The sequence below is a fragment of the Balearica regulorum genome, chromosome 4 (genome assembly GCF_011004875.1).
Source record: "Balearica regulorum gibbericeps isolate bBalReg1 chromosome 4, bBalReg1.pri, whole genome shotgun sequence".
In the NCBI taxonomy this organism is placed as follows: domain Eukaryota; kingdom Metazoa; phylum Chordata; class Aves; order Gruiformes; family Gruidae; genus Balearica; species Balearica regulorum.
In genome coordinates, this window is record NC_046187.1 from 66,381,687 (window position 1) to 66,453,775 (window position 72,089).

Genomic DNA, 72,089 nt, shown 5'->3' on the forward strand with positions numbered 1-72,089 from the left:
TTACCGGTAGGGCTGATAAATCTTATTGCCTGAAAAAATATAAGAAAGGAACTATCACAAATATGCTAAATTATTCATTCGAGTAATAGGTTTAATTTTATTTAATCAACTTTCCTCTCGGATAGCTTATTTCTAAGATTATTTTTTTTTGCATAATTGAATAAGTCCAAAGAAAAGAATGATGAATCGCACAGTTGCTTTTATTTTGTTAGGCCATTTCTTATTTCTTTTCCAACTACTCAGATTGTCTCCTTGTTTATTTATTTTTCTATTTTATTTTTTATATTTATGCCTTAGGGTTCAGCTATTACATTTACTCTGCGACTGCACAGCACCTAACACATCAAGGTACTGACCTAGTGAGTATGTCTTGTAATTTAAATGCATTAGTGCAGCACTTGTAGTTATTGTTTTCATTAAGGAACAAATGTTCTTTGGCAATTATATTCATTTGATAGATTTTTTTTTTTTTTATCATTGTATAATGTATTCATGAGTAATGATTTTCATTACCCTGGTCACCACTCCACTGAGACATCAACAGACATTTTTCCTTTAAGAGTATAGTTTGGTAAGCAATCAACTGTTAAAACATGAACTAGAGGAAATGTAGCCGAGAGAACAGAAGCTCCTGTATGGCTGGCAGCTATAGATATACCTTTGAAAGTGAATTTGCAGTTGGACTAGATAATCCATGCGGTTTGCTGTAGCCCCAGGCCCAGTGTTTCATCTAAATCATGGTGCTTACTCAGCATTTGCAACAGAGCACATGTGCATGTGGGGTTTCAGCAGAAATGTGCCAAGGACCTCACTGAACCAGGAGGTATCAAGCTGGATTCGGGCTAAAGCAAATGAAAGTTTGTCGTTTTAACCTTTAATACAGCAGGGGAGTAAAAAACATGTCAGGACATGTGGCATGTAAATATTTGTTAGAGGCTGGCTACTTACAGGTGACTGAGCATGGGAGTGGGATGCTAACTTGAACTAGGCTTAGTTAAAAGCAAAGTTGGCAAAAGGCAGCCAATGCTTTTATCCTTACTCACCATTACTATGACCATTTAGTCACAATTACCAGCCATAGGGAGAAACGACCTTGTGAGTGAGGAGCTGCTCTGGGATGGAGTCTGGGTGCAGTTCCCAGTTCTGCCGCAGGGGCTGCATGTTACAGGATTAGATGGTAATATCCTGGCTCACAATGGCAGGTGATTTCTCTGAAAGAAACAGGAAATAAACAGGTACTGAATAGCAATTCAGTGTAGCAGGGCTGATTGTGTGCAAAATGAGGTGCTGAAATAGTTATTCAGTACATGCAAAACCAGGCTTGGCCCCAGATGAACCTGCATGAATGAAAAGCATTAACCATGGAATTAAAAACAAGCCCTTCAGCTCTCTACATACTTCAGGTCTTCGTTTGCAAAATAAGACAAATATACTGCTTCGAATAATACTTATGTCTTCTGTCTTGTCAACTTGGCCACTTTGGATAGAGTGTCTTTTCTAGTTGTATAAGCAACACTGATAGGCCCGAAGTCCTGATTTCAGCTGGGAAATCTCAGAACTACTACCATACAGATAGCATAGCATAGCATAGCACAGAACTGCTTCAGCTGGAAGGGACCTACAATTATGATCTAGCCCAACTGCCTGGCCACTTCAGGGCAGAGCAAAAGTTAAAGCATGTTGTTAAGGGCATTGTCTGAGTGCCTCTTATAACGCTGACAGGCTTGGGGCATCGACCACCTCTCTAGGAAGCCTGGTCCAGTGTTTGAGCACCCTCTCGGTAAAGAAGTGCTTCCTAAAGTCCAGTCTGCACCTGCCCTGGCGCAGCTTTGAACCATTCCCACACGCCCTGTCACTGGATCCCAGGGAGAAGAGGTCAGAACCTCCCTCCCCACTTCCCTCCTCAGGAAGCTGCAGAGAGCCATGAGGTCGCCCCTCAGCCTCCTTTTCTCCAAAGCAGACAAGCCCGGAGGCCTCAGCCGCGCCTCATAGGACATTCCTTCTAGCCCTTTCACCAGCTTTGTTGCCCTGCTCTGGACGCGTCCAAGTACCTGAATATCCTTCTGAAACTGCAGGGTCCAGAACTGCACGCGGTACTCTAAGGTGAGGCCGCACCAATGCTGACAATCCCCTCTGCTGACCAGCTGTTTACACTGTGTTTGATGCACCCCAGGACAGGGGTTGCCCTCTCAGCTGCCAGGGCACACTGCTGACTCCTATTGAGCCTGCTCTCGCCCAGCACCCCTAGATCCTTTTCTGCAGGGCTGCTCTCTAGACACTCCTCTCCGAGCTTATATTTGTGCCTGGCATTACTCTGTCCTAGGTGCAGAATCTGGCATCTGGACTTGGTAAATTTCATCCCATTAATCGTTGCCCAATGCTCCAATCTATCTAGATCCCTCTGCAAGGCGTCTTGTCCCTCAAGAGGGTCAACAGCACCTCCCAGCTTGGTATCGTCAGCAAAGTTGCTAATGGTGCATTCAACTCCTGCATCCAGATCACTGACAGATGTATTGACCAGAACTGGCCCTAGAATCGAACCCTGAGGAACACCGCTGGTGATGGTTTGCAAGCCAGATGTAACCCCAGTCACTAAAACCCTTTGAGCTCTGCCCTTCAGCCAGTTCTTCACCCAGCGCACTGTGAACCTGCTCATCCCACGATCTTCTGCCCCACTTGCCTGACTTCCAACGCAATGGGATTGCCTGCTCCTGTGCTTCTGAAAGGTGGCTCTTAAAAACTGACCAGCACCCGTGGACTCCTAAGCCCTCAAAAGCAGAGTCCCAAGGGTACTGTGCTAAATAGCTCCCTGAACAGCTTAAAGCTTGCTCTCCTGAAGTGCAGGGTAGCAATTCTGCTGTCCTTTTTTCTCATTACACTGAAAATTTGAAACAACCATTTTGTGATTATTGTGGCCAACACAGCCACCTACCATCGCATCTCCCATGAATCCTCCTCTGTTCACGAATAGCAAGTCTAGCAGGGCATCTTTCCTAGCTGGCTCGCTGAGAATTGTGACGAGAAGTGATCTCCTACGAACTTCAAGAGTTTCCAACACCCGCTCGTCCCAGCAGCGTGGTATTCCCAGTGGATGACTGGGAAGGCGAAATCTCCCATAAGGACAAGGGCTACTGATCCAGAAATTTCTCCTAATTGCCTATGGAGTAACTCATCAGTGCTTACATTCTGGGCAGTTGGTAGCAGACACCCACTACAACATCTCCTTTGTTTTCCAGCCCCCTAATCCTCACCCACAGGCTCTCAACCACATCATCACTAATTGTAAGAGCTGTACAATCAAAGCTCTCCCTTGCATGTAGCACAAAACCTCCACCTTGCCTGGCATGCCTATCCCTCCTGAACAGCCGGTAGCAGTCCATCCCAGCACTGTGATCGTGGGGCACATGCCACCAAGTCTGAGCACCCTCCTCAGAGTCCGGACGTGCTTTCTTCTGTTCAGATGGAATTTCATGGGTTTTTTCCTCGGTGCCCACTGGTTCTTGTCCTGTCAGTGGTCACCAGTGAGAAAGGTCTGGCTCCCTTGCCCTCGTTCCCCCCCATCCGGCATACGTGCACCGAGGCGTCTTCCCCTTGAAATGGAAGCAGAGCAGAAAAGTGGAAAAGAAAGGGAAAGGGGGTCAGGGGAAGCATTCTCTTTTGGTACTACTTACTTACCTCAAAATGCCGCCCCGCTGCTTCTGCATCTGAGCAGGTACCAACCTGCTCCCTGCCCGCATTCCCCAACAAAGTGTTGCACAGCCGCTCAGAGACAGAGGGTTGGTTAAAAGAAGCTACTTTATTATCTTTGATTTGGATGAAGGTCCCAGAGGGGATCAGCTCTTTCCAGCAGGGTGGGTGGTCCCACCCTGCTACAGGTGGCAACAGGAGCCTCAGTTGCAATGGCATCTGCAGCTGGACCGGCGGAGGTCCACTCATGCTGAGCTCCAACTGAGCGGTGTCACCTCCGTGCCTACTTTGCTCCGATCTGCGGCAGCGACCCCCCCAGGCAGTCTCTGGGACGAGCAGATGGTCTGTCCCAGTGTCCAAAATTGTCACCTGGGCCCCACCAGTGTGAGAGGGAAGTAGGTCCTCAGGGTCCCAGGCGTGGGTGTGGCCACGAGGTATGGGTGCCAAGCTGCAGACCTCTGAGGTGGCAATTGTCCTGCTGGGTGCGCGTCGCCCTGCGTCTGCAGAGCGGCGTCTTGAAAAGGGCGCAGCTCTCCGGCCATGCTGCGCTGCTGGTAAAGCTGGCCTCTGCCTACTCAAGGCTCAGGTAGGCGCCTGAGCTGCCTTGCTGCACCGCAAAAATCATCTCAGCGCAGATGTTCATCCTGGAGGTGGTTCTCAGCTGGAACTTGCAGGACTGGGAGGAAGGCAGCACCATCAGCTGGCAGTGGTGCGACTGAGGCAAAAGCAGCCAGGCTGATCTCACCAGCAGTTGGACCCAGCAGGCGATTTTCTCCACGTCCAAGTAGGAGCACGTGCAGAGGGTGCGTAGGAGGCACGAGCTCTGATCCCTCGGCAGCTGGTCGTCGGGGTGGTGCAGAAAGCACAAAATATCCCCCAGCAGCCGCTCCCTCGAGCACATGCACTCCAGCAGCACGTGGACGCTGGAGTGCCTTGCTGGCAGCTGCCCCGTGGTGTCCAGCTCCAGGTGGAAAGAGTGCCCGGGGGGTGGCCGCAGGAACACGAGCAGGCGGTAGGCGATGCTGTTTCCGTGGACGCTCCAGGTTTCATAGGGGCTGTCCATCCCGATGGCCGGGTGCATCTCCGGCATGAAGGTCGTCTTGGAGAGCACGCGGCAGACACCAAGGAGGTCACCCACCAGCTCCTTCAGCGCCTCATACGTGTCGGGCAGGCCCTGCATCGGCAACGGGGTGGACGCAGCCAAAGGCTTGAGGCCATGGCGGTCTCCCTCATCCTTGTCGTCGTCCGCCTCCTCCTCGCTGCTGGAGCTGTCTTGCTGACTGCAGCTGCCAGAGGCAAGCTTCATTTCCTTGGCCAGCCAGCAGACCTCAGCGAGCAGGACCAGGGCTCCTGCAACGGTCCACAACGGCCACCACTGCAACACGGAAAGGAGCGTGGCTCCCTCGGCGCTTCTGCTCTCCTCGACCTCCTGCAGCAGCCGAGTCATCTGCTGCTGGAGAAACTCCTCCCGCTGCTGCATCCGCTCGGTCACGGCCACATCTGTCTGGTGGTCGTGCTTCAGCCCATGCTGGACGGCCAGCAGAGCCAGAAGGAGGGCGATTGCCGTAGCCATGGCCTGGAGGGGGTGGGAGAAAAGGGGGCTGAGCAGGGCTGGGTAGGAGACGGGGTGAGGGAGCAAGGGCAGGGTTTGTGAGCACTGCACAGGTGGGAGCCAGGGGCTGTCCCAGGAAAGCGTTTGGGCACTGCCGTCGACAGGCTCGACAGGCCACGGGCCCTGGCTGGAGACAGCATGGGGCCCGTCCTGCCCAAGCCACCCTGGGCTCTACCCCGTGAAAGGGCAAGCGACACCGGAGCAGAATCTGCCGAGGCCGCCCCTTCCCTGCCCCACAACAGCGTCCCGTGGAGCCCCGGGCCACCAGCACATCCCCAAAGCCTCTCTGGGCCCCTGGCACCACTGGGAGCCCCGAGTACCTCTTCCCCCAGCCCCGAGGGCGGTACCGTGCCCTGCCCTGAGGGGCTCGGCTCTCGCTCTGGGTTAGAAACCCCCCGGCCACCCTCCCCGTCCCCCATCCAGCCCAGCCTTCCCCCCGCATGCTGCACTCACGGTCGCCCGAGCCAAACAGCAGCGGGGCTGCCTGGTGATGTCCCTTGGGACAGTTCCCATTGTGACCTGTCCTCTATGCCGTCACAGTCACCAGAGCAGCATCACCCAGCCGGCAAGCCCCGCCCTTCGTCCCCACCGCCCGGCTCAGCGCGTCCTGGGCATCACAGCAAGGACAAACATGCCCAGCACGAGCCAGCTCCCGGGGGGTCTCTTGACAAGGCGGGCAGACACCCCCCAAAACCGTCATGGACATGACAACGGGGACTGTAGCTGGATGTCCCTGACTGAAGTAGAGAGGGACAGAGCTTTCTGGGCCAGGTGGTCTGACTCTGCCTTGCCTTGAAAAGAAGAGCTACGAGCCCTTGGCCAGAGACAAAACTCCTCCTCCCTCATCTCTTCTTGGATGCCTTCTGCCGGGGCAGGACTTAGCCCTGCAAAGCCTGACGATCAAGCCAAATGCAAATCGTGTCCCTGGTGCAAGTGGAAAAGATCCTGTGGCTCCTGTCTCTGGCTACCAACTTGCCCTCTGCAAGGGCAAGCCGGGAGGCTGGAGAGGCCACGCCAGGTCCAACGTCTCTCCACTCCCCCGAGGTTTCCCCGGTTCAGGAGAGCCCCCTGTACACCGCGCTGGAGTGCTCCGCTGTGGATCATGCTTCCCATCTGGTTGCCCACAGCACCATTTTTCTTTTAATTCCCCAGTATGGAACCAGGACTCATCATATCACCTACTAACATTGTAGTGTAATATACACTTCTTTCTTCTCATCTCTCAGTCTTCTCAATCTCTCTGCACCTTCCTGAGCTGGTGGAATACAGCAAAACTTTTCATAAAAGTCATAAACTGGAGGGTATGGGATATTGACTTATTTGCGCTGGCCAACTGGGACCACAAGAACTGTGAAAATAAAATTGTCAGTGATACAGCTGCAATCCAGAGTGAAAGTGTCTGAAATCTCAGGAGAAAAATCTATCCTCCAGAATTTTCAACCTGTCTTGCTACAACTGGGAGCTTCAGATGGTTCAGTTAATATTGCAGGAAACAGCAGCTTTGGGGTATAACTGTTCTGTTCCCCCATCCCCCAGTCCTTGATCACAAAGTGTGAACATGTCCCAGATTCATTCAGAGATTCCCAGAACATTCACAGATTTTCTTCTGTCCACAGAAAAGTCTGTCTTTTAAGACCTGTATTTAACTTGAATCTGACTTTAGGCATTTTTGTTTTATTTACAGACAGCAACAGTCTCTCCTTTTCTCACAGGCTATATTCTAGAGGCTTCAGGGTATTATTTATGATCATTCCTATAATTTTATCTGAAACTCATCAGAATTGTTAGCAAACTTACAGAACTCTTGACTTCTCACCTAATGATAAATAAATGCTTTTTGTCTGTAGACTAATGAAACTTGCTCTCTACACTTTATCCATTAAAATTTAAACAAACACCCTTTGGCATGTTGCAAGCACTTTTACCTGCAGAATAATAACATTTCCTTTGAATAAAGATTGGCTGTCTTACAGACCACTGATTAATAGGAAAAAAGTGTGACAAGACTTTTCAAGGAGTGATTGAATATTGAATGATCTCAGGTTTTGCAAAGGACTCAAATTTTTCTTTCTTTATAAGGAATAGTTTCCTGGTAAAAGATGGAAATTAAATCAATCAATTTTTTTAAAGAAATGTTCTTTCATTCACTCTGATGTATTTATATAAATACAAGTTTGTTTAATTCTCACTAATTCTTCTGCTTATCCAATATCCTTGCAAGCTGGCCACAAGGTTTTTGTATTAATCAGTCATTTCATATCTCCGGAGACATTCCCCTTTTCACCTGATCACCCTTTTTCCTACTAAATCTCCATGTACATTTGGGATTGGCAGTCTTAGTAATGCTTCGTGGTCTTCTGAGACACAGCCTTTGTTTGCCCAGAAGTCTTACTCTGACTCACAGGTGAGCACGCCCTAGGCTACATGTATTATACTGACCTACTGGCAGCAACAGAAGGTGTTAATTTTTCATCTTTTTTAATAGTTGGCCTTTATTCAACTGCTGAAAGAGAGGCTGGTGTTTCTTGAGAGTTCAGGGCACATTTCTTGGTGAATTGTGTACAGCCCTCTTATACTCTTTTGCAACTGACTAACATACACATATTTCAGTACTACATGCACAGGAATTCTCTAAAAATCATTTAAAGGACCATTAGATTTTCTAGTCTAGGCGAATTATACATCACTTTTACATGGAGCCTAAAGACTTGTTTCTGACAAAAGCATGGTTTCTATAAAGCTGTCAAATCTTGATGAACATACTAAGCAATGGAAAAAAATCTAACTCTCCTGCAAATAATCTGCTGTAATGGAAATCACTACTAAAAATCTGTGCCGTATTATTTTTCAGATTTTTTTAATTCCCCTGCTTTCTGCTTCCATGCATTGACTCCAGAGGAGCCCTTTAGAAAAACCAGATTTTTTCTTCATTAAGATATTTATACACTGGCACCAAGTCTTGTGTCTGATAAACAGACTGAGCTTGGTGAGTTTTTCTCTGTGAAGCATTCCCTCCAGGTCTCTCATAATTTTTGTTTCTATCATTGTCTCCAATTTCTCAACAACTTTTTGAAATGAAGGTGCCATAATGAGAGGTGTTATTCTATCATTAATGTTATTCTAGCACCTGGAAGTTAAATAATTTCTTCATTTCTCATGAGTGATCTCCACTGTATATATCCCCAGGTGGCACTTGGCATATTGTGAAAGCGGTTTTGGAATCAGGACTTTCTAACCCTTAAACCCATAAAAGAATCCCATGCAGTGATGTTTCCCTCTGTGCATTTATTCCCTGAGATCTATCATTTAGCTAGTGCTTAATCCCATTTCACTTTTCCAATACTGATATTTTAAGAAGTATTTTTTTATATAAGGATCAAACACAGTACTAAGTGAAATGTCTTAAAGAAGTCTATCCAACTATCTTGATAAACCAAATTTAAATTAAAAAATTAAAAATACACCAGGTTTGCTTCACAAGACCTCTTTACCATAAAATCATATTGTTTCATATTTACATATTTAATCCTTTATCTTTTATTTCTTTTCAAATTTAATCTTTCATTAGATTTTCTGCTGTTCCCCCTTGTACTGGTGGCAGGTTAGCCATTCACTATGTAACCTAGGCTATCCCTCTTGCTCTTTTAGTATTATCGTAAATTTAGTATTCTTCCAGTCACCTGCCTTTTCCCTGGGTTTCCATGACACATTCCTAGCCACCTCTTTTGGACATCTTGGAAAAGTTCTGCTATTTAGACTTTAATAGACACTACCATCTTCCTTAGTCACTAATGGACTGGACAGTAATTCCTAGCACTAATGCAATGAAATATCTCTTGCTCCACCTTTCCAAATTCTTCAGAGCCTATTTGCCTTTAGTGGTCAGAAAAAGTGTCAAATACTTTATAGGCCACCTGCACATTTTGTCAAAGTGCTCTTCATATGGTTCTTTTTGTTGCTCATGTTATTGGACAAATACACAGAGTTTGGTGGTTCAGTGTGCTGCCAGTATGGGATATAAGGGTCTTATGTTCCTGTTTATTAGCTAGGTTTATTAACCAAAAATATTTTTTAATCAAACATTAACTGTCTGGATTTCGAAAAGAAGAATCACACACCATATGACCCAAACTATAAACTGAGACTTCTGTTTCCCACATCCCTCTGAGATTTTTGTCTCTCAGTAAGATGTCTTTGGACTCACCCAAGGGTTCAATGTTATTGGGAGAGTATACACAAGTGTATGCACTGCAGGTGCAACACTGTCAGAGTTACTACAGGTGGAACCATCCAGAGTGCTGTTGGGCAGGGAGCTGGATGAGCCATACGAGAAGAGACATGAGATTTTGGCTTGTTTTGCATCGCCAAAAAAGAGTCTGAAATGAAATTTAATAATATTCCATTTAATAAATACATCTTGGGAGATGGGCCAGTATGTCTAAAGGAGAAAAGCTAGTTAGAGTAGCAATGTTGACACCAGAATAAATGGATATATACTGGCCAGAAATAGATGTAGGCTGAAGTGCCTGATGTGACGTGGCACATTGCTGTATCCTGGCCCTGGCCCTTGTCCTTAGCAGCTCCTCTCAGTGCTGTGTCCTGTGTTTTCATGGTTCTACATAAAAAACACCCTTTTTTGAGAGTTACACCAGTCTACATGAGTCTCTGTTGTCCTTGAAGAAATAGCCTCAGTCTCAAAGCAAGGACCACTTTTTGTAGCTTTATTTATCAAATGATATAAAAAGTGTTTGGGCAGAGGATAATTTCTGAGCAAAAAAATCAAAAAAGAGGACACAATAACCTGAGTGCTTATGCAATGCAAATAAGGATTTCTTTGGGAAGGGAATCGGTATTGCTTTTCATATTATTTAATTTTGTTTGCTTGTTTGTTTTTTCTTGTTAAACCAAAAATATTTTTCTTCTCATTTGAATAATCATGATTACTGCAGTACCACCTGTGACAGCTGTAACCATTATTTAATAACAAAATAGACAGAAGGTGGAAATAATGTGAAACTGCTGTTGCAAGTATAAAGAAAAAGAAAAGAGAGTTCCTTTACACTAGATGAATGAAATGAGCAAATGAGTATTTTTTGTCAGATATGTAATACTCCTCATGCATATTAGAAGTGACCTTTCTTCTTCCAAAGTTGTACCTTTTCTCATGGTGCCCATCAAATGTCTTATACTGGACCAATTAAAGTGTGGGGACATCCAGAAGGCAATATCAAAAAAGAATAGCTAAAGTAAAATAAAATGGGTTTACAAGTAAACAGGAGAAAGCACTCAGGTTGGAAATACATTTGTCTCTTACTAAACTAAGGAGGGTTAAAAAACCTACATATCAAAAGGAAGAGAACATGTCACTGCTCCCCATGAGCTATAAAACAAAATTAGATTATCACAAAGCTGTTAATCACTAGAATGGGAAGGGAAAGGAAAGAAGAAACTTTGAGAAAATTTTGCAAGCAGATTTTAATTTTTTGTAAAATACATGCCATTCTTAATCATGCATTGACTAGTTTTCTTCTGTAGCTTTTGGTCCGTACCTCACTTGGAAGCTGTTAGCTGCAAGTACTAGAGATGTGAGGACTTTTGATGAGAAACAAACCCCGTGTTCTGAATAAGAGGAGCAGAGTCCTTAGAATTAGTACCACTCTTAAAAATACCACTCTGATATGAACGCTTACAACTTGGAAGGTTATAATTTTATACTATTTGTTCTCCGCATGTATTTTCTCAGGTATCTGCAACAGATGAAATTTATCCTGCTGCAGTGATCAAAATGGCCCTGTACTTAGCAGCAGCATACACGACGAGTGCCCCAGCACTTTCTACAGACAAAAAACAGGACAGCAGCATATTGGGACTTTTTTTGTCCATGCAGGTAATTGCAGATATACGTACTGGTACACCTGAAGTCGTGTTTTGTCCACTGTCTGTGTGCAAAAGTCAGTATGAGGTCTTCACCTCACTAGCCCCCTGTTTGATGACTGCAGAAAAGCAAAGGCTTTGTAGTATCCTTTGTATGGCTGAACTGGAGCTCAGCAAGGAAATATAGCATCACTTTTTATCTCTAAATAATTGCACAACAAGCTACAAGATGTTGAGGTTGTGTCACAGCTCTGAGTAAATCTGAGATGGTTTTGGTGGCTTTTTTCTTCTGCCCATAACAAGACCCTGGCTGTTACTGCTACTTCTCATAAATCACCATAATTCCAAGTTGTGGAAATCCCCATATGTCAAATATTTTAGTAGTTATACCTCCCAAATGCAGCCATCTCATCATGGCTTTTTAATTTAATGACAAGGTCTTTAATTAGATCAGATCATCAGCTAGAAAATTAAGCTATCACAAAATAAACATTTTAACACAGTGGGAAGAATCCTGCTTGCAGAGTGCATCCAGCACTGCTTTATTCTTGGATTCCATCTCCAGCCTGGCTTCACATGCCCCTGCTTCCACTTGACAAGGCTGTGGATCACTACATAAGCAAGTTGAATATTCACTAACCATCCCAGGCACCAAAGATCTTAGGGCTCTATAGATGATGATCTGTCAGGGGAACATATAAATGAAGGCTAAAAAACCCACCAACCTATACTGCAGCTCCATAGCAGAGTGCTTACAAATTTGCCATACATACTGACATTTATTTTGGCCATCAAGACTTCTTCACCCAGTTAAGTCATTCTGCTATTTGTAGATTTTAAGACCAGAAGGTATTTCCCTGTTCACTGAGTTGATGTCTACAATGTTGATGAGGTCAGGGGGTCTCATGCAGCAACGTCTGTATAAAGGCTGTAACTTCCAGGTGACTTCTAGCTATAACACATGATTTAGAAGGACATCTAGCTCTCTCGAAAGACTTCAAATGGGGGGAGTCCATCTACTATAGACTAGACAAAGGTGTTCAAATATGTAAATAAAATACTATACTGTATACACTATTTCTTCCCTGCAGAGAGGCCGAGAAAAAGAATGAACCATAGGTAATGTGTATCATTTGCCTGGCTTAATATGAAGGCAAGTCTGCTGGGCACTAATCAGTCTTCTGCTTGCTGCTTAGACGCAGCAAGCTCCAACAGAAAAACTGAGAAATGAAATACATTAGTGCTCACATAACAGCAGACTTTTTGGGTTAAGCTTTCTGCTGCCTGTGTACATCTGCCCGATATACCTTGGGTACCTATGTACGGTGAGGCCCTGTGGTGTGTAGAGGTACTCTCTGAAGAGCATGAGATCAAACAGCAATATGGAGTTAAAGCATACCATCTTTGTCCAAGGATTCTATCTTCCTTATAACTTCTGGCTTGTCCTATACCCACAATTTTTGTTTCTTTCTTCTGCTGAGACAATGTATACTGACGTGGAGTGCTCAATCATTCCTCTCTCAATAGGCAGGATAATTACCAGTCTTTTCCTCCCCAATGTACAGGGTTATCTTCATGTATTTGAAAGTTGTTCCCCTGTTCAAACATAAATGGGTGCAATATTGAACACTGTAGCACCAGACACGAAAGTTGCTAATATATTTTCCATTTTCACCCATTCCCCTCTGCCTTCCTAAATCTTACATTCAGCAACTTGCAGGTAGCAGAATTTAATTACTGAAACACATCAATCACTGGTTTTAGGTCCATTGTGAAAAGCAAATTAGATTTCCTTGTGTATTACAAAGGCCTTTCCTTTGTTTTGCAATAGAAATGACATAGCACAGGCATGAAAAGTGCAGATAGATAGAAAAAAGACAAAAGAGCAGAATTGGCCTGTGAACATAAAGGGCGTATTTATACTGACAGACACAAGAACACCTCTGGAATCAGAACTTTATTGGCCTGATGCATAAAGGCATATTAGTTAGTATATAGATCAGTAGGAGTTAAATGCAGTCTAGCAACCGCATTAATGTTAAAAAAATAATAAATAAATAAATAGAAAGGCCAAGAATCATAGAATCATAGAATCATTTAGGTTGGAAAATACCTTTAAGATCATCGAGTCCAACTGTTAACCTGGCACTGTCAACTCCCCCAGACTTGAAGAATCCTCCCTTCGCTAGGGCATTGCTACTCAATGAACATAAGAATAGCAACAGTGCTGAGAACCGAGGTTGACAGGAGACAGGGTCTGAGGTTACAGCTCCCTTAAGGGGGTAAAGTAGGGAGGACTAAAGAAAAGGCAAGAATAGACTCTACGCCTCCATGATACTTTCCCAGCTACCACCTATTTTCAGCTCAGGGACTTCTTGGGTTAAGTCTGGCTTCTGTGTAGTTGGTATTCCCCAATGTATTTCTCTTCCATTAACCTGTCCACTCTCTCCTTGGTCGCCCCTAAACCTTTAGTATTCACTGCATCCTTTGGCAGGCAGTATCACTGACATATTACCTGCTGCATGAGGAATAACCTACTTCTGTTTGTTTTGAAGCTTGTTCCTACTATCTTACTTTGATGATCCCTAGTACATATAGTGGAAGAGACAGTGAACCATCAACCCCCATCCATCCTTTCCACCTCACTCCTGATTTTATAGCCCTCTAGCATGTGCCCTGTAATTTGTCTCTTTTCCAGAATGAAGAATCTTAGCTTACTTAGTTATTCCTTGCACAGCACACGTCCCATATATTGATAGCCCTTGACAATCAAGGACAATTGAACCTTTTTCCAGTTCTACTATATTCTTTCTGAGATGAAAAGAACAGAACAATACAAAGACACAGACACGCCATGCATTTATATAAAGGCATAATGATGAACTCTGTTTTGTTCTCTATTGCTTTACCAATAGTTCCTAGCATTTGCAATTTTGCTGTTGTTGTTGTTCAGTGCTGAGCACTGGGCTGTCATTTTCATGGAATTATCGATTGTATCCCCAAAGTCTCTCTCCAAACTGGTAAAGGTCAGGTCAGAACCCCTCATTTTACAAATGAAATTAGGGTGATGTCTTTCCTACATGCATCACTTTACTTTGACATGCATTTAATTTTACCATCTATCCAGGCTGAGCAAAGGCACATTTTCATTCAGGTCTGACTTTCCAGTTATGTCCATTCTTAGCAACATTTCAGTAGCTGCTAGGAGCACAACACACCAAAGCCTGCACACAGAAACTGGTATCTCCATTGCTCCATTCAGCAGGACACCTCAATTTGGGGGTATCCTATGAAATGTCAGTGTGAGCAAAGATGAGACATGGAGTCCCAGGAAAAAAGAAATTTGGACAGGGAGATACAAGAATGAAGCTGAAAGAGCCATTAATAACTGATCTCTTTTTGGAAATCTAAACTGTAACTTGTTCAGTCATTTTATAAAGGAGAATGTGAAATTCAGCATCTGTGTGTGCACATGGAAGTCTCATCTGAGGTCTGGAAATCAAAAAGGGAAAAAAAACTTCTAAAGGCTTAGGGTCCTTATATTGACATTTCCTCTGGGCATATCTAGCCCATGCCACTGCTTTCCTTGTAAAACTTGATAGTGTTTTTTATTGAGATTAGAGGAAGTGTTTATTACACCATTATAAATTGGAATTTTTTGCAGCCATAACCAAAGGCCAGATGATTATTAGAGAAAATCTACGGGTAAGACACAGAATAGAGATCTTGAACTTGTTTATTCTGAGCTTAGTGAAGAGACATTATCATGTACCGTTCTATGTTTGTGTGAACTCATGGCACTTTGCTGATTACAGTAATGCAGACCTATCCTATGACCTAAATTCTGTTTGAAAGCATAATCTGGTTTCTAGTCCTAATTTTAGGTGTTGTCTGCAAGGATATTGCCACTTATATATTTTCATTCTTTGCTCATATCCATTAAATGTCTCACCCAAAAGACCTGGGAAGGGTATATTGGAGGTTTATTTTCCACTGTCGTGGAATACTCATTTTGTGTGTATGCTTATTTTGTGTATACTTATTTTCCCTACATTTTGGCTCCAGATAAAGTACTTCCACTATAAAATTCCACCAGACAGCTTTGTGACAGAGTTTAAATCTTGACAGCTCATGCAAAGAGAATTACTTTGCAACAACTGTTGCAAAACAATTTTTTTTTACCCAGTATAGCTGTCATAGCCAAATTCCACTGTTTTTTTCTAAACGCCTTCCTCCCTCTGTCCTGTCCCCCACATGCTTCAGAGGGTCACTTAACATTTCATTTGTCCTGAGTTATTGTAGTGCCACTGCCTGCTGTTATAATTACTGCATTTCATCTTTCTCTGCAGCTTTGCTGAACTCTCTTTTATGTTAACACAAGTAGCAACATTTGCAAAGCGCTTAGGGATCTATCTGCTTAGGACGGTATGCATGTAGGATCATTACCACCACGAACAGTTAATAACCTTCTGCATCCTCCCAGAAATACCTGTATTTATTTTGTCTAGAGCCCATCATCAGGAAATAAGATGGCACAATTCATCATGGTCCAAGCATGCAATTATGTTCTCAGGTCAGAAAAACAAAAAAAAAAAAAAAAGTGATGCAGTCTGGGAAGTCAGCCCAAGAGCTTCTTAAATACAAATGGTGTCAGAACTCCAGGGGGGGTGGCAGGGCAGGGTCTTGCCAGCTGGAGCCTGTCCCATTGCCTCAGCAGGGACCAGGGCAGCTGGAGAGTAGCCGAAGGCACCCCCAGCCCAGGGCACCAGGCAGTTCCCCGGGGACAGGGTTGAGGCCGGGATGTCAGCCTGCTCGTGGGGGGCAGCTGGGCTGAAATGGGGTCCTGGGAGACAGGCAGGGCTGGGGACACCCCAGGAGAGGCTGGCAGGGACAGTCCATCCCATTAGTGCCCTCAGGCCATGGCAGCGTGCCCTTGGGTGAACTCCAGCTAAATTCATCCTTCACTCCCTCCATCCTCCATCCCCCTCCAGCTCTTTTAAAACTCTTGGAAACCGGTACCAACAGGTTGTAGCATATTAATATACCTCCTGGGGTGTTGGCAGGCCAAGCTTTAACTGGTGCATGACTGAGTGTTTCAGTCCTGGGTGCATGTTCTGATATTAACTGTGTTTGTCATGCTACGTAAGGGCCGTGATCAGCAGCTGGCCTCAGGCAAAGGGAAAGTAATCAGTCTTTTGGAGAACTTTTCCAGTGGCGGCCAAGAATTTTCTGCATGAGGAAGCCTATTAACAAGGATCATGTGAGAGAGTGTTTACAGAAAGCCAGAAAATGCTGACCCAGGATAAGGAAAATGTCCCCTCTACGTAGTTTCACAGCTGAATAACTCTCTGATATTTCATTGAAGGGATTTATAGATAAGAGTTACAAAATAACTGTACAAAAGGGCTTTTAAAACATGTTTACACCAACAACAGCCCAGTCCTGTATGGTAATTTTTGAGCAGGGATTACATTTCAAGGGACAAAGGAATGTTCCTGGGGTATAATATCTGTGCAAAGTAAGATCTCAAAGGTCAGATGGAGCATCTGACCCCACAAGCTCCTTCCTTGCTGCCTCACCTTGTGACTGTGCTGGCGTAATAATGGGCCTGCAAAAGCCTTGTGCACAAGTTAACTTGATGTGTTCCTAAAGGAAACTCAATAAAACTTCAAGTTCCTGTAATGAAAATAAACTACACAATTACCAATAGCAGATATTCTATTATTTATAACCCATAAGGAAAAGGGCAGCTTAAAATTCCTTTCCAGGAACTGTGCCAGAGGACCAAATACTCACATAAACTATGTCTTTTAATTCTGTTACAATTCTGCGTCTTTTAGGCTATAAAAGTCTGTTCAGAGCTGAAATGTGGAATTTAAGCATTTAGGCTTTTTCTGAGACCAAATATTCATTATTTATATCAATTCAACTATTTTCTCGTGCTTGCCTCTAAACTTTCCAATGACTGAAGCGTAGCAAGTTCTCAGGCACTTACCAGTTGCCTGCCCTAAGCTTGTCACCAGGGATTTACAAAACCCTTGGTGGAGCAGTGCCGATGATCTGTCATATCATGCTGATGCACTTCTGTCACCTGTGTGATCGTCCTCTTGTCACTGAGCTAGAGCAGGGAGGGGCACGGGCTTTGTGCCCCATCTGCTGCTATTTGTGCACAACTGCTGAGACTTTTTTTATTAGCCTCATTTAAACCTGAAATGAAAAAAAAAGAGGAACCGAACCAGTTGTGACAGAAGAGATTAGTCCAACTTGTTGCCACATGACATGCCTGAAGTTAATACTCAGCATCGCTGCTTTGAAATAGTGACATTTCCATTAAAAAAGCTAGTAATCGAATCACCCTGAACTAAACCGTCTGCCTTTGTAACTGAGATTCTATCTACAATGGCATTTAACATGAACTGTAAACACAGAAAGTGAATTTTCCTTTTACGTATTACCTTGTGCTCTTAGCAGATAAATTTCAAAAGGTTGTATGTTTTATCTCTCTTTCAAACTTCTCCACCTTGTGTCTGTCTGTGCCTATGGAGACTGACGCACATATCCTTAGGTACGTGCTCTATGTACGCATACGGTGGTGATATTGTAAACAAAGTTTCAGAGCAATTTAATACACATCCTTTACCACTGCAGGTGAGCTCTGCCAACTAACGGTGTCTGCAAAATCTCCTAACATACCCAGTTTTCATTCCAGCAACAGTCAGAAATAAAAAACACCTGATAAATGTTCCTGCTTTTTTCAAAAATGCCAAATCTGAACTTTCCTCCAAAAACTATACTGGCCTGAATTTTGAGGGATCTTGCTTGGTTTTCCTTCTTTCATTTAGGTAAAAAAAAGATACTAAAATTAATTATTTATGGTGAGGGGAATAAAATAAATAATAAAACTTCACAGAATTGTGTTTTCATGACCCTTCTTACACATCTCCTGGTGGAAAACAGCAAAAATTGCCTCTACTCCTCACTGGCCATGCAGACACTGAGCAGTGTTTCAGTGGGCATCATCAGCCACATGCTGACCCAGCTCCTCCCAGCGCTGACAGAGCCGATGGCTGGTGTGGGCACGTGCCTTTAGTGGAAGATGCATCCTCCACCATCTCCTGAAGAAAGGTGTTCACTGGGCATCAGGCTGTGTCCCCGGCTCTGCTGGGGGCTGCACGCCCCGGGGCTGCTCCACTTAGACAGTCAGAGGTGAAGCAGAGCTCAGAGTTATGGTGCTGGTCATGAATTGAGCAGGTGAAGGACTGTAGCCCAGTAGGTAGCGTGAATTCCCTCGTTTGTGGGTTTGCAAGGGTAGTAGGCTGTCCCTCGCCCTGCTAAATGTTAATGATTAACATTGCTGATGAAAGTGAGGAGGCCAAAGGAGCGTTTCTAAATAACCTGGAGAGGTCAGAAATATTGGCAGGAAGTATCAGTCCCTGGTACAATTTGGAAAATAATAAAGATGAACAGACATGTTTCAAAACAAGCCTGGATGCCGAGCTTTGAAGAAAACTTAGAGAACAGCTTCAGAAATGCGACTGCAAACAGCAAACTAAAAACTGTGAAATGGCAGCAACAAATGCAAAAAAAAAATTTAGGATATCACAATTATATGGCGATGCCTTTTGCCCACTGACTTCTAGAGATTTTCATGTACACAACCAAGGTGCAGAAATTTTGAAGTCTGCCTGAATATGCAACATATATATGAAGCAATTGGAGCTTAATGGTAAAAAACTAAAGTTTTTGTGGGAAAATTTGAAACATAGTCAGTTAAAATTCTTGTGAGGATTAATTCTTCTTACAATAATAATTTTAAATTATTATTTAAATAATATAAAAAAATTACTTTCTTTTCTAAAAGAAATGGAATTATAATTCCCACATCTCTACTGTTAAAAATATTCACTTCATGACAAAAGCTTTACTTCTGTGAAAACAAAATAGTCTTTTCCAGGAAACATAGTTCAATCAAAATTAAAAAGTTGTTGAAAACACATCTGGTTCCTACAAAATATTTTAACAGCAACCTCTTGACAGCTATAGATAAACATTGCCTTCAGAATCCTACACCACGTATTACAGAGCTAGCTCATTTTTTTGTCCAAGAAACACCTGAACAGAGCATCAGACATTTATATCTATGTTATCATCATCTGGACATGAGCACAAAAGGTTTAAGTTAAAAAAACCCTCAATACTGGCATGAATGCCTATCTAAGAGTTACATAGAGAACTGGATGTTCCTAAGAGTTGTAAGTTCTCCATCTGAGCCTGTAGACTCTTCAAAACAAGTTCCACATACACATTTGGATCTGTGAACAAGCCTTGGTGAAAGATAACCATCATGACTGGCTCCACTTGGAATCAGAGTAACACGAACCCTTGCTGCCATCACCAAGATCTATCAGCTTGGTAGTAGCACTGAAATGTGTTTGCCTAGAAGCCTTCTCGGGGAATACGCTGGCTGTGCCAAGCATAATCTGGTGTTTGCAGGCTCTGCATGGCATTACACTGACAGAAGCTCTTGGCAGAGATGTGCTGGAATCTGGGATGTGCCACCTAATTCCATCACCTGCTTTTTACCTCCTGGAGGACATGATTTTCCATCTAAAAATGCCAGCAAAAGCAATCTGCAGTGCTGGACTGGCTGATACAGGCAGCTCTTCTGGGGTGCAGCATGGTTGAGGCCTCAGCACAGAACTCTTCACCTCCTTTGCGCCTTATTACATTTCTCATTCTGTACCAAAGTACTTTTGTTCCTACTTCCTAGCGACTTCCCACATATTTCTGTGGTACCCTCATCGCAACAGGTACAGCTTCATAGGATCACAGGACAACTCAGGCTGGAAGGGACCTCAGGAGGACTAAAGTCCAACCTCCTACTCCAAGCAGGATAAGCTGGGAGGTCAGACCAAGTTGCTCAGGACTTGACCCATCTGGATCTCAGAAATCTTCAGTGGAGACTGCACAGTTGTGCAGCAGCTTTTGGGGATCTGTGGCCAACAGAAGAGCTGTTGCAGCGCTTCTTCTACTTGACACCTAAACGTGTCCGTGCCTTCTGTTGCTATCGCTATTTCTCTTTGTTGCTACAGTGATGACAAATGAGGACAGGGACAATCATAACATCCTAAAAAATCTCTGGGGTTTTGGTGCTGAAGTAGTTAAATGCGCAACGCCAAGATCCTTCTCAACTGAAGAAGCACAGCAAGCACAAACAGAGGTGGTATTTAAGGACAGCAACTATGAGAATGATAGAAATTTCCAGGCTACAAGGCTCAGTGCAGTAGGTATATTTTCTCTGCCTTGGAACAGCAGCTTATCACTGTAAGAAGAGAGGCTTCCCAAAACTGTTTGTCTCAGGCTTGGCAAGATACAATTGAAGGAGATGCACAAGAATCTGACTGACCTTTTGCAACTAAGACCACACAAGCACATGCAATGCAATTACCTTGTGTTATTGTGATGAAAGAAAATTTCATTTCAACTCTGGACCCAGACGACAAGCGTTCCAATAGCTTATTTTTTTCCAGGAATGATGTCTGAGGGAAACTCTGAGTCACCAGAGAGGGAAGAGATTAATAATATCCACCTTGAACTTTAGACATAGATGAGAGCTTTCCAACCTGACGTTGGGAAGAAAAAGACTGTTTGCTTCCTATAAAAGGAGGGTGGTATGTTGTGAGAAAAAGCAGAACGGGGGATATAGAAGCCATCCCCAACCTATCTAACTTCTCAGTTATTGCACAGTTATATCTTCCAGCATCTTCCAGAGCAACTGGTTTCAGCCAGTGTCACAATATTGGACTAGTAAATCCTCAGCTTGATTCAGTGTAGCATTTCTCTTGCATTATAGACATGCTGCAGGGCAGGCAAATTCATATGAATGTTGGTAATGGTTAGCAACACTTTGCTCTTTATGTACTCTGCCACAGGGGCTTGAAAGAGAAACACAAAGCAGAACACTGACTGACTTGTTTGCAAATATGGGAGCAATTCTACAGGCGACCTTGCTGTATACCCTCTCCTACAGATTAAGAGCACTGTTATCAGGCACACATTGTGCAGCATGTATGGGTTTGAGCTGAGAGCTTGCATAAGTTTTTTTGTTATTTAGCTTCCTTCTGATTCTTAGAAGCAAGAAAAGTCTCCTCAGAAAAGGTGAATTGCTTTAGTTGCTTGGGCACAGAGTGAACCAGGTTGGCTCAAGGTCAGTTCCCGCAGTCTATCTGGCTTACTAGTGAATGCCTGACAGTTGCCAGTGAAACATATGAATTTGTTGTATTTTTGAAGACAGGATTTTCAGCACAGAGAGATCAATTTGCCTGTGGGAAGGAGCTTTGCAGCATCCTAGATCAATTGGAGCTGTTGCATGTGTGCAAAAGATGTGAAAATGTGCAGCAAGCATTTTCTGAAGGACTTGGATTTCTAAACCCAGAAGTAGCAAGTCTGAGGAAAACACAGGTCCAACAAACTATCGGCCTAAAAGTCTGAGCTATTTGTGCTATTGAAAGATAAGAAAAATAAACTTTCCCAAATAAAATTTCTAGACTACTTCTGTAAGTCATGCCCAGTTAAATGCAAAAACAGAAATGCCAGGTGGTCTTATTTTGTTCTTTCCATTTTAGGATCATAAAATCAAACGTGGCCTGTGCAGGGGACTCTAGGGAGCTTCGCAGGGTAGAAGGGATGCCCAGCCCTGGGGCTGAATCTGAACTTTGTGGCTGTGGTACTCCCTTCTGCGTCATCATGTCCAAAACAAGAGGAAGGGTTTGAGCAAAAAGAGAGGTAACCAGAAAACCTGCAACTTAGAAGCTCTTGCTCTCTTCCTAAGCCTATTTCCTGCAAGATCCTGGAGAACAGTCTTCAACACATACTCAAGGCCTGGTCTGAGGCTGTCCCAACAACTCCTCCCCATTAGCACTTACAAACCCTACCAAAATATGATCTATCTCATTTGGGTAAGTGCCTAGTGGCTGCCCCTTAGTCACATCATCTGTTATTCCAATAAGCTCTGCAATCTCAAGCTTTACTTAAGATATTTACGGGTTGTCGTGGTTTAGACCCAGTTGGCAGCTAAGTACCATGCAACCGCTCACTCATTCCTCCCCACCTGGTGGGATGGGGAGGAGAATTGAAAGAAAAAGCTAAAAGTCATGGGTCAGTATAAGGACAGATAAGGAAGAGGAAAATAACAATACTAATAAAACAATATACAAAGCGGGTGATACACAATGCAATTTGCTCACTGCCGACCAAATGCCCAGCCTGTCCCCGAGCAGTGACCACTCTTCTTACCCAGCCAGACCCCCTTATATACTGAGCATGATGTCATACGGCATGGAATACCCCTTTGGCTAGTTTGGGTCACCTGTCCTGGCTGTGTCCCCTCCCAGCTTCTTGTGAAAATTAACTCTATGCCAGCCAAAAAAGAGGAGAGGGGTGGATGCATTTCTTACATGACACACTGATTATATGAAAGCATCAGTCTACCCTGGATGGAACCACTCCAAATTAAATTTAAACAGATTCAAATGCACAGCTTTTGGCTCCAGTACAAATGAATCAAACTGAAATAATACCTACCATAAAGGCAACTGTTCTTGCCAGCTTCTTTAACAAGGCCCTGGCTGATGCTGATTTCACCTCAAATGTCACACCAAGATGCATCTATAGGGAATTTAATGAAGAAAATGCTCTGAGTTTTGAATGGGTTGAAGTACAGGAGACTTACACCACTAGAGCCCAGGAACCAGCAATGGCCTGAACTTTCTAAACACTGCACCGTCTTGAAGAATTTGTAGTCTTGGTTAAGTCAGCAAGACAGGTGGGGAGCCTTTTAGACTAGCCAGCTAGACTGACACTGAGAGGGACAGTGCCTAAGCTTGCGTGGGATGGCAGTAAGCTGGGGAAGCAGCATGGGGAGGTGATGGCAGAGCAGAGAGGAAAAATGACCCCCCTGGATGCCCTCCTGCCTGTTCTTGGCTGGTAGGCACCAAGTCGTGATATTTCTAATACTAATAGTTGTTACTCCACCTATGGACAGACAAACTAGTCCCAGTGAAAAATTGATGATAACTCTGTTTGTTTGTCTTTGTGAAGCCCTTTATCCTTTTTCTTACCCTGAAAGACAATTAAATAGGATTTACCCCTTGGCAGACATGGAGCGAAGCCGTTTCCAAATCATGGGAAGGTTACAAAATTGTGCTACAGGCTTTGAAGAGTGAGGGTAGAAAACCAAGAGGTGGGAAAATCTTTACACACTGGTGAACGCAGGGCAGAATTAAAGTGAATGAAGAAAATTCCTGGAAGAGTCAATGCACTTTCCCTGAACCGTCAGATATTTTGGTTCACTTAAGCTGTGTTTATGTTACTATTATTTCATAAGTTCACCTTGGTAAAAACTAACCGACTCTGTCTTGATACAATGAGAAACAATTGAGCAGGATAAAGGGAAAGAGAATGAACAATGACCTTTCCTTCTGCAGAGCCCATTGCTGAGAGAGGCAGGAAGAGATCTATCTGGTAATGTTTATCTGACTAAGGCAATTTACTGGATGATAGCTTTCCCCAGAAGATCTAAGGACAAAAATGGCATAATATCAACTCACAAGGGACCCACTAATATGAGCCCTAAAATGAAGCCCTCTGTGCTGAACCAACTGTATATTTCACATGTAAGCCATGCCATCGAGATGTTTAATGTTCCTCTGGAGAGCAATAGACCAGTGACAAGAAAAATAAACAAGAGCTAAAGATGAAGATGTCCTTGAACTGTAAGTGCTTCACTTTAGGAAACCCAATAAAGTGAGCAAGAAACTGTGAAGCATGATTGCATTAAAATAGGCAATATTTTTTGTGTCTTCAGTGGGATGACTTGGGTATTTTATACCATAGGTCTCCATGCAATTATGAGTGGTTACAGCTCACTGTGTACTACTGAAATCTCCTGATGGCAAAAATTAATTTCAGTGAGTGGAGGTTTAACCTGTGGCCTCCTGTATCTACCCAGGTATCCTCACCACCGGGCTGCAGTGCACCTCTCTCCCTTACTCCAAATTTCAGCATGATGGCAATAAAAGTGCTGCTGAATCTGACTTTTTCCTTTAGAACATTTGCTTTTTAACCAACAATTACTTCATCGTAAAAATCCCTGCGAGCACCACATGAAATGTGCTAACAATCAGGTTAATCTAATAAATACTTTTATTCTCATGCAGTTCATGCCCACAATATCCCAAGATAAACAATCCAAAAATACACTCAAAGGTTTGTTGACCTTGATTTCAAATCCCTGCCTAAATGCAGCAAGCCACTAGATCTGGAGTAAATATAATTCAGTGAGCAGAGGTGCAAGGGTATGGCTGGTTTCATAAGGTATGTGCACAAATAAACACGTATAATGGTAAATAACCTTTTATCAGGGTGAAATGGGAAGCACAAAATGTCCCAATGCACAAAATGATACAGTTTATATAATACCAAGATTTTACATGCAACTGGTTCCTTTAAGGTTGCTTTCAGAGAGAAAATGCAGTTTCTAAAAATTAAAAATTGTCCAGGAAGTTTTCTATCAGTATTTCAGCATTTCTGATCCCAAATTGTTAGAGATTCCCATTCTGTGCAGTAAAATATATTTCCATTTGTCCTCTTACTTAAAAGTTAAACAGAAGTCAAAGTGTCAGAGTAGCTTGAGTGCTAAAAAACTCAAATTTTTTTCTGTTCTAATTTTAAACTTGGAACTTGTGGCCGTTCTTAAAATTAAGGTATTGATCATTATTTCCAATCAGTCATGCTATAGTCCTTATTTTCATGCCAAGATCTTTTTTTAAGCGTGTCGAAAAGTAATCTGCACTATTACTTTCAATTACAGTTTAATAATTTATGAAATTACTTAGTATCATACCTGCAATATGTCAGTCAGGCTTCATTACATTGCAATGAGATCTGATTTAACACAGTCATTATTGCTGCTGTTAAGGGTTTGTGGGGGAAAGATTCCTGCAACTGTATTAATTTTAGCCATTTTAGACTAAAATAAGCAGCTCCAGATAAACGACAGTATACAGTGGGGTACTTAAGCATACCTAAGACTATGATGTCTCCTAATTGCAAATACGTGCCTCTTGGAATAGCTCCGTGTTTTGCACTCAGTTAGGGAAACATTCTCCTAATTTCTTACAGCACATTGTTTTACAAGCAAGGATGAGCTATGAAAACTCAGGAGGAAGACAAAGACTTGCGTAGCATTCCTTGGCAGCAAGCATGCAGACAGTTTAACTAGCACAAAGACTCCTTGGAAGTGTTGATAATGACATCATCTTCATACAAAGCAAACTCAGGTCCATCCTTGGCCTTAGGCTGGCCCCCATGTTGTGGTTACACTGACAGTGGGTTTGAGTTTATACCCGTGATGTGTGAAGCCATTGGTGGTACAAGGCGAAACAGTGTGCGAAATAATAAGGAAAAACTTTATTCAGTTCCAAGAAACTTTGAATAAGACAGTATTTGGGAAGGAAGTGCATGAGGCTTTTTCCCTGGCATTGGTTCTCAAATTTGCCTTTAGGTGGCCAGAACTAAGGATCCGCCAACTTTGAAATCGTGGGTTATTCCAGACTTTGAAATTAACTCAATAAAACGCAGATATCTGGCATGTCCTGTTTTGTGTTGAAGCATGAAATCCTGCAAACATGTAATTCATCCTAAGCATCATGTAATGTTTAGAAAGTTGCATTTATTTTTCACTGCTGATATGAAAAGCTACTTTCTCAGGTCTCAGTCTTTCCACAAAAGGCAGTCTAATTTTCTGGATCATGTGTATAACGCCAGGCCAGGGCAAAGACCACATTCTTGCCTGCATGTATCCTAGGTAGAGATAAACTAGGGAAAACAAAGCAAAACAAAAATGCTCTTCATTTACCTGGGATTTCAACAGGAACAGAATTAAACCAAAGTTTAACCCTCCCAAACAATTGAAAAGAGCCTTTACTCCAAGGTTAATATTTCTGACTGCAAGCCCCGGAGGCAATACTGTCTGCAGTTTGTATTTGATATAGCTCCAAGCGCAGCACATTGAAGAAATAATCAGTGTAATTCTTTGCTGTTGCTTTCAGCTCATTAGGAGGGTTTTTTTTTCTGATTTGAGCACTGGTGGCTGAAGATGATTTGAGGCATCAATCGGAGGGGCCACTCGGGTGCTGTGCTGTTCAGGAGCCACGGCAGCCTGGCGAGATGGGAAAGGTTAACTGAGGCTTCTGCTGCGGAGGGAGATGGCAGGCTTGCGTGTGGAATTAGAGTAGGAGCAAATATAAGGGGAAAAATGAATCACAGTATTGATGTCTGGAAAGAACAATATTATGACTATATGGATTTAATGACTGCTGATATCTAGTTCAGTGACAGGTAGTCTCATCCACAGGGACAAAAGTACACAGTGTGCTTCGAGGAGACCTGGAGGCAATCCTTCAACTCAAATCCCATGATAGGATAATATGCTATGGCTCCTTTTATGCTGGAGGTGGCATCCTTTCTAGATCCCTTCTGAGTATGTCAGTTGATGATAACAGCATAATTTGCCTTAGAAATTTTAATTCCACACACACACCCTTTTCCTTACAGAGAAGAAAAGCGTGAACATTTCCTTTGAGCTGTCCTGAATAAATACTTTAAGAATATTAAAAACGAGAAGTGGATTAAAGCTTTCTGACTGAATTCCAAACCATGCAGGGTGCTTTGTTAATTTTAAAAGGAGGGATGTTATAACCTTCAGTGCTCACACTGCGTGACAGACAGGCATCGTCGGTGTTAAAAACAGGCGGAGGATATCTGTGGCTACAGCCAGATGTATAATCTCTCCTGGAACAACATCTGTCTGTCTTTCCCCTTTCACGTAGGAAATTTAGTGAGGAGCAGGTAAAGCAGTTCTGTGACATCACGGTTGTTCTACAGGAACTCCTGGATGTCATTAGCTGTTGCACTTTGTTTCCCTGTATTTTATATTCAGCATGCATTAGCGGTTGCTTGTTTTGAAGTTCTCCAGGGTATTCTACAACGAAGTTGCCTGGTAGCAGAACAATCTGTGTTCCTCAGATATGCAAGTGACTAATTTTCCATCAATCAGAGATGAGACTTAAATAAATAAAGGTACTTCATGGGGCTGCTGTGCCTAATGATAAGCAATTATATAAAGTCAAATTAAGGCAGTTCTTTGTGAAGGTCCTGTGAAATTGGTTAAGCAAAAAGAATAACTGCACCATTTCAGTGATTCATCCTATTGCTCATTTCAGTGGGAGCATTATCTCAGTTAACTGATGCAATTAATATGAAAATGAGGAAATCATTGTTTAAGGAGATGAGGAGAGAGAGGGGGTCTTAATGTGGCAGCAGTGAAGAAAAAGAGTCACAGAGATGGAAATTTGCATAGGTCAATGGTAATGTAATGCATTTAGCACATATTCAAAGCTTAACTTGCATAGTAATACAGATCCATTAAATTCTCATTATGATGACCTGTGTCCAACACAATTCAATTTTTCTGAATCTTAATGATAAAAAGTTAATTATGGTAAGGTGAAAACCTTTTGTACTTGGTCTTAAAATAAAGCATTGAAAGGGCATTGAGACTATCTTTTAGATATGGCAGGTAGTTTCACTTCTGCTTAATTCAATATTTTATTAAGCATGACAAGATCTGAAGTTTGGCTTCTGTGTGCACTGCAGATTTTTAATGTAGTCAGTGGCAATAAATAAGCCTTTGTCTGTACAACTACAGTTTAGCACTAGTCATTTTCCACTTAGGCTTCAGTTACAGATCGCATTCCCAGTTTATCCTGGTTTTCTTATTTTTAGTAACCAGAAATCCTATCCAAATTTGGGAAAGAGAGGGGAAAAGACATCTTTTCCCTTTCAGCACTGTATATATAGCCTAGCTTTCGTTTCCCAGACATGTCTTTGAGCCAATGACTCTTAACATGCTACAGTGCAAGGTCTCCAGCAGCTGTTTCTTGTCATTACCTGATTTTGCTTCTCACCACAGCTACAGGTGGAAGATAAGTGTCTGAGCACTGCTCAGCCTCACACCATTTCCTTCCACTTATCCCACATTTGCAGATAATGGTCATTCTTTGACTTACTCATCCGAGAAAGGGAACAAATGTGCCAGTTTCCTAGTGCTCTGAATCATGCTTTGGATTAAGCAGAAGTTGCGGAAATACGCTATAATCAGGTTCAACAAGGCAGGCTGCCATGTGAAACAGGTTGTTGTTCTTAGAAGATGAGCATGCCAGAGTGGCACCTTCCTTACTCCTTTACATTAAAGCCACCATACACCACTCAGGCTGTGTCAGGCTGCTTTAAATAGTGATTAATTTGCATTTAATAGATTTGTAAGGCACCTTTATTAACATCTGTTTAATGTAAGTCAGGCTTAGTGCAAATGAAAGCCAAGTCCTGCACATATTATTCTCCTTGTCAGGTTCTTTTATCCTGAAATCTGCATTATACTCACTACAGTACATGACTGGTGCTTGTGGAGGTGATCCAAGTAATGACTTTAGCCACCCAACGCAGAGCCAGACCTCGGGATTCATTTGACAAAATGCAGACATCTGCAGAGCAGATGCCTGTACCTGAGCTAGTCACGCAGGGCTCTGCGCAGGCAGCAACGATACCCAGCCTCAACACATCACAGAGCAGACGGCCACACGTGGTCCTGAGCAACAGCCTGGCCCCAAAGATGCAAAGCTACATGAAAAAATATATGACACTAATTCTCTAAAGCCAAGCCTGAGATCCCATCCTTGCCTCACTTTTAAGGCTACAATTCACGGGAGTTTAAATTGCCACAGTCCCCTGAACACTCCTAAGTTCTGCTTTTTACCTCCTCTAGTGCTTGTCTGAGTCCCTGAAGAGCTATTTGACCTCCCAGGGAGCCAGTTCAGCTCTCTCAGCCAGCGTAAAACTAATCCAGCTCCTGCCCATGCATGCACACATGGAGAAAAAGAGATATTTTCCCCCACCAGAGCTGGTGCAAGGCAGGGCACAGGCTCATCTCTCCCAAGCACTGCCCCGTGCTCCTCGTCCGATCTCTCATTTCCCGTGATTCAGCTTCTGAGCACCACACAGGAATATTCCAATACTATTACATGCAGGTAAGCCTTAACATCTAAAAGTAAGCAAGAGTTAGGTGGCTAAATATTTTCTTGGGCCAGAATCCTATCAGACAATAACTGATCTCAGTAAGAGTTAAATGTCCAATGTGGTCCAGTCTTAGGCATCTAAATGCCTTCCCAGATTTAAGCATATGTGCTTCAAAGGCCTACATCTTTATGCACATTTTTCAAACCATGGTTTTATGTTTTAGAAAACATAGAAAATAGATGTGGCATGTAAGCTGCAAGGTGATACAGTAATTCTTCTGACTGCTCCGGCTGTTTTCATGAATCTCCTTTCTGCCAACTTGCTGGCAGTTGCTCGTTGACCCCCATGAGGTGGCTCCATGTGTCAGTGAACAAAATCTGGTTGAAAAGTAACTCAGAAAAAAAAAAAAAAGTCCCTCATGAATACCTTGCTTTTAATCTTTCCTGGCTGGTCAAGAAAAGTAAGAAGCGCTGGATGAAACCATGTGGTCATTCTTGGAGTATGTGGAGAATCATAAGAAATGGTTACATAAAATTAATTGTGATTAAACCTAGCAGGAGAAATAACTTGTGGATCACACTAATCTTGCTTAAGGGCAGCATATTCACCATGCTACTTCACAAATACCACTCTAATTAATAAGCTTCAGTTAAAGACGACTAATCAATAAATACTGCTATTCATAGAAAATGGAAATTATGTAAGGAGGAAGATTGGATTTTAAAACAGGTCGGTTTCCCTCTAGCACAAATTAAGATTCTTTTAGGGAAAAGAGAAACACCAGGTAGTGACAAATCAAGGAATAATCCAATTAATGTTTCATTGGTTTCATTGTTTATGAAGATCTGACAAAAGCATTTTATCTCAAGCATTGATATTTACCAAAAGGGGAATTCTGGTTTTAAAAATAGAGAAATTCTACCTTTCAACACAAACACCAGTGCATATTGCTAAAAGAACCTCTAATGTGCTGTATAAACAAAGCACCAAGCAAAAGCAATGCTAGGAAACGCTGAGAACTACAAATGGATATCAAGAAATTCACAGGGCATGCCATGTAGTATAAAATCTTTGAGGTTAGATTGATTTCCTTTATTGTCAATACCCAACATTGCAAATTCAAGATATCCCAGCATGAGAATAGACTATGGTAGAGATTACCTTTTTTTGGTTGTACAGGTGCTTTTCAACAAACATAGCAATAATTTGCCAAAAAAAAAAAAAAAAAAAAACAAAAAGAGATCTGAAACATGTTCTGTGATTCCCCACAGTTTCTGCAAAAAGTTGTCCAAAGGAGACTTTTTAAAAACCATCAAAATCCTTTTCTTTGTATAATTCTTCTATGAGCTGCTACTGTTGTGACACATTGCTGTCCAATTTCACTTGCAACCTCCTCAGAAAGTGAGGCTCTGAAACCAAATGCTTTGCTGGTATAGATGATCCACTGGGGTCTAAGAAGCTATACTAAGGACGTGAGTAAAGTCTTACAGCTGACAAATGAAACCCCAGCTGCTTCAATAACCTGTTTGTAGCCACAGTCTGTGGTCAGGGTAGAGTACAGGAAACAAGAACTGTTTGAAGTGAACATTTCCCCTTTGCAGCTTCTAGGTTTTAGGGCCTTTGGCACTGGATTTCCAGTGTAATTAGTTCTGTGCAAGAGTTGCCTGAATCTCCATGAATTGGTCTAATCTCTTTGTGAAGACACTTCTGGCCCTTGCAACACCTGGTAGGAGTTGTTCCTCAGCATCTGGAGTTTAGGGTCTACGAAGATGTGTCTCTTTTCACCTCTGTTTTGGAATTCTTTCCTCTTTCTTTTGCATCAAAAAGTTTTCCTGGTACCTTTTCTTTAATCACTGCTATGGTATCCAGGTCAGTCAAGGACAATAAGCTATTCCATTGTGCCAAAGCATTCAGGAAGCTTTTCACAATGTGCCCACAGCACGTTGGTTCTTCAGTGCTCACCAGCTTCCACTGTAATCTGCAGTTGTTCTTACATAGACTGACATCAAGGTCCATCTGTATCTTCCACGCCTGTTAAATATCTTTGATCATCAATGACCCTGAATGGATTTCTCTTCTCTAACTTCAGACATCTGAAATTAAGCCTTTTGTCTACACCTCTTGTCTGTGCTCTGTCTTTTGTCAGTTAGATCCCTCTAGAGGGGTATTCAGATCACTTATCTCAGGCCCCTATTTTAGAATTAGATTAATTGCTGCCCGTGAATGCCTTTGCCTCTCCATTGATGAGATGACTGGCTTAGACTAGATACACAGGTTTTTGATAGCTAAACTTAAGAGAGATGACTCTCATGCTGGGTGCTTTCCAAAAGTCAACCAAAAAAATCCAAACAAACCCTACCTTGCAATTGCACATTGTTACAAGTATTAGAAAATGATGTAAAACATTGGCATGGGCCCACATTTACAGGTTTCCTTAGCTCCTGATTATGCAGTACTGAAATCAATACAGGCTCCATGCAGAATTTTCTAAAGCAAAAGATGCAATATCATTATTTATATTTCAGGACTAACAGGACATGCAGACGCTAAGTGTCTAAGCAAACCCTCAGGAACTGACTTTCTGCCAGTCCTTTCAGCATCTGCTCTCTGCAACCCAAACCTCGGAGACTGTGTCCTGCTTGCAGACACAAAAAGCTTAATTCAGCCGTTAGAACCACGTTCAGATTTCAAGCCTCCTCAGAGCTGAGAAGACAGGTCATAGACTTAGGAGAGACCCATTTCTGTGTCTAATGCCATCAGTAAACTAGAGCTGAAAGACACTGTCACCCATTGCCCCTGGAGAAGGCCAGGCAGCTACCCTTGTGCAGCTCTGCACCCTGCTACCTGCCAATATCTGCCCTGGGAAATCAGAGCCCTTGCAATCAACATTTCTCAGGGCAGTGTTGTAAATAGGATATCTGGGTTTCTAAAAAAAACCCCAAACTTGCCTCACTACTGAAGTCCTAGAAAATCAAGGAAGACAAAAAATGGCATCTTGCCAGGCTGTCAGTTCCCTTCTCTGTTCATTCCCAAGCTTTTGCTTTTGGCAAGAAGACATCCCTCTGCTGCAGTGATCCCTGCATAAAATTTAAGTAATTACCCTGATAGTTTGCTAGACTAAATTTTGCTGGGTATGCATACAAGAATGTGAAAAGCTATTTTTGTGCAACAAATCTTTCTCCATTCTAACTCAACAAGAGAGAGGAGGGTATAGCAATGGGGAAAAAGTTACTGCTGTGGGAGAGGCAAGGGGTCTTGTTATTTCACTTCCACCAGTATAACGCAGCTGCCTCCTTTGATGCTTTAATGCAGCTTCTTCTAATTTACATTGGTGTAAGTGAAATCAAATAAAACCCATTATGTCTCTGAACCCCAGTAGGTGATCAATGTAATGCAGACTTTTACAACCCCAATTTCTTTCTGTAATAGCAAAGGAACAATACGGGTTTACAGAAGGGCCAGGCTCAAGATAAACCTCCCCTTCCTTCTTTTTCTTAGGCTGCAATCAGAAGAATCTAAATGGCCATCTGAGTGTGAAGACTAAGGTCAAGAAGGACAACAAAAGATCAAATGAGAGCCTGGCAGCTGAACCTGGAGATAATCTTGAAACTGAAAAATGCTCAGTGCACAGAAGATCATCTACCAATTATACAAAGATACAGAAAATCAGAACATTAGTCAAGATTATTTTATTACTTTATTAATAATGAAGTCAAATTGAGTTATAACAAGTTAGAATGTGAAGATGATTTCTTTGTATTGTTAAATGTACTTGTTTCAATTTTACTGCTTCAGAATTGCAGTATAAAATGTATTTCAAAAAGAATAAGATACATTTGTATTAATTATAGAACAGGGGCACACTCAAAGCACTTTAAAATAATGCACTCCCTAGACTTGTTTCAGCATCTCTCCTCTCTCTAATTTTCTCTAGTTCTCCTTTCCTAGCACTGTCATCTTCACTGCGAGTTGGCAAAACCCCCACCGTTTCTGGTGCCAAAACCTGTTCTGCAGCTCTGCAAGTTAAAACAGTCTGTCTGTAACTCCCTATTTCAGCACTTTTCTGATGTCCTTAGAAAAAAATTAGTAAGGTGGATTCTTGGCTGGAGAATCTGCAACAGGACTCAGGATACTTCCATGGGCTTCAGTGCACCTGGCTGCCAATTTACCCCAAGTGAAAATTGCCATTCTTCATTCTCTTTTCCTCCTCATTCCTACCTTTGGCCGTTTTTCACTTTGCTGCTCTATTTAACTCAAGAAGTGTTGTAGGGACGCTGTTTGTATGAAATACATGATGTGAAATAAATTATATGCCGAACAGTCAGGAGAGAGACAATGCCCTTCCTTCCGTACATACTCCTGAGTCAGTGAAAGTGGCTATCATACAGAATATTCAGAAGTCAGCTCTCTAATTCAGTAGCAGTTTGCTTGCGTTGACAGCCAGAGATACGGCTTTCTGGGACTGGGAGTGACTTGTCTTACATTATGAACTGAAATGAGATGAAGGTATCTTAAAAGTGATGATTTTCACAGACAGCCGGAGCATCCTTTTTGACAACGCAGCACAGGAGCATCCTAGATGAAGTGCTCTGCCCCAGCACAACAGCCTGGGAGACAAGTTAGGGAAGAAGGCACCTCAGACGAGGGAAGTATGGTAGCATTGCGCGTGGTCCCCTCAGTCCACAATTTCACCTGCGCCAATGGAGAAAGAGAAAAATCCATAAGACTCATGCAGTCTGAGGAAAGATATTTCCTGGTTCACAGTCTTGAATTTCTTCTGAAACAACATACTGTCTGCTCTCACAGTCTCCTGCTTCAACCTTTGCATTTCATTGCAGATATTGAAATCACCATTCTGTTTTGACACTCAAAGATGCTCTAATCAATATCACTGGAAATGTCATTTAACTTTTCACTTGGACGAAAGGTGATGCTGACATTCTACTTTTCCTGAGTTTCCCAGGAGAACATTTAATCTCTCTGACCTTGCAGATATTTAAGGAACAATTCACAAGATAACATTGCACTGTGACAGCCAGCAGGGACTTTCTCACAGACAGCATTTTGCCTACAGGGACCACAGAAAACATCTGGATTCAGATAGAGAATAATAATAAAAAAGAGCACATTATTGCTGTTTATCAGTATCACTCAGTGATATATTATTGTTTCTGCCCATTGGAAACAATGCTGTTGAGTTTTTAAAGCAAAATGATTGTAACCTATGAATCTGACAATGAGAAACTGTGGTGGTAAAAGGATATGAGTAAGATTTACATGTTGCTGGATGCAGACCAGCCCCTGCCGTCAGTACTAGGTTCCTCTTCATGTTTCTCGTCCCTTTGGAGAGAATGTAAATGTACTCTGCAGAGTGCTATCAGATTCAGGGGTCAACAGGGATGGCAGTCACCAGGAGCTATATCTAAAGAGCTCTGGCATAAGCCTCGGAGGAAAGCTGTTTGCTTTGCAAAGCAGTAGGAAGAGATACAGGGGTTAAATAGTAGAAACCAGTGGGACCTTAGTGAAGCTGCTTTGGTCGGTCAGGTGTGGGCACAGCAGAAAGCAAAATAAATTAAACTCCTCCAGCTGGAAAATAAATATGAAACAGCAAGTGAATTCGTGCACTTCATGACTGAGTGAGCAAAGCTTAATTCTCTAATTATTACCTCGATTCTACCCACTGAGATAAAGAGCAAGTTAGGAGAGATAATCAGGTTCTAAAATACTGTGCCCTCTTGAATTCAGCCCAAATGTAACAGTCAGCAATCGTTCCAAAACTGATGTAGTCTCTTGAAAGATCTATAATGATATAATATTAGCTATTTTGCAATTTTATATGCCAGTAGCAAGTGAAGAAAAGCTTCATTCTTATTTATTTTTTAACCCACTTTGCTTATTCAAATGGTTGAATCACAGAATCGTTCATCTATTGCACAAAACTCCGGTTAAGTATTCTACATCATATTATTCTAAATATTCATATTCTTCTAATTTAATATAAATTCTGCTAATGCCACCCAGATGTCATCTTGCATTCACAGTCTTTATTTACGTCAATGGCATATCATGTTAGGATTGATCATAAAATTCCCCGTTTCACAAAGGCACTTCTGTGCCTGTAGCTCCTCTACAGCAACAAAGAAGGGGGGAGGTTCTTTTTAGTTTTGGCAAAGTGAAAAGAATAAAATAGAATAATTCAAAATAATTCAAAATGCTACTTGCAGTCAGATTATGCGTTAATTATCCCATGACCCTTAAGAGTCCCTGATAGCTAAATAACACTCTAATCATTTGTTTCAGCACTTCAAGATGAAATTTTATTCATTCAATATCTGCACTAGATAAAAGCAAAAAAAATGGAAGAGATTTGATTTGGGGCCATACAATTAAAAAGGGTATCAAGGAAGCTGATCAGTTCCTCTTTCTTATCTTGTCCCTTTCTTCATGAAAAGAAAAGAGCAGTTAAGAAATAAAGGTCTGACTGAATAGCATATAAACTTAACACAGAGAGGAAGACAGGCAAGTTCACGCAGGATGTAGTCAGGCAGAGTTAGCTACCGCAGGCAGCCAGGGAGCAAGGCAGCTGCCGGAGCTCAGTTGTGAAGAGGTGACACAATTCTGAGCACGAACAAACTCGCTACCACAGTAGACCCCTTTCCAAAAATGATTGGTACCACGTGTTGCGCGTAGGGAAAGGGAACAAGGGAGGAAAATGTATAGCCTCAATAGCCGTAGGTGTCTGGATCACCGCTCTTCCAGGCGGTGGCCATAGCAAGAAGACAGTGTCCCCAGCTCCCTCAGCAAAGCCATGCCAATTCGTGGTGCTCAGAGCAGCACAAGGAGCTTCTTGGTGAGCTCACTGTAGCAAGAATGAAGTCTGAAATGACTTTATGAGCACAATAGAAGTAGATCTGTAGAGCAAATTATTCAGTGCTGCACAAAGCACATCTCAGTGTTTGACTTCAAGAAGTTCTAGGCTGACTCTCTAGCGTGAGAATGGGCAAGGCGTGCTTCTGGAGAGCACCTTCAAGCTTAGTTTCGTTTCAAAGCAACACATTGTTATGCCTTGAGGCTGCTCTGTGATACTAATCAAAGTGTATGAAGTAGGAACAGCTAGGAAATGCAAAGTGAAAGGATGCATAGGTTCCAGGATAGGCATCTTTTAAATTATTTTAAATATTAATTAATCCAAATAGCCAAATAAATGGTCATGAGCTACTTAGTGCCATATTTGGTAGGAGATATCTCCCATATGTTGTCCTTGACACAATAAGAAAGATTTTATTTTTTTTTTAATTTCATCTTCTTGTTGATTCACACTGGTTTCCAGACTCTGATAAGTCTGAAGTCTCTGCTTGTTCTTTGCTCGGTACTTTGTCAAATTTCTCATGATTTTCCTGAACAAAGACTGAAGAAGGTTCCCCAAGCTTTGTTCACTTGCTCTGCAACATGCTGCCCAGGGGCCTCCAGCTCTGAGTTATGGGCACTGCTGTGTAGAGATGATACAGGCATTTTCAGAGCAACCTACCCAACAGGGAGTCAGAAGTAAAATACAGAGGAAAACAGCACAATGCTGACCATCAGCTCACCCAGTTAGTGAGAGGTGTGAAGGCTTCTCCTACTGCCTGGGATTACAATCCATAAGCCTGGAGCTAAATGTTTCTACCCCATTTGCAAAAAGAAAAGCAAGGAAGGTTCCACCTCACAGGATCTGATAATCCAATTAGAGCATCCCTGCGATGTCAAAGAGCCAGGTTCAAACCACTCTTCTGGATGATTTGATTTTTGCCTCTTCTATCCTAGGGATCCCTCCTGTGGGAGCTATTCATTGAGCACACAGCATTAAACATTTAGCAGGGACTGAGACCTCAGCTTCCTAGCTCTCAGCTGAGTGCACTTACCAGGGGGGCATAGACTCAGTCAGACCAATTAGTATTTAACTTAGAATTGACCTGAATCATAGCTAGCCAAAACAGCTCCAGCAGGAGGAATACCCATGGAGAATAGATGATAGTCATTTTTTTCTGGCACATGAGACACCGAAGCCTTCTTTGAAAATAGAAATCTGAGTCAGGACTTCCCCTTTCCCAGAGAACACTAGGTCATTTTGGGAGCCAAGGACTGTAACGCCTGGGTTACAGGTGATCTTTGCATCCCTAATGCCTCAGGGCAGGTTGTTAAAAAACATGTGGGAATGGATACACAGAAAAAACAGCTATGGGCTATATGGGCAGGGAAGGGGCTCCAGGTGAGACGATGGACTGTCTGCACCCAAGTGCACTCTCCCCTTCCACATTTTGGGTGAATCTAGCCCTGCCACGCAGTCTAGACCAGTCTGCTGCTCGACAAATAAATGGAGCAGGCAAATTGGAGAAAAATCAAATTCTTGCTTCAGTAATGATAGAATTCCCCAAGGTTTCTGATGCTGTCAGTCATTTCAAGATTACAGGTTTTCAGGACAAAGCAGGTGGATAAATATGACATCAGTGTAAAAATGTCGGTATTTGCTCCCTGCTGTATTGTTGCAGTGACAGATATGCATTTCTGCCGTAAGAAGAGTTACAGAAACAGAGAGGTCGTGCTGACAGGACAATACATATATTTTATGGGAGAAGCTAACAGTGCCAAAAAAAAAAAAAATAGTCCTGCTATTTCTTTAAATTTGAGTGATTACACAGATAATCTCGTGTCTCCTTGAATCACAGTTTACAGGTCCTCACTGAATCATGTCATCTCAGCAGGCACTGTGTTGTTCTAGCATCCTGATGGGCATTTTCTCCCTGACATATGTTGAAATTCAAATTCTGTCCCTGCCCTGTGCCAAAAATATTATCTAGATTATGAACTAGAGCTATTTATTTGTCATTATCAGCTGACATTTGAGGCATGTTAAGAATTTTCATTGTGTGGGGTATAACCAATGCACTCACATGTCAGCTCTGCAGTGGAGACAAAACCATTCTGAAAAAATACAAGTTTTCCGAAGATTTGCCCTAAAAGCATAAACTTTCTGTTAAATTTACATTTTGTTATTTTAACATTTTTATGCTTTTCCATTTGTCTTCTAACTTTGGAGAGAAAAATTATGAAATCACAGAAGGCTGCTGCTTCAGAAATCAGGAAATCTCAGCAGCTTATAGAAAGAACTTTGCTGGGTGACATATTCCGCTTTGCTTTCAGATCGAGAAGTCTGAAACAGCGTGGGACTTCTCTGGACTTCTGAGTGCTGCTCATTAAAACTTTGCATAAACTTTGTCCCATTTTGAGATTCTTCGTATTAGTGCTGACTGAAGTATTAAGCCACTGTAAAATCTGCCATATAAAATTTTGAGTAACATAAGCTATTATCATATAAAAACTTGCACTATTGTAGTATTCAGGTTACAAACAATAATGTTTTAAAATCAAAAAACAGCAAATTTATGGCAAAGTCAGCAATTAGTTTTCTTCCATTTGGTCCATTATATGGATTATAACACAGGATTTTTCTGCCTGTTATTTTATTCTATCTTTATTCCCATTGATTGCTATCAAATGAGAGCATTACTGCAAATTATCTGTAATCATAAGACTACCTATTTTTTCCCTCAAATAAAATAGTATAATCCCATAAATACAGCTGGGCATGCACTGGATTTCTCTTGTACAGAAAACACTTTAATTAAAAAAATCCTAATCCAAGATAGAACGAAAACCAAAATGATAAGAGAAATGAAATTCTGAAAGAAAATCAAATGGCATGGGTCTTTTAGCATTAAAATTGAACCATTTTGTCTGGAGTTTGACTTGCTGCAGGATGTTGCAGTTTCTAGAAGTTCATATGAGTGCAAAATGCATTTCAGTACATTCATAGAAGAAGAATCTGTTGAGGTTTATTCAACACAGAGTCTTTGAGCAGAAAACCATTAGAGGCTGCCAAAAAGTTCTATGAAAGCGTACCAAAGTGTTCCCTGGAAGTGGAACAGTTAATTTTTCCCTAGACAGTTGATACCACTGCTGTCAGAGACAAGAGACAAAGCTCTAGCATCCCTGGATGGGATTGGTGTGCTGGCCCCTTCGAACTAATAATGCTGCTCTACCGTAACTTACTGTTACTTGGCATTTCATTAAAGTAAAACAATACGGGGGAAAGGCAATCAAAACAGAGAAGTGAGTTGTTCTGTGCTGAAAAGACCAGAACACTCCCTTCTCAATTAGCTTTCCAGAGCAGAATGACCAAGCACTTTCCAAAGCAAATGGCTTACACCAGGAAACATCTTACACCCAATGTTCCCTATCAATCAGCTTTGATTCGTAAGCCTAGCAATTAGCAATACAGAAACTCTTGGAGCGAGACAAAAATTAACAACATTTTTGTTTGTACGAGACTGGATTTCCTTTGATCAATGTTTGTAAATGGCTGGAAAGGACATAGAAAGGAGAGCAAACTGTAAATCTTCACAAATAAATTTTACATGCTAGGGCCAAACTTAAAACTAATCATAGGTCTTTCAAGAAAAGAATGCCCAAATTTAAGACTCTATTTTCATATTTTGTCTCCCAAAGACATGGCCTAGTTTTGCTAAGGTGCTGTAGCTGCCATTCATCTGCACGTCCATTCTGAAAGATGAAATTAGAGACCATGGGTAGAAGTTTATGCGCACAAATGTGCAGATTTTGCAGTACCTGTTTCAATTATAGTTACTGTCTTTTAGGAAAAAACAATGTGCTTAATACATTAAAAAATGGAAACAAGACTTACCCAAAAGATTTTAGAACATAAAAACTAGGATGGAGAAACAATTTGGAGAGTTTTCATTTCATTCTTATTAATTTTAGTCTTGTGGGCTCTGTGGAAGATGTCAGGGGGGTCTCTAGCATTATGCTTTAGTCATTATTGATGAGTGTTTACAGTTCTCCAGGTGGAAATAAAATGTTAGACAATAGCCAGCACCATTGTCACATCACTGGATAAGGTATTTTCCATCTCCAGAATTCAAAAGCACTACAAATGGGTAACAGCCCAACTTTCCACAGGCAGGAATTTAAGAACTTGCAAAATACGCAGGGTTTTCTCATTGAAGAATAATACCATTACAGCTAATGGAGAAGGAGAATGATTTGTTAGAGCTATTGGGAAAATTATTTCAGCTATAAATGTTGAAAGAAAAGAACAGGAACTAATGAGTGTACAACTATCTATGCCACTATAGAGTCATGCCTCGTATTGGCTTGGCCCCAGCAAATGCCGTCTTCAAGAGAGAAATTTACGCTCAGCTGCCCAACTATTTTCCTCCAGCAGATGATGACGAAAGAATGAAAATGAATCAAATTGCAATCAAAACCTAACTCAGACGTACACCTTGAAGAGTTTCTATTGCAAAATAAAAGAACAAAACAAAATAAAGTGGTTTTCCATTTCAGCCCTAGCTGCCAGATTGATTCTGGGCTTGTTCTACAGGCTGTTTCAGATTAAATGTATTTTTTAAAGCCTTTGAAAGAGGAACAGGTATGCAGGATTCCTTTCCCTTATGTGAGCACCTCTGACCATGCTGGAGCAGCTCTTCTATTTCTGACCTAATTAATGTTTAATTAATTTATGGCTTCAAAGATGAAGGTAGAGAAAGGTTTCTTCATCTCCAACATTGAGATGGAGAACTCATCCCCTCTCCCCATTCCTCTCCAAATCCAAAAGGGCACTAGGGGTTTGGTGTCTCTGCCCTGGCACAGGAGATGGGGAGCTCCTCGTCAGGAGCCTCCTGGGCACTGAGTGAACGCTGAGAGCTAACCTGGCGTGTACATGGGAACTGCTGATGAAATACGCCTGTCAGTTTTAGAGAAAGATCATGCCATGACCATGAGCAATTGGAGAGGTGGTAGTACGTAAATTTGCATTCACAGGAGATAGATAAGTTAGAAGGACAATTCAGAAACCAGGATGATCTCAAGATTTTGGGCTCTGGAGGCAATTGAAAAGTCTGGATCTGAAGAACATGGTGTGTAATGCCTCGTAGAGTAGGTAGTTAAGAAGGAAATGCTTAAAAAAAAGTGATACTCTAAAGAGGGGGGAAAAAATGGTTTATTTATGCAGCCAAGCCTTACACATCAAGAAGAAAATAAATTAGCAGTTGACATTTTACACTTCTGTGGGTGAATCCCCGTGTATGAAGCACCCACAAATAAAAGCTTCACATCCATTTTTAACTTCACTTTTTTAGGTGCTGAAAGTTACTGAAGCAAAAATAAAGCAATGAACTAAAGTAGAAGGAAGCAGACTGAAGTTGTTAACAGGCTAACTGCATGGCCATTGCCTAAGGCCAGAAATAGCTGATGGATGATACGACAACAGTCAAGAGACAAATCCTCATTACAATTGTAAATTTTGTGTCCCAAACAATTTACTCTCTTCACTATCATCCCTACACTCACTTTGTGCAGCAGCTGCACTACCACTTTCAGTGCTGGCATAGCTTGCTTATTCTGTATCCCTGGCACAGACCATAAGCTCCGAGATTGCCACTGTCAAAGTAAAATGATGGTTCTGGAGGAACATCATGGCAGAGGGACCAGAGGTAATGTCCAGGTGTGTACTAGCCAGCCTACAGCATGCTGACAAGAAAGGCTGCCCAGTGGGCAATTTTCTGGGGAAAATAAATAGGGGAAGGGAGCACCCGCCCACGAGCAGATGCAGCACACAATCCGTATCACATGGCAGAGGGAGGATGCGCAGCCGCACTGTGTCTGGCTGAACTGCACTCTCATGTCCTCAGTTCACAGGAAGAAAAGTCTTCAGAAGAATACAATAGCATTTGAGCAGAAAACTGATGGAAAAATTAGACAGTCAGAGAAAGCCACAATTAAGTTTGATGCAAAAAAATCCTCTTGCTTGTCAATGCATATAAATATGTGGTTGCATGCTGTTCTCCATCCAGCACTTTTTTACATACAGTCACATAATTCTAGACTACATCATAAAGCACACACAGAGGGATAGAAGTAAAGATGCCTGGCCAATCTTTATTCCTCCTTCCCAAAGCATCTGGTGGCTTTATTTGCAATCTACAGAATGCTTTTTATATGTACAACTAGTGTTCCTCACATTACAAATAGGTGACACAGAATATAACATGGAAAGCTAACTTCCAGTCTGCTGTAAACTCACTGGAGTCACTAGACTAACACAAGTTGCAAACGTGGTCTGCATATAAACAAACAATGTTTTTTTCTTGACTCGTATATTCTGGTTGGGCACTAAGACAGACCAGCTCTACGGAAGAAACTTAACTTACCCTCCTTTAAAAGTAAAGAGGTGAGGGTAACTATCTCGCTGCTTGATTAATGAAAATAGTCTTCAGTGTGAAGCCTATGACTAACATGTTCAATAGATCTCTCTGTATTGATAAATTACCATATATCTCCAAGCATGCTATAATTAGGTAATAGGGCAGAGCTGTAAATCTAATTCAATTTTTATTGATGTATCTCAGCTCTGTATCCCATCCCGTGGGACTGCTAGAAAACCAAAGTGTTGGGTTTATACCTTTCTAATTTCAGAGAAATGCATCCACTGCACTCATAGAAATATTCCGGCTACAAGCTATTGCTGAGTGTATTAAACAGGGAACTTGTTACTCTTGCACCATTTTTGTTACTTTTTCACCTCTTTCTGTTTGTTCCTGCCTTCTAAGCTCACATGAAACGGAGACAAAGTGGGAAGGTACTTTCTCACTGCTTAGATGTTGCTGCCTGAGCTTCTGATTCCCATTTTATTTGAGCTTGGATTCAGCTCACCTATAAATTCATTGATATGTTGAATCTGCCTGAAACACAGAGAAGTGCCTGTGAAAAAATGGGCCATCTCAGCTTATCGAGGTCCTCAACAAAAAGGTATCAACTTCCCTGTTCTAGCTGGAAGGATTGAGTCTCCTTTTCTGTTTTGGGTTATTAGCCCTTAGTTTATAAGAAGTGCTGCAGTTTGCTCATGTGCTCAACCAGGTAACCTGAAAAGGACTAAAATTCACCACTGGGATCTAATTATCTCATCCTGCATGTCATTTTACACAGTTCAGGAGGAGAAAAAAAATAAATAAAGATTATAAAAATTTGCACATTGGAATAGAAAAGTTACTGATCCAGATACCCCTCAATTTATTTCACATGGAAAAAGTAATGACCTGAATCATTTTAAAGGTGCAATTCAAAGATGAAGCAAACTTTTGACTAATCCTAGCTTTACATGTTGCCCCAACCCATGAACCAAAGTGTGTTTGCCATTCAGGTTCCCCCTCCCAGTGGCAGAGCTTCAACTAACAAACATATTTTTCATTACCTTCCACGGTTCTTTCACCTTTTTCTGTGCTTACCTCTGCCCACAGCCTAATCATCTCCCCAGGTTGCTCTGCAGCTAATTAGGGTCAGACACTTAGGTGATGCCAAGCGATTTATTTTGTGGACTTGGAAGAAGCCAAGACAACGCCACACACCTACCAGCTGAGAACCTGGGCACTCTGTACATCTCCTTTCTCAAGCACTGGGCTCCCGTAGCACACCAGGATTCTTGGGGAATAAGTTCCAAGGGAAACAAGAAAAAGGTAGTTTGACCGAATTAGCTTCACAAATGTTACAATACATTGATATTTCCTTACAAAGGCAGGTTCCAAAAGTTTATTTCTGAACGTCTAAACTCCTTCTGAGAACTGGATGGAAATAATTTTCATCTCTTGTATGAGTGCAAAGAGGTGATTTTAGCAAAGTTTATAACACCAAATATGTATTCCTTAATATGACAGTGAGCAAACTAAAGACTCCTCAACAAAACTCTGGATTTCTTTAACAATCTGTAGTTAGTTTGCTACTATTTCACTTCAAATATTGATTTATTTATTTTTCTGAGTTGTCTGTTGCCTTTCCATTATTCCTTGCCTATCACTCTTTAGGAGTCTTGCATATTTTTTCCACCAATCGGTTAAGTTTAAGGGCTGATTTACAGATAAATCAGATTCTTCAGAAGCTGTGGCTCTTGGCCGTCAAACTGTCTTCCTCAGAGCCACTAAAACTGTATTCCCTTCTGTTGCTATGTCTAACTGCTTGTGCGCAGAAATATACACTCCTTAAGTTATGAGATGTCGGAAGGCATCAAAGAAAAGGATTCTAGGTATTAATAAGAAGCTGCTGACAAGATGGTCATTGGCAGAAAAAAATCACCCTTTCATATAAGATATAGGAAGCTGGGGTTTTACTAGCTGGATAAAAAGACATATTATAGATAGGAAATAATTTTATTTCCCATGTTATGATCTGGATTCTATTATTTCAAGTCTTGTAAACTGATAAACAATAGCAATAAGAGAGGAGTGGGCATTTTGAGTATTACTGTAGGGCTTATGTTATGGCTTTCTTAGTTTGCAGGAATATATTTTATACTTTCATCATGAGGTAAATTTCAGCCTTTGCCTAATTTATGGAAAGATAAAAACATCATCAGTTAGAACCAGCAAGCTTTTTCAGAGGGGAACACAATAAATCCACAAAACTCCATACTTTTCAATTGACGATACTAGATCATTTGAAAAAAAAATTGCTGTTTCCATCTGGTCAGCAGCTGTTAAGCTCCATGTCACTACAGAACATGTAAGATTTTTTTCCTCTAGCTTGCTAAATTTGACCCAATTTAATTTCAAAAATCAAGCAGATGCACGTCTTAGAGATATGGGAGAGAGAGAATATTCTTTATACTTGCCCTCGGAGATACCTGTACTGATATTTTGTACTAAATACAGCTGAATTGCTTTGCCCCTTCTACATGCTGATCCCCACTCTTTATTTCAGTTCTCAGTAACGCTGTCCTTTAATGAAAACCACTATGGAATAGAAGACATTTTATATCCTTTACTTATTATTAGCTGATTTCATTGGCCAGTGACTCTGCAAAATAGATAACAATTTCTTTGGTCAAGGACAGGTTCCTAAACTTGTGAGACAAACAAGAGTTGACATGCGAAAATTGGCATGCCCAGGATGCCATGGTAGGTCAGGAGCAGTGCTAACTCAGCCTGTCCCTGCGTCCCAGCTCAGCCCTCTGAGCCCTTGCTCAGGATCACTGCTCCTGGTGAGGTACAAGTGAGTAGTCGGCTTACGAGCCACGGGTACGGATCTTACATCTCTCACAACGACCATGGGGCTTTTTTGTAATTTACTTGATTGTCTTCACATCAAAGCTAATGACAGCAGTGAACAATGCCAGTTTTACCTGTTAGCACCATCTGATTTTCATCCTTGTTAAACATCCAGCTTAATCTTTTGTCACTTCAAGTATTGTAGCATTTCCCCTTTGATAAATACAGGTGACAGAAATACATGTCAAATACATGTCTGCTGTATTAGCAGACATAGGATATTTTTTTGGCATCACTGGGTTCTCAGCATGGCAAAGCAGTAGATTCTTTGTTTATATGAAATGCATTTTCATTCAAAATGCCTTATTATCCTGTTTATTGGGTCAATTTTGCCTATTTTATACCACTGTTATTCCACTTTCCCCAGGGAATCACTACTGATTTGAAGCAGTATTAGATAAAGATGAGGCCATACCGTACCTCAGAATGACTTCAAGTTTCCTTTATTTTATGAAAGGTTGATTTAACATTAGATCAAGCACCTCTTGAGATCTTTTCATAAGATTGAAGTTCTACTGAAATATCATGTTTTGAGATAATCACATGCCTTAGAAGTCATGGATTATGTGTATCATGTAAGACATTAAACCTGTCAAGATGTTGTTTTTAATATGTCTTTTAGTTAAGACCGTATCTTGACATGAATTATTCCTAGCATAGTTTCTCACATACTGGTTCAGCAAGCAATCATCCACTACATCCATCATTTCTGTTGCTGTCTCACCATATGTCTCAGAGGGGGTGGAAGGGGGAAGTTTCCAGTTAATCTTTTTTTTTGCATTTGGTATGCAAATCACTTAAAATTGAATGATGTGGCAATTTCAGACAGTATTGTCCTAAGAAAGACTGAAGTTTTAGTACTGAGTTAAGTTTGATAAGTTTACTCGGTGGGGTTTTTCGCTTGCATATTAACAAAATTTTACAGCTAGAAAAAATTCTCATGATAATCCCCAGCGTATTTCCTCCTCAGAGATATGTTTGCAAAAATTGGTTTTATATTATCTTAGCGAGAGGCTTCTGCTTGTAATATTTCAAACCTTCATCTGTCCTTGGCTGCCATGACATTCATCCGTCTGACAAAATGGAAAAAAAAAAGTGCCAGCCAACGCGTGAATGCTCCTTTAAGTAAATTTGTTAGCCAGGCATAAAGGGTACTGTGCTCACTGAGGCTCCATTGGCAGCCACATCCTCAAAGGTCTTGTGATTCCTACAGGCAATGGGTAACACAGGGCAGCAAGACTCACAACGGGACATTCAAACAATAGAGCTTTTGCTTTTAAGAACAATCTGTTTTCATCGGCCGTGAATTAATCCACAGAACAGTGGCACTGCGTAGGTTGCTCTTGGCTTTCTGAAGATGCATATAATGAGATAAACAATGGTTTGTTAAGTTTCGGATTCATTTTCTAACCTCATGAAAAGCTCTGCATACTGCTTCTCAATATTGGGAATTGTCCAGCCATAAATGCACATCACTAAAGCACAGAAGGCTCAAATTTAGGAAACAAGCAGAGCCTGAATAAAATCTTTGCACAAAACCAGCAAGGCACTGAGACTTGAATTTCTCGGCTATGTAAGCCAGGATGTCTACGCAGTCAGGCCTCAGCTGGACACAGAACAAGACAGGGATGCAGAGAAGGGACATTATGAATTTTTATCCTTCTGAATTTTTTCTGAAAGTTGCGTGCCATGCATAGACTCTCAGGCTACCTGCATTTTATTTCTTCTTAGATAGTAGCAGGGATCCATGGAAGCTATCACCAACAACTACTGGTTTTGGTTTCATACTTTCTCTGCAATTAAGACGTATTCTACAAGCAGCTCTTTGATTTGTGGGATCATCAGGTGGGCTTGGAGCTTAGCTCATGAGACAGATACAGTAGCTTACTGAGCATGTTTTCATCTTTCCATTCAGTAAGAAAAGCTTCATACTTCTGATAAGAGTTCCTTGTATGCAGAGCACTTACATGCAATCCAATTAAACAAAAAGTGGAAACAAAGAACATAGGGTCAGAGAGGGGTTTTTTAATGTTATCCAATGATTTTTCCATATAAAAGCATACAGATATGTGTAGGAGCAAGGATGGTATGTAGATTTCCTTCTGCCAGGTGACCGTACAAACTGCTAGATGATACAGTCATATTTCGTCTCGGTCCCTCTTTGATTATTGAATTTTGAAGGATTTTCTGTGCAGTGGAACAGATGCTCTCTGCCCCCTCACGCCCCACTCCAGCTCCTGTACCAGCATCGTAGTAGTTGGGCCTCTCATATGGGGGAGAGGTGAGAGATTTGGGATTGAGCCATCTCCAGCAGGGCAGGAAGCTGAGATGGAGTCTCTAAGACTCTTCACAAGTGATCCAGCTTTCATCATAAAATAAAAGAAAAAAACAAACCCATATAATATCGGGCAGCTGTGGAGTTTAGGTTCATCCATACATAAGGGAGAGCTGAGAAAACAACTTCAAAATTGTGGTTTACGGTATATGCACTTTAGTTTTGCCTACTTTAGACACCTACATCATTTTTGCAGGAGATCCTTATACTGTGTCCTGGAAAGCAGTCCCATTAATTCCTGGACAGAAGAGCTACAAACGCTGCATTCCCTGCTATCGACACAGAAGCGGCTGTTTCTAAAGCTGCCTGGATATTACCGGTGATCAAATTTCTCAGCTGAGAGTGTTTCTGTTATTCAGAAACAGGAGGTCTTGTGGTTTAGTGCCTGTGAGGGCAGTTTTGTCCAGCATAAAGTCGTTCTTCGGAGCTAAGCTGTGCCACTGCACCCAGCAATTATTAAGGTATTTCCCTTGCACACCGATACTTTGAAGCTGGGCCTCAATGCTCCTGAGTCACAGTATGGAGCTCCAAACCTCTGAATCTTCATTAAAATATTACCTTTTGTTTTGCATAAAGAATATTTGGCTGTTGAACTGGCAGTCTGTGCCCTCCACAGATACCTGCCTGGGTCTTCCCACCCACGATCACAGATCCAGTAACAGTCCCACTAGTGAACCTTATCTCAAAAACCACCGAACAAAACCTCTGCTGGTCAGGTTGGTATTTGGGTTTCAAAGAATTTGCCTTTCAGGTATAGAGCAGGTAGGTGCAGAGCAGCCTGAGGCAGAGGGGGTTTCTCCCACACCATCCCTGTGCTACATATAGGAGGAGGATGTACCATCTTTGTCTTGATCAGTTGGAAAATGACTATCTTGCGTTCCTAAAAAATATAGTTCGTTTTTATTTTACTGTTAGAGTAGGGCCTGCAGATGTGACCCAAAGCTTGATTCATCTCTAACAAAAGGAACAAAGAACCAGATGTGGATGGAAAAAGTAGAATAGTCTTTGGCCAGAACCTCAGCTGAGGAAGGCCTACTGAGGGCTCCATTTCACACTGCTCGTATGGGGAAAGGACAATTCTTGTTTAGCTGAAAAAATAATGACCACTCTCTGAAAAACCATATATTTTATTTTCCCTGGGGAACTCATAGATGTTTTACAATGGCAATAAAGTTTTAATTTAAAGCATCAATGATGCAATCTTTCAAGAGGTAATGCTTGGTTTAGTCTCTGGCAGCTCTTTGGTCCAAATCTCTTGGTCTTCACTTTTCATGGGCTATTAATGAAGAGATGAACTGCAGAAGAGAAACTTGATCCATTAAATCCATGCCGTTAGTTCTTTTGTCCTCTTTATCAATCGTATCCAGATCCAAGTAGTAACTGGAATTTTCCATAAACACCTATTGCTTGTTCCATTTTTCTTTCCTGTTTGGGCAGTAGTTATTTTAGTCTGAGCATAACTTTTGCCTACAAGATCTCTTGCATGGAGAGGAAACTTGCTATGAATACTGATATTTTATTGACTCATTTTATTTCTCAAAAAATGCTATGACTTTGCATAACTCTTGATCCGGAATGTATTGTTTTGTTGCCTAAAGAAACATTAATCATAAATTCAAGAAAGACAGGGGAACAGAAATAACAAAGATGAAACTGGAACAAGAAATGCATAAAACATTGGAAAGATGTAAATAAATTCACCAAACATGCCTGTTAAATCCTAAGAATATAAATGATTTTATAGAAATAATTGCTTACATGCTAAAGCAAAATGTTTCTGATCGTGATTGTTGTATTGTTTTGATAGCCCAAGATATTCCACTGTCTGAAGCATCTGAAGTATTGAAGTAATTTTCCTTTCAAAGTACAAAGAAATATCAGATACATAAATAGAACAATAAAGGGTTTTTTCTACCAAAAAACCTCCCAGTTAGAACAATTTTGAGTAACTTATTTTAAAGAAAGATAATGAAATCAGATTTTATTTTATTCTGAAAAAAATTGCTATGAACATTTTTAGCATAAGTAGATACTAATTTTAAAATTTCTTTACTTGACAAGCTACTTTCTTTGAAATATGAACACAGAAAATTCTCAACCATTTCAGTCTCTGAAGTCCTAAAAGGCAATAATTTTTGCTTGGTGGTTATTTCTCTGTGATAGCCATTTCGCTGTTTATAATTCTGTGTGAGTTTTTATACTTGCTTATCACCTTAGGAGGTGAAAGTTATTTAACAACATTAAGGAAAGACAAAAATTGTCTTCCAAATACAATGGGGGACACAAAACCAGACAGACGGTCAAGCCGAAGCTTCAAAAACATCTACTCTGTTTTGGATGGTCAGTTTAAATTCTTCCAAGCTAAGCACAGAAAAGGCTTAGGATCTGAAATTAATGAGCCTGGGTTAATGACTTAATCAAGGACACTCTGAGGAGGAAACTGCAGAAAGGTACATGACTTCACTTGATGCAGTACTGTTCCCCATCCAAGGTTGCCTTCTCCTTCCCATCGCAGTGTGGTGGGAGGGTCAATCATCAAAACTGGCACTTATCCTTCTCACTGCTCTGACGGAGGGTAAGTTACCCATACCAGTGGCAGGAGGAACCAACAGCTGATATGTATGTCTCTGATCTTGTAAAAACTGGACAGTCAAGGAATTTCTGCCTAGCCACGTGGAGATATGATTTGTGTTGAACTATCACTCAGAGGTTAGAGCCAGGGACATGGTCCTTCTGGTGAGGGTCCTTTTCCTTTCCTTCTGGGTCAGGAGGTCTTAGGCATGGGGCTGGGAGAAGCAGGACAGAATAGTTTGCAGACCTGTGCTGTCTGACCACACCAGCATCCCACTATGTGGCCAGAGTCACGAGGGAAGAGTGTAAGGGAAGGAAGGAAGAGCGGTGCCCATTTGCTCTTCTGGTGCCTCTTCTGTATTTACACACAGGCAGGAGTTTTGGCATCAGGTCCTTAAGTCCATCAGGTTTGTCACTTAAATCTAGGGAGTCTAGCACTGTTACCCAGCATGGAGGAGTCCAGAAAATGCACACCAGAAAAAATATGTTTCCAATGTTAAGAAAAAGAAAGAGAAAATGGTTACAAGAGCAATGAAAACGCTATATAAAGGATTTACCTATTCTCTACCTGTGTCACTTGTAGAGGATTTGGATAGATTTTAGCTACAGGGAGTCAAATATTCTGACTCTGTATACAGTAAGGACTGCGCAAACAAGCACAGTCTCCATTCAGATAATACAATCAACCTCTTATTTCCTTACATTACACAGCAGCTCCAAAGGCACATGTTGTCTCAGTTTGCCGCATAGCCTACTTGCTTCCATGCTTCATCCAACACTCTTCCTCTGCAGGAAATTGAGCCCACAGTTTTCTTTGGCATATGGATTTTCTTCTTCTCAGGGGCTGCTAACATCTCATCATTTAAGTCAGGATGCCAACCAAAGAGCAATATATTTTTTTCTGAAGCTAAAGCGGAAAAAATCCAGTAGCAATGAAACTTAAATTATGCATTTTATCCCATTTATTAACTGCTAAGTTTCATTGTAAAGAAGCTTCAAGTGTACATCACTGTTTCTCTGTCTTTTCTTCCCTACAAAGACATGAGTAACTCACATCCTAGCTAACGTGGCACTGAACTGTAAAAAATACAGACATGTTTAACAGAAAGGAAATAAACACTAAATAAATGTATATTTATTTTGTTTGTCTCTCAGAATACGCACACACCCAAACACACACACACAGAGTTTTCAATGCTGTTTTACTAAAACAAATCCCCAGACCCACAGCAACAAACAGCCAGTCACTTATTAGTAAGAATCCAAATGGGTATTACAGAGCCTGCCTACTTGTGCTTTTAAGATGTAAATATCAAAATTGCTTTTTGAAGAAGCAAAATGTAAAGGCAGTTAAAGTTCAGGATTCAATTTTTCCTCTTCCTTTGATAAATGCATTTACATTTTAATTTTCAGTGTTTTCAATTTTCACCAGTGAAAGGCTGTATTTCTGGATGAAAAGCACAATAATAAAATGTTCTCCAGTACATAATTTTTTTGTAATTCACAGAAATGATCTGAGGGCATATAGCTCACGACAATATATATTACAGTGTTCAGTGCAGAGAACGCAATTGTTAGGGCTGCAATTTCAAACATATGTATATTAATGAACTGGCTGTGGCTTCATTAGAAATTCCTATAGAGTTTTTTGCTGACATAGAATCATCACCGCTGTAATCTTACAAATCTGCAAAGATTGTCAGAACTGTGCATGTTGTTTCATTTATTCAATCAATATAAGTGTCAATGCCAATTACATTGCAGAAATCTATATAATGGTCTTTTTTTTTAAGTCCATATGGCACCATAGATTATGAAAGGAACAGAACAATGCAACATGCCATGTCTTACATAATTTGGCAAAGCAGTGTGGCTTTATTTATAAGAAGAACGCACTATAAATCCTTTTCTGCTTTTATTGCAATCAGTTCCTTTCCTGCGCTTGAAATGATAAAGCAGACATTGCTAACGTAAAAACAAAAACAAAAACAAAAAGTCCAAATAAACACTGGAAACATTGTTGGTCTTTATCCATAGCATGCGATAGATTTTAGCTACACACCTTAATCACTCTGGCTACTAGAAACTGAAGAAAAAATTATTGTAACTTGCTGAACAGACAGCAACATCTACAGTTAACAACTGTTCAATGCGGTACCCATTATAAAATTTAAGATTGGTGTGCAGAGCTATAAAAAACATACAGACTCTATTCTCAGAAAAAAAAAAAAAAGGCACATCAATAAATAACATAAGTTGAGAAACCAGAGGATAAAGCAAAATACATAGGTCAACAAAAGTCTGGTAGATAAAGCTCAGAAGCGAGGCTGAAAAACAGCGGAGAATGGAGAATGCATTCAGCACGCTGCCGAAGAATAGAGACAGGCTGCGAGTAATAACAGGCTTCCTTGGGGGAGCCTGCAATTTCATCTCAGCACGGACAGCTTGCCGCCGTGGGGAAGTGTCCCTCTGCCCATGCTAAGGAAGCCCAGGGAGCCGTTTGAAGGCTTGCTCTTTGGGGAGACTCCATTCTTTATCGCAGACACTGCAATGGGGTGGTTTCCTGCTTGCAGCAGACACCTTGCCCTGCTCACACTCATTTCTCTTTCCCTCTCTAAAGCTTCATTTCTCCCTGCTTAGGTTTGCAGAAGCTCCTACCAGCACTCGTCGCATCTAACTTATTTATGTCTTCTGATCAAGTTCCATTTTTCAGGTTTGGTCAGCACTCTCCTCCACATGGCCGTCAGGTTTGTTACCCTCTTCCAGTGCAGAGAGATGGGACTAAGATGCACCTGAAACCCTCCCTCCTCCAGCTCCAGCACTTCCCATAAGCGTCCTCCTCCGCTTCCACATCATCCCATCTGGGGAGAAAAGAGTCTCTTTTAGAATAGAAGGTGACAAAGCCTGACCTTAGCGAGCCAGTGACGGAGAGCTGGCTGCTTTCTGGAGATACATCTGAGGACAAGCATCAGGAAGATCTACTTAAGCTAAAAGTTAGAGCTGGCACTAACATCATGGTTTTAAAGGAGGCATGAACCACATCACACTGGAAACCAACACATGCACAGAAAAAATTTGGTCTAGGAGTCTAACTTGTTTTAAGGGAAAAGTCAATAAACGTAAGAATAAGATTATGTAACACAATGCTTGCTTGCTCCCATCTGGAGCGTCCCCAGCCCTGCTACAACTGATACAATTTCAAATGTGAACATCATCTAACCAGTAAAGTACTTTAAAAATAGGAAGGAAGCATATTCACTTCTACAATAATTATTCCTCATTATATTTATATAATTATACATATTATTCTACACATAATATCTGTGTATTTATTGACAGAGTGATGCTGTCAATGTATTTTTCCCGAGAAAGTGTCTACTCAACCAGTGCTGAAATCTGAGTATTTTAGTGGAACTGAATACATCACACTTGTTTCCTCACAAGATCATGTCCTTCGCATTTTTGGAAACTTAGTCAAGATTGTTGTGTTCACTCATCCTAAATTTATTTGACCTTAATCCATGCTTGATGATGCACTGAGAAAGCCAAAAGGGACACAACAGACATAATAAGAGATGTGCCTCACAGCAGGGAGCAGTTTATTCTAATGATTATTTATAAACCCCTTCAGTTCTCCAAGATGTGCTTTAGCAGTTGATTACAGGGGTTTTTTCAGCATTTTAGAAGCTGTTCCTAATAATATGGCAGATTTTTCTAGCTGTTAGAATTGTTTAAGTTTCTGATTAATTTTGTATCAGTTGTGATACTAAGAGGAGATACCTGCCCCTACTCACAGCCAGTGTAGCCAAGAAAGGCACCATCGCTGCTGAACACCTACCCCCAGTACAAGCAGGCGGTCGAGAGGCTCTCTAAGATAAAACTCCCTTTGATTTCTCCAGATATTTTTTTTTCCCAAGTTAAGACTGCAGGACTTGGCTGTGAGTTTGCAAGTGCCAAGGAGCTGAACTGAGTTTTACTACTCCATTACTCATGTGTCTCTATTTTTCCCCAAACTCTTTATATAGCTGCCACAGCTTCTCTGCACCTAGCGAGAGATGGATGAGCCAAGAAACACCTCTTTAGCAATACCTGTAGCACTTGCCAAGTGCCAAGTCATCTATTTTACGTAGGATATAAGCAGTAGCTCTGTGTGCTAGACTGCAGGCCAACTGTCCTGTAAATAAATCCTGGTCTTTCCAAGTTGACCCTCTGCACACATTTAAACACTTCATCCTGCGGGACTGAGGGTTGCACCGTGACGCACAGCGGCTACGAGGAGTCTGCAGCCACAGACAGCCCTGCGGTAAAGCGCTGGGGACATCAGCGGAGAACGGCTCCCCAGAAAAGTCAATTACCAAAGTCAGGATTAGAATTTGACCACTTCTGCCTCCAACCAGGAGGTCACTGCTCTCTCCTCTCGCCCAGGTTTGACTCTGGGATTACAGGAGCTGAGGTTTCCCTCGCTGCCGTCCTTGGCAGGTAGCCACAATGGACACTGAGTGGGGTAGAGAGAACAAGGGAAATAAATAGCAGGATAAGCCAAGGCTTGCTGGTACCTGTATACCGTATTCTCCGCTACAAATGTTTGGCAGAGATGTTTGTTTCTTAGGAAGCACTGAAGCTATTTGCACTCTGCTTGTACTGCAAAACGACTGATTGTTCCTATTCAGAGGCAGGGCTAATTTACCCTTCTGCCAAAGCAATTTTCATGGAAAACAGAGTTTTAGACAACAACTGCAAAAAATACCTTCTTTATAGAAAGACACAGCCGACAAGCAGTAACCTCCCTCACCCCAGTCCAAAAATGTAGCTTTTATGCAGGAGTCTGAAAAAAATTGTAATGGGTGAGGAGAGGGAAATCACTGCATCCTTTCAGGATTACTTTTTGCTCTTCCAGCACCTATTTCTCCGAGGGGCTGGATCCCGCAGGATGCCAGCACTTGCTTTGGTTTCTGTGCATGCTGCAGTGTCACTGCTGGCCCAACAAGGTGAGATAAACTACATTGTGCTGACCAGCGTCCCCACAAGTGCTGTGACCGTTACATGCACAAAGACACTGAGCATTCGACTTGCACAGTCCTGGGGGATTTTCTAATACTGTTTCAGCAGCGGCCACGCAGTGACTTTCTTCCACACTTGGGCAAAGCTATGCTACAGCAAGCTGCAGGAATGGGCTTATAAAATGGAAATTGCTACCGCCGTCAAAGTACAGTCCTGCTCCCACTGCAGCAAAACTGCCTGACTTGAGCAGGACGGGCATGTGTGGGACTGAATTAAGCCCACTCTCTCCTCTGCAGTGCAGTCACTTCCCCTGTATCCACCCACCCCCCCCTTCCATTTAAGCGCTGGCAGAGAAGCTTCTCGCCCAGCTAAGGACGGTCTCTTCAACCCACAGCCTGGGCAGAACATCTCAGCACATCCGAGCTGTGAATGCCTGCCCTCCCCGCGACCTTCTGCAGCCCACACTACCATGCCCTGGCTTATCCCAGGTACAAAGTGGGGGGAAAAAAATACTTAGAGTGGGCTTTGGTTTTCTTAGTCTGTAGCTTCTGGATTTGGTGGGCTTTTCTGTTTGCAGTTGAGCTGACTTTCACAGCAAATAGCATAGATTAAGTTCTGTGCTCTGAGCAGGGATTTCTCATTTCATACATCATTTATAACTTTCTGCAGTGATTCCACAAAGTCAGTATCTCTCCATAATGCAAAGATGAGAAGGATGGAAAATATAGCTGAAAAAGTGACAAACCTGCAAATTGCATTTATGTAGAGTTCTGTTGCCACAAAGCTTCTACAGCAATTTTATGGAAACCTAGCAAATTCAGTATAAATAAATTTTCAGTTTAGGAAAGTTATGCATTTATGGATTTCAGCACAGTGCCATATTACAGCTTAGCAGAGATGCTAAATATCTCTTGCACAAAATGGAAATTAAATCTGCCGTTCTATTTTGTCAGATCAGGTCTTTGCCTATGGTACGCTGGGCATCGATTTCACTACTCTTCCCTCACAGAAGTTGCAGTAGCAGTGAAAAATCACACCAACAAAACCCACTTTTGCAAAGGTTGCAAACACTAAGCACATCAGATTGCTCTGTAACTGGCAAGTGATGTCTTTTTTCATTTTCTGTTTCTCTGGGATATTCCATCCATCACTCATTACCAGAAAGCCAACAGAGGTTACTACGGAAGAACCCCAGTACATTTTGGTGACATCCTGATTCCAGTGAAGTAAGCAGCAAAAACCCCACAGGTTTTATTAGAGCCACAAACTGGTCCTTTGTACTGAGTGCTTGTTTTTATACTCAGATCCAGTTGCCAAAATGCTGGTCCTGATCCTGCTTTCATAGCTGGATAATCAGGATTTACTATGACCTAAATTAGGGAAGTCAGAATGGTGTAAATGAGAGGAGAACTGGGGCCATCTGCTGTGAGTTTCCAGCCGCCAAAAAGGAACTGAAGAAGTGAGATTTTCTTACCAGCCTTCAAATCCTAATAGGCAAAGGTTTACAAAGAAAAGTCCTATCGTGCCTTTCACCCATATTTAACTGTATCTTAAGTCAATAGGAAATAACGTCAGTAGCGTACACACACTCACAAACACACACATATGAAAATACAAAATTGAATTCAGGTTGAAATGCTTTTCATTTCAGTACAGCATATTGCCATCAGATAAAGAAAAATTATATATTATTCTCTGTCTAGCTCTTCCAAAGGAAACAATACCAAAGGTTTAAGAACACACATTGGCTTCCTTCCTGATAGGATTTAAAATGTTCTTTTCCAATGTAAGTGCAAAACCAAACATTAAGGTTGAAAATCAAGCACACTAGTCACGCACATTCAAAACTGATGTGAAAAACCTGGACCTGCTGAAGTCAGTGGCACAACTCCCATTGACTTCCATGGGGCCAAGATTCCATCCAGTGTTCCTAGGAGAACATTAAATTGGCCACATTGTATATCTCGTTTAATGGACTACGCTAACAAGCATGATTTATTAATATTTACATTCAACAAATAAATAAATTGAATTGTGGAAAGTATTTAAATTAATGTATCTGTAACAATAGGACCTCTAAATTAAGGTAGCATTCAAAATCTTATTTTTGGTACTGCCTGACTTCTCACTTTCCAAAGAAGTATTGCAGTAAGTGCAGTAAGTGCAGTAAGTAATGTGATTTCCCACTTTTCCCACAACAGAACAGCAAAGGTATCACCTAACATAGGAGTTTTATCAAAAGCTTCCTTAAAAACAAATGAAAAAAAGTCAAAGCAGAATAGATTAAGGCACAAAATGTACAGAGACATGAGTAAATTATTTTATTCTTATTTTTCTCAAACCAATTCCCTGCTTATTTTTAACCCAATTACAGGTCAACTGGCTGCCAGTAAAATTTGGATCCAAATTTTTCTGCTAACCAAGTGAAATTGCTTGGAGAGTAAAGTCAGAATTTCTAACATCTTAATCATGTTGCTTTCTGATTTCTTTAATAACAAAAGTAATTGGGTACATTAAAACTGCAATTCTTTAATGTCCAAGACAACCTTCATCATAAAATATCAATTTCTTTAGGGAAAATTCTAGTATAAGAATGAAACCAATAGGATTTTATTGAAATTACTTCAAAAACCTATAGCAGTTAACAGAATAATCTACTTTCTGTAAGTTTTGCTGCATCTTAGGCAGTTTTATAAGAGGACTGGAATTACGTATTGTTACACCGCCACTACACCTCTTAAAAGGTTATGAATTTCTTGTCACTTCTTTGTGGCCAGAACAGACAAACAGATCATTTCATTTGCTTTCCTATATTGCAAAGTTGGAATATTTTACTCATTTTGCTTTGTCCGGTACCTTTGTTTGGCTTCAAGCATCTCAGTAAGTGCAAGACCAAGCTGCCATGCCCCGCCAGTCACCCCACGCTGGTCTCATTCTCCCGCAACCCTGTAAGACCAGTGCATTGCTGGGCAAAGGGTGGGCAAGTGATACCAGCACCCTTTGTGTTATAAACAGTGGGAGAAAACAGCCAAAACAATGCAAACCCTGCAGATTCCCGGTGTGGGATGTGCAGGCAGGCGCCGTGCCGCGCTGCAGGTCACAGGCGATGCTTCGGGGTGCGGCCAGGGGCTCGTGCAGGAGCGGATCAGCCCTCAGCACCGATGCATGGCACGGGACACAGGGCACCACGGCACCCAGGTGGGGCAGGAACTCCTCTCTGACCCCAAACATGGCCATCAGGCAGACCCTGAGCGTGTGGGAAGCAGGCACAAACCAACCATTGAGAATGATTTTAACTTCCAAGACCAAATAATTGCCAGCCCCACCCAGCCCCAAACAAAATATTTCCAGGCAAATCTGTACTGAAGATGAATAAAGTCTGACCACTGCAGGCAACTGTCAGAAACTCTAACTAATGAGATTTGGTTATAGGCATTTCTTAATGTAGAACAGCAGTAGCAATGAATATGCTGGGACAATGCGGGGTTTTTTATTCTCTTAATGTGGAAGAAAATAAATGGGGAACTTCATATATTCACTGGCTCCAAAGCCAAGAAAAAATAATCGCAGCCACCCAGCATAACCCGTTGCGCAAGCAAGTTGTATAACTTCTTCTGAGTGCTTGATTAAATATTCTCCTAAAAGATGTGCTTTACTTTTGCCATAAACACATCAAGAGATGCTGAATTTACCACTTTCCTTGATAAATTATTCCTTTTCTCCCTGCTAAGAAACCACATCTTCTTTCAGGATTCATTTTATCTAACTTCAATTTGCAGCCATCTTGTTATGCCTTTCTCAGCAAGATTGAAAAATCCTCAGCAAGAGCCTTGCTGAAGAACCATGCTGCATTTTTGTTATGCGTTAAGCACCCTTCCTTCAAGCCATCTCTCAACTTTCCCTTCGATAAGGAGTTCAATCTGTTCACAGCTTCTCGCATCATGACGCTGCACATTCAGCCACCGGATCTCCTTTGCAGCCCCTCTTTGCTTCATAGCCCTTGCAGTCCTGCCCTTTAAATAATGTTCCTGTTTTGTCTCACATACGCTCTCTCATTTGTGCTGCAGTCCTCACGAACCAGGGGCCTCCCAAACGCACCTTCAGTATCCTTTCTCCATCAAAACTCTCATGGAAACCCAGCTGTCATCCACTGGAATATGAACTTCTGCTGTGTCTCCCTGCCCCTCCAAAATGTCATGGTAACAATAAACTTTTACAAGCAATTTCAGTACCGAATTTCAGCATCAACTTGTTTTAAACCTCGTCATATGAACGCACTGTGCCCTGGATCTCCCCTCGGAGTGCCATGGCAAATACAGACCATCACCATCATTACCTCGATTCCCTTCTCCTTTCCATTACTTCTCCCAACCGTGACAGCGTCCCACCAGCATGGTGCAAGGGGAGGTTTGTCCGTGGGGCTGGGCAGGTACTGCCCTCCCTTCCTCGCCCTCCTCCCACCCCGACAGCTTCGTTTGGCCACAAATGTTTAATACCGTGCCCCATGCTGTAATTTTTCTTCGTCTGTGATTTCTTTTTTTTTTTCACAGTGGAAAGAGAATACAGTTTATTAGTTGGATCCTGTGGGTTTTTCTCAATATTGCTAGAAGAAGCCAATATTTTACTGACTAAAGGAAATTTATAAACAGCCAATTTCTAAATGAAACAGATGGCTTATTAAAAATGAGCAGTCGCTTCTTTGGCACACAAAAACAGTTTTAACTCTTTTTGTATGATAATATTACTGGCTTTGTGTATGTTACAAGTAGGAAGAGTGACAGTTATCATAGACTCACCATGTTAAGCAACAAATTAAAAAAAAATCACTTGTGTGGTTTTCTTACAAATTGCAAAGATCCTACTACCTTCACTTATATGCATGTAACAGAACCAAGTAAAAAATCAAGCTACTACTGAATTCATGAACAACTGGTTTCAATTATTGCCAAACATTTGCAAAATTGATCCAGACCTGCTACACAGAAAAATCACTGTGCTGGACTTCCGAGGTGACTCCTGAAGCCATGGTGCCCCTTCTTCAACTAGCTCAGAGTTAGATCGCGCACCCAGGATGGGGATAATCTAAGTTAGCCTGAGACACAGAGACTTTTTTTCTTCTTAGAAAGTGAACTAAAACATCTTAGCACATGAACAAAAAACTTCAATAATTCAGACAGCCCAAACATGTAGCCTAAACAAACAACCACATATCAGACAGTCTTAACTTCATAATTGAAAAAATGAATAAAGACACAATTTCTTGCAGTGCTGGACAAAAATCTGGAGGACTTACTTTCACTTTTCATCAAAATTCTCCAAGAAAAGCTTCTCACAAGCTTCATATATATATACACAGACATATATGTATTAGAAAGCTGTAGATGTGACGTTAGAATGCAGCTTAAATTTCTAAGAAGTTCAGGGATTTGGTTTCTCTCCATTTATCACATCTTATCAGAAGACTGGAAATGGCACACTAGTCTGAGTCAAAACCTCACATGCCCAGTACTTCCTAAGAGATGAAAACAAATTAAAAGAAGACAAGCTTGCCTATTACTCATCCAAAAACTGTGGCTGTTCATCTGAACCAAACTCCTGAGCTAAATCCTGAAACTTGCAAGATTTCCTTTTCTTCATCAATGTACTGTATGAAACAAGCAGCTTTGAATGTATTTGAAATGAAGAATATTACTACCTAAGAATATTAATACACCTAAAGAATATTAATGCATCTATATCCAGGTGAAAGGTATGATAATTCATCATCTGAAATCACTATTTGGATTTTCTTCACAAATACAGAGCAAGCGAGCATTGACCTCTAGAATTATTTTCCACAGAAAAAGGGGGTCATTGCAAAAACTACCTACACACCAAGCTACCATTTTTATGGCCAAGTATTTGCGTGTTTGATTATCTAGTGCGTGCAGCTTCCAGAAACTTTAATCAAGAACTCACCATGGCAGAGGAAAAAGTTATCACCTTAGTCACAAATATACTTCTGTAACAGATAGCTTCCCCAATCTTCCCAAGTTACCCTACACTGTACTTTCCTAGAACGATGTTGCTGACACTATCATCAGATATTGGTATATTTAAGCTAAGTCTGAGGATTTCAAAAGACTTTCAAAGAAAGAAGCCTCATAACTTTCTACAACTGGGTCTCTGTCTTGATGCTATGAATAATGAATTTGCAGTAATTTCATTTAGAGAGAATCAGAGAAAAAGGTCACTTCAAACATGGGAAATTAGGCAATGTGATTCTATCAGAAATTGTGTTGAAAGGATTCATTTCTTCAAAAATAAAATAAAAGAGCAGCTAAAAGTGCTAATCTTGTTCCACAAATGTTTGATAGAAAAGAACACATGAAAGGAGCCCCTAGCCTGTAACAGATACACTGCCAGTCTATGATTCAATTAGACAAAGAAAACACGTATACGTAGGCTGCATTTCTCCTCAGTCGTTGCCTCCCTTCCGTAGGATATTACATGTTGGAAACACTGCAGCTGCTCAGTGCCACGCTGAAGAAAGCAGCATGGGCTCCCACTGCTGCAGGATTCTGTCCGGAATAGCTGAAGACATTGTGGCATTGTCTTGCCACCTTTTCCAGGCATTAGCAGAATAGTACAGGGAAACAGAGTACCAGAAGTCCCTACACATCACACGTACAGTTATTTGATTTTTGAAGTGCTTCCAGCCAGCAGGACAGCAACTGATGGCATTTCTAATATCCATGTTTTATCAGATCATCCTCTTTAACCAATAGTAGTTTTAGATGCTGATGTGTGTCTGCACAACCTTAAGTAGCTGGCCTCTCCTCAGATAAAACATGGTATTTTATATCTTGTAGCTACTCTCCACCCTAAAAGGTTGTCATTTGTGCATTGGCCACACTGGATAACATTTATCCAGAGTAACAGTGATTGATATTTTTAAGTCTTAAAATATTAGCAATGTGGCAAGTATCTAATTGCTGTACTTGGTCTAAAACCAGAAATAATATCTAGTCTGAGCTGAATTAAAAGCCAGGCAGTGACAAATCCAAGAGGATTTGTGTGTGTGACAGCGCACTTGATTCATTGCCTCAGATTGCAAGCAGTAAAAGGCAGTGTCAGTATTCATTTTCAGTTGACAAAAGATATAAAGAGGTTATTATAAGGACTCCAACAAGTTTCTACAGGCCTGATCTGGAAGGAGATAGTAATGGTAGGTGTTACATCATAGAGATGGGACAGAAACACTGGAGACTGAGAATAACTGGCCATGGAGGAGCTTACCAGAAAGCAGCTGAGGGCTTCAACCCCCAAGAGCTGTATACACCCAAAACACAGATTTTCAAAGCTTTTATCTAGTCCTGAGGCATTTCAGCTGCCAACAAATAGCAATGTCCCCAAGACATGTAATAGTTTTCTTCTAGGCAAAAAACTATGCTCAGCAATGCTCAGCAATGCTCAGCACTGAGCTCATGCCTAATCCCCAGCAGGACTGGCACGGTAAGGTCCCTTGGCTCTCTCCGTGATTTAGCCTTACAAGGTCACGCATCCTGGCAGTACGTAGCCCAAGCAGAGCAGACAGCGTACCCTTTGGATCATTCACGGGGGCTGCCAAGGGAAACATGCTCAAATCCGTGATGCTTACACAACGCATTTCTCAGAGAAGGATCCCCAGCACCCAGCTCCAGGATACTCAGAGGCAAGCTGCTGGCAATAAAGATCAATGGCAAAATCTCAGCAGAGTCACACATTTCACACTCGTCTCTTTTATCCTTTCAGTGGGCCACTGAAAAAACACAGTCAGTTAGGGTGGGTTTCACCTTGCCTAATTTCAGCTGCTTGAAAGTTAAGTGCCTGTTAAAGGGGATATCGTCAACAGAAGGAGAGAGACGCTTGCAGGGGGGCAATTTATCCCATGCATCTCAGACACCGACCTTAGGATCAGAGAGCTCACTGTCTGGAGTGGCCTCTTTCTCATAGATATTTGGGGTAGGTCTGTACTGTAGGACAGTGAAATCCTTGGCATAGCCTGCAGTCCTGATCACTCTGATGTCAGCCCAGAGAAATCCTGGGGCTCCTGGGGCTCCCTCCCAGCCCACAGGCTCAGGTTTTCCTGCAGGACGTGCAGAGGGACAGCAGAAACTCCGGCTTCACCCTAAGATGCAGTTGGGTTGCAGCTAGACTAGGCGTCTGAGGATGAGGACCATGGAGGGTATTGCAGTGCTATATATTGTAATATAGACACAGCCTGGATTCATAGCTTAGGTGAGGACCCTTTTAGCCAGATAATTAGGGGAGATTAATCCAGAATTTAATGATACATACCTTAATGATACTTTTAATGGCACTTATGAAACAAATAACACCAGAATAAACCTTGAACACACAGTCTCTCTCACTATCTTTCAGACTGAACTCATGCTAATGTCAAATATGTTTTAATGCTGATTACATTTTTTTAATATAATACATTAGAGTAGATTATATACAAATACAGTGCTGGATTTGAAATAACTGTGTTACAAAGAAAAATATAGAGATATACAGGAATGCATCCACTACTACTGAAAACATTTTCCAGCTTCCAAAATACTTCTCAGATTTCAGCATATTTATTGTTACACCATATTTATTTATTTTAATTCAAGTTCCTAATTCATATTCATTGAAATTCCACTTAAATGGGACTTTACATAAATAAGAAGAAAGCTGGTCATATTTGTCTAGCTTTGCATTTTTTTTCAAGTAGAATTGGCTAAAGCAGAGATGAAGAGAAGCTTCCTTCCCATTCTGCTTTACTCTCTTCTAAAAGTAAGGTCTTAACTGGTGTTACTTTTCAGAACTATTATATGGAATTCCATCAGAACTAGGAGTGAGCATATGCTGCCTTCAGATACCTGCCATTAAAAGGTAGCATTTAATATTACAGTATTAAGGTACCTTTATTAGTGCTTGCTTTGCCACGATTAAGTCTTTAACACTATGCGATCCTAATATTTTGCGCACCCTACACAAAATGAACGGCATTTTGCACATTATATTCTTTACTGAGCATCACAAAGAGGTGGACTAGATGAAGACTGGTCTATTAACCAAGCACACTTATTCACAGATTGGTACAGGTTTCTTTTGAATTGTCTTAAGTTTCTGCAGGATTTATGAGCTTAGACATGGAGCTATCGGCATTACATAGGGTAGATGAGAGAGGGTGTGCACCGTTCAACAGTGTTGTTTTCACTTACAAATGCTTACTAAAGAAAATGCTTCAGAGGTACTAGAATAGCTACTCTATTGTTAAACAGGAATTTAACTAATGTGCTTTCTTTTATAAGCATATAAGATAAAACTAATAGATGTCTGGCATACAACAAAAAATGAAATATGGGCTTAAACCCAACAATTCTGAGCAAATAAAAAACATTCTCCTGGAGCTGTCTTCTGCAATCCCAATTTATCTTAGTAAAAGATAAAAGTGAGTTAGGACCTTCATGACCTCTTAGAAAACCAAGGTACTTGTGCAGCTCCCTCATCCAGCCCGTTTCATAGGTACAGTGCTGTCACTGAGCTCTTCCATCTCAGATGACATCCATGCCCATACCACCAAACCGCTGTCCTAGCAGCCTTTTGCTAGGACAACAGCTATAGGAGTTTCATACCATGTTAGCCAAGAGTGAGCTTGAAGATCTTTGGTTTTCAGTCACTACCAAAGTTTGTTTTCTGTGGAAAGCTGGGCAGCAGTGGGAGACTGTTTCCCTTATTTCTGCCCTTCCCTTGATTATTTGCGGCCTGTCAGCGTATCAGTGACACCTTTGGACTGGATGGTCTCCTCCTTTCCAGAGATGCCTGGCTACCAATAAATAGGACTGTCACTAGCCTTGGGGGAAAAAAAAAAAGCTTGACAAAGTGCCTGGCAAATTCAGTCAGTAGTAATAGTTGTGGCTATCTGGAAATCCTGGAAAATGCAAATTTCTGGTACGTGAGTTGACTCTATGGTATCTGCACAGAAAACTCAACAGGTTTTTGGCTTTGTTGCTTATATCCACTGTCTTTGCTGCGCTGGACATTCTGCACACATACCTGGTTGCAGTGTTATTGCCCTTATCAACAGGTATAAAACTTCTCTCATTTGCAATAATCACTGTGAGCATGCTACGTGGCATGTACATACGCACATAGCCTTGCCCAGGAGTAAAACAAGCCCAGCTTCTACGTAGCTGAGCCCCTTAGAAAATACTGAGTACAAAGCAATCATGCAGGAAGGCAATTGCTTCCAGGGCTTGAGGAAAGCAGCAAAATAGGTGCATATGCTGCCATTACAGCTTTAAGAGAACATTTCTTCTTTTGGGGATGTAGACAGGATGGAGCCCTGCAGGCCTGCACCTGGACTGGACCTGCTATCGGTTCATCTCTTTGATCCTTTGTCTGGCAGATGCTGTATGAAAAAAAAAAAAAAAAAGAGTTTGTACCATCTACCTATAGCACGTGCCACTGTGGGTTCACTAGAGCAGCTCTGATTTACCGTGTCCGGTCAGTGAACGGTACACTGAGCCGCGCAAGTCTTTGCAGCCAGGCGAGAAGCAGGACAGACAGGAACCTGGTGAGGCAGATCATTCTCAACAATAGTCTCTAATGCAGAATGAAGTGGCAGAAACAGTACATTATGGATATTATCGTCATTATCTCTTGCTACCTCTAATAGGTTTTTATATCATTTTGCTCATTTTTATAGCTTGCTGGCTCAGAACAGACATTCTTCGTAATTCACTGGAAGAAATGCTTGATTTCAGCTCCCCTTGTTCTAACCATCCACAGAATGGATGAAATAGGGATGTGACCGCTGGGGTAGAACAGCCCTTTCTTGCATGATTCAGACTAAGACATTTCTAAAGCGTCGTATTTTTCATACACAAAGGGATAAAGGAACCTTCCTTTTACATTTCTTTTTGGCTAGATTTTTTTCATTATTTTTTCTTTATGCTGATGAAAAAACTACAGAAAGGCACAAACTGGGCAAAGCATGGTCCTCATGAAGCTGCAAGGAGGGATTCAGCAGTGGAAAAATCTCAGAAGACTATGTAAAATGGTTACACAAACCCCTGAACCAATATCTGTAGGATTTTCCCAGAAGAGAATTGATAGTCTGCCTCTTTCAAACTGCCTCAGGCCGTGGAACAGAATGATACCTCATTATGGAAATATCATAAGTTGTTCCAGCATTTTTTATCATCTGAAAATGAAACCTCTTCTGTGCGAAGGCTAACAACAGGTTAGCAATCTGTGTTATGATAGAAACCCCACTGTAAATACAAAATAATTTCAAATCACCACTATACTGGGAGCGTGCCAAGAGCCTGCATCGGGGCAGCTCTGGGGAGCAGGTAATGCGTGCAACTTCCTACCTCTTCCTTCAGCAGTTTATTGTTCTTCTCATGTGTTTGCTGACATAAGCCATGCCCTGGGGGTCTGCGGGCTCTGCAGGGACACACACCCCGCGGAGGGGGCACAGGGAAAGCAGGAAGGGGACACAGAGGGAACGAGGGCCCAGGGGGTATTGTAGAGCACGGGTGGGGGAAAGCAGAAGCACTGGGGCTGCAGAGTGGGAGCTGGACTGGGAGGAACGTGGCAGCAGAGAGGGGCCTGACCGTGGGGTCCCGCGGGAGGAAAGCCAGGTCTGGAAACACGGAGCTGTGCAAACACAGGAGTTCAGTGGGAAAATGGGATTGTGCCCGAAGCGTCTGAGAGGTAGGAGGTCTGAGATGAAAGAGAAGGGATCTGCCGTGGGTACAGGCGAGAGCGGGGATACAGCCACCAGCAGCACACTGCAATGCTAATGGACACCTGCAGCACGGGGATTAGCTGCTTGCAAAATAAAATAAAATTTTGCTACTGAGTGTCTTTACTGAAAGAGGCAGTTCCAGGTGTCACATCCACTGCTGTTTCACACTGCTAAGTCTCTATTAACTTGCCCACACATTTGCTTGTATACTCCACTCATACTGTTATTTCAGAGTATTCTGCTGGCCCTGTTCTTATTACATTCAACAAATATTTTTCAAAATGGTGGGTATTTGGTTTGTTGTGGGAAAGGAACAAGAGCTCACTGGGGAATGCAGGTGAGTTTTCTGCCTTGCTTGCTCTGTATTCTTTTGTAGGTCATGTATTATTCTCTTAATGTCTTTTCTTATTTTTTTAAGGTAACTACAGTCAATTCCTACAGTGTCTCTCCTTCAGAGATTTTTCTTACGCTGTTTGTTACTCACAGTGTTCTTTGCTAAACCCCTCTAGTCCTGCTTCCAGCTAAGCTGGGCCGGTATTGTCCCAGCTGTTCTAGATGAGGTCCAACCAGAAGTGTCCTGAGTGACATGACAGACAGCAGTCACACATCCCCTGAAATGCTGTATATGCATACATGTATATGCATACATGTGTATGCATACATGTATATCTCTTCGGTGTTCAGTTTTGACAGGACTTTATATATAATATCTAAATGTTATTATGGCACTTAGACAAGTACAAAAACTTGCACTTGAGGAGGAAGATAGTAGGTTTGGGATTATTCTCATTTCCTGTGGGTGTTCGGTCTAATCTTAGACAGGCTGTCAAGAAATCTCTATTCCAAACACAGTCAAATGTAACCTTTATCTGTAGGAAGTTCTGTTATCCCAGAGACATAGAAACCTTGAGCCCAGTCTTTATCACAAAGCTTTAGCTAACACTATATGTAAACTGAACCCCAGCCATCAGAGGTCTGAGGCATGAGGTCCAAAGCCTTGAATTTTCTTTGGGGGTCTGCAGGTTGGTTTGGGGAGGAGAAAAGATATAGGTTGTGTGGGCTCATGTTGTTGTTTTCTGCACTTGGTGGAACGGCTGGGGTGCCAAGCCTTTCCATGCAGGTTTAGGGGATTGCCACTGCCTGGAGGAAAACAGAGTCATGGGGAATGGGTTGATGTTTCTGAGATGGAGCTAGGGTCCTCAGGATAGCTGGAGGTGGTAGGAAGCATTATATACTGGTATACTGCTATGCAAGAGCTTGTTTGAAATCTATATATTTGGCTGGCACTCAGGTGCCTATTGTGTCACCTCTTGTCTAGTGGTTACAAATAAGGCAGGAAAAAAAAAAAGAATTAATCCTTCAGGGAGTCTACGAGTGAACGAGTGTCCTGGGGAACACTGACAGGTCCCAGATATAGTCCTCAGGGCTTGTGCTGTTAAATTCTGTACACAATACATGATCACACTCTGTGTTATTTTAAGGAGGACCGAAAGGTATACAGTTTATTATCCTTCTTTGGCAATTGGTGTCACTATAATACTTCCTATATATTTCTCAGAGATAACATCCTGCTACACAGTGCTGAATTAATTCTGGATCGCCTGTATGTAAATGAAACCATCAGCACCTAGAAAGCAATAGATATATCAGCCAAATATTGTTTCCTTCTCTGAGTGCTAGAAAAAGTTGTATTTGATGAACAAATACTGAGATGACTACTTCAGGATCTTTCATTTCATTTGAGAGGTGTAAGCTTGTGAAAGAGTGGATTTAAGATCCACATTTGACTCTGCTTTTTGCTGCATGCAACCATGTTTTGCCAAAAGACTAATGAAACCCTCCTCTTTTCCCTTTAAGTTCTCCCTATTAAAGTAGATGTTGAAGGTTTGGTTTCATCTGTTGAAACTGTTATTGACAATATGTTACAGCCACACGCCACTGGTACTTTGCTCATGAATGCCACAAAACCAGGAGAAGCATTTTTAAACTGGTGGCTTCTCACATCACTGGTTTTCTCTTCTAAAACTGGGACTAAATTTGGTTGAAAGGGATGTACGTATGTAAATGTTAGACAAGAGCTCACACGGGTACAAAGCAATGGACCCATGCCCATAAATTTCTTCCAGATGCCAGTAAATGCACCAGTCTATGTGTATTTTTCTTAGAGTTACTGCTGTAGTATTTTTCATAAAAGAAAATACCTATGAATCCTGTCTGTAAATCAATCAGCTATAATTGTCAGCCTCAATAGTGGTACAGTGTGATAGATACAATATGTTGCCAATCCAATTTCTTGATCACAGTTGACTGTCTTCGACAATGCTCTGAGTAGTAAGAAAAGAAAGCATTTCTATTTCGTAGTAATGCCATGGTACTTCAATGACAGTGAAGATTGGTGCTGAGAATCCTGCTTATAAAATTGACTTCATACAATTCCATCCTAAGATATGTTTTTCAAGTTATAATTATCTAATCATGCATTCATTCAACATGAACTTTGTCTCACATGAAAAGATACAATATTATACGGTTTAAAATAAAGAGTGGAACTGCAACCGTGTATTTTAGTTTTGCTTGCAATGCTAGAGTACACACAGTCATGTTAGCTTTTGAGAGGAAGCACAAATTAAAAATGCATGTTATAAAATGCATTTCTTGTGAATAAATGTCAAAATGGCACACAGTTTCATCCCTTCACTAAGCTAAAGAACTCATTCAATATATTAAAATGAAACTATATAGATTACAATGGAAAAAATATTATAAGAGTATCGAATTTAGATTATTATTACCTGCTATCCTACAGACACTGTCTAAAAATGAAGGCTTCCATTTTCTTGTTTTTCTACTTCAACCCACCATCCATCCTGTTCACTTTTAGAAATCATACAGTTTGAGAAAGCTATACTAGGGTGGTGGATATAGCCCGCACATGCCTATGGGTGAGCTAGTAATGCAGAGTTGTTAAATCAAGAGAGCAGATCTTAGGAGCAACACTGCGCATTACAACCTCTGCATCACGCAGCCCAGTGCCGTGACTGCAGGGATACTGCAGGGTGAGAGCGCTCCAAAGCTACAGCACTGTTTACAAGACCTTCGCAGTACTTCACTAATAAAAATTACGGTTAGATGGAAAGGAAAAAGAAAATATAGATTACCCTTTGCCATATCAACAAAATTTCCTATAGCAATGTGTTTTTTCAAGGATAAGCAGGATCTGAAATCTGCTGTGCTTTTTAAAGACAAGGAGAAAGAGCTAAGGCATCTGCACACGTACAGCAGGTAGCTAATTCGGGAGTTCTTTTCCCTACCTGTACCTGGGAAAGACACACATAAGTGCTCACAGGAGAAGCCCCATTTTGGAAGCTTTTTCCACCAGATGCAAGTATGTCACAACACTATCTCATGGACATTAAACGTACATACGAGATGCGAAGAAGCTAGAGAAAATAGTTCGGTTAGATAGGAAAGCATACTGAGTTTAGCTATTCCCTGCATGACCCTGAATCCTGTTCAATCCGTTAGGTAAGAGCACAAATAGTTAAGCAATTGCACTTACTGGAGCCTCAGGTGCTCAGCTTGCTCAAGGCTGATATGGGAGAAACTATCTAGCCAATGGCCATTTATGCCTTCCTCCTGATCTACTTACTGAAATGTCTTTCCCCACTGATAAAGGCAGTTAGGCACGATTTTCCATGCACCTGCTTTGGGGACTTGCACAGCTGTGTAACCAGCTCAGCTGCACAGGGAGAAGGCTATAAGAAACTTGGGTTTCATTGTTTAAAGTTTTAATGCATTCTTTGGGGTAGGTGAGATCAGATCTCATCCTAAGAGAGAACAGGACCAAACAATGGCTGCTAAAAGATAGGAGTATTTAGGAAGAATAGACTTCTTCCTTACAAAGACGAAACGATAGAGACAGAAACTGCTTTCTGCAGGAAAAAAATGCACTGCATATGCAAAACTGGAAGATGCCTAGGGGAAAAGACAAAGTTGATATCAGTGTGAGTGGCATCTTGGGGAAAACCCCAGCTGACAGAAGGAGGCTGCATAGAGGGACGAGTGCTGGGAACTACTAGACGACTGACTGGCACATATGTGGTTTCTGGTGATTAAAATAAGCCATTTAAAAACAGACCTGCTTGAAAAGAAAAAAAAAAAAATAAATGACATTATACTGGATGGAACAGCTACCAGATGGTCCAGTTACCAGCAGCTACTAGATTTTGGTTTTGTTTTTTTTTTAAATACACACATGCACTCACACGAGCAAACGCTCATGGGCCAAACTGGACTGTAAAAGCCATCTGGCACTGCCTGCGTAAGTTTACTACACTGCGAAACCTCATTCTCTCTGACATTATTTGTGGTTAGAGGACCAATTCTGGTTCCAGCCAGGCAACTATGCTGCAATCTGGAGCACGAGAATCAGAGGGCATGGAAACAAAGCAGGGAGCCATAGGGTGGATTCTTAGCTGTGAAGAGACAACTTCCAAAAGGAAAATGAACTTCACTCTCTCTTCACTCTCCTAATATGAGTAATGGGATGGTAAAAAGAAAATTCCCCTCATTCTTTGCTATAAATCAAGACCTGTAAAAGCCTCCCCCACCCTCTACACACGGCAGAGCTCCACAATCCTTTTAAAACTAGGATTTATTTTTTTTATAGTCATTCGCTGCTTTCTTCTGTCTTCTCCAATTCCTGTCCATTAGGACATCACAGCACTTGATGAGTTTCTCTTCTCCCTTCACTCATCAACTCCCAATTCTACTTCCTTGCTTTGGTACATTAAGGGAGTTGTGATCATTTCCAAATGTATCCTAAAAACGAAGGAGAAGTATCTGCCACCATGCACAAATGACATTTGATATGTCATCACAAAGCCTTTATAAAGTACATTTGTAACACTCATTGTATTAACATCTCCTGTACATCTGTGTATTAATTTT